The following is a 72,089-nucleotide window of genomic DNA, read 5'->3' as shown; positions in this document are numbered from 1 at the left end:
TGCAACCTCCTTTGTTTGGCTGTCAGCATAGCCACTGTGGGGCTGCATCTCAGATCTCTGTGTTACCCTGCAGCTGGAGATGGAGAGAACTCAGACGTAGGCATTTGCAACCCAATGGCTGAGCCCAGGTTACTTGGTTCTCTCTCAGCAGGGCAAGCTGCGTGACAATAAACAGGGGGGAGATGTGTATGCATTTGTGCGATAAAACAGGCTTAATGATTCTGAAGGGGAAAGAGTCCAGGAGACGTACAGTAGCAACTCAGGAACAAAATGGAACCATGCAGGGCCAATTAATGTGCAAATATGTGTGTGCTGAACTTGCATTCCATTCATCATGTGGACATGGAAATTGGGCCATTTATCTGTTATATTATGTATGTGACATCTTAGTTTGGTTCTTACAGGCTGCTCGGGGACAAAGGGCCATGTGCTTTGCGGCTAGCAGAGGGAATTTAAGATAAATTCTTCAGCTGTCATAAACATTGCTGGGCAGAATTTGGTCAGGAGATAAAGCTCTTTCCTCGGCAGGGTTTTAACATTTCTCAATAGCCCATGTGCCATCTTATTAAAACTGTGTGTGGTGCGGGGAGGGGTGGCATATGCCATGAAAAATTATTGGCACAAACAGCTTGCTGTCATGTTTTCAAAGTCCAGATTTAGCAAACGTTATTCACATATTCACTGTCAATCTGCAGAGAGAAAGGGAACTGGCAAAGCCATTCATTCTCACTGATTCTGTGAGTTTGTAATTCTTGTCTCCCTTTAACCAACGTCTCCTCCACAGGTGGGGTTTGTTCTGCTTAAATTACAATTGTTTGTCTGTACTTAGGGAAAAATAGAAAGTGATTTGAGAAGGAAAATGACCTCACAGAAGCACTTTCCCAGAGCCACTATTATTTACCTAACAGAACATGCCATGAATATGGATCCTGCATTAAATAACGGCGATCGCCTGCTTTGATGAATTGCCATTAGAAATTCAATTAATAAAAGGTTACCTCCCTGCAGTAGTGCAAAAAATATGATCCAGATGCAGCGATTACAATTTAGCCTTAGAAACAATGGTTAAGAGAAAGGAAAAGTTTTGAGTTTTTAAGAAAAACTCCCGTTCCATCTGAGAGAGAGGAGTCTGGAGTAAAAATGAATGAATGAATAAGTGCGAGGAGAATGGGTGAGTTTAGGCTATTTTTGATCTACAGTTTTGTCTATATGCTGAGAGTTCTATAGTTCCTCATTTCCCTTTTTTTCATTATCCTGGTTTCTACTTTTTATGTTGTGTTTTTTTTTTTTTTCATTTTTACTGCTGCCTTTTTTTTTTAACCAAGTAGCTTCATTTTTTTTCTTGATATACAAATTATATACCATAAAGTACACACATTTTAGGTGTAGAGCACCATAAATTTTACACATGATGGTAACCTATGTAACCATATCTAGATGAAGGCATTGGATATTCCCATCTCCCAACTGGCTCTTTTGTGCCCCTACCTAAAGGTAACCACGACTGTTACTTTTATCACCAGAGGTGGGTGTTGTTTTATATGTAAATAAAATCATACAGGGTGTATTTTTTTAACTCAACATTATCTCTCTGAAATTCATGAAGGCTATTTCATATATCCATGGATGATTCTTTTTGATTACTATCTTGTATTCCATTGCATGAATATGCTACAATTTGTTTATTTATTATCCTATTAATGGACAGTTAGTTTGTTTCCATTTTTTGGCTATGAGAAATAAAGCTCCTATGAAAATTACTGTATACATCTTTTGGTGGACATAAGCACTCATTTCTTTTGGGCACACAAGCAGGAGTGGAATTGCTAGATCATTAAACATTATTTCACTAATGTTTGAAGTACTGCAATTCTCCAAAACTCCATGTTTTAAATCTGAAAATAGTAATAACAAAAATCATGCCATGTGTGATTTCTGTGAAACTGAAAAGGGGTAACATATGTAAAGGTATTTTATTGTTGACTGTGTGTTTTAAACAGCCAAATGTGGCACAAATGAGAGCGTGACAGGGAAAGGAACATGGAAGATCACAGGAAACAGGTATCTCTCCATGGTGCTGACCCCAAAGCACAGAAACATTCAGGTATGATCTAGAAAGCAGAATCAGCCCTTAAGAAGTGACAATGCTAACATATATCAACACTCACTATGCACCAGGCCATGATCTGGGTGGTTTATGTGCTGTTATTCATATATTGAAATCCTATCCCCCAAGGTGATGGTATTAGGAGGTGGGGTCTTTGGAGGTGATTAGCCCTCAGGAATAGGATTAGTGCCCTTGTATAAGAAGAGACACGAGCGCTTGCTTCCTCTCTCTGCTTTCCTGCCATGTGAGGATACAATGAGAAGAGCGACTATCTGCAAACCAGGCAGAGTCCTCACCAGACACCAGATCTTCTGGTGCCTTGATCTTGGGACTTCCCAACCATCAGAACTGTGAGTAATAAATTTCTGTTGTTTAAGTCACCCAGTCCACGCTATCTTGTTATAGTGGCCTGAACTAAGACACATGGCATGGCAATTAAGAGTCAGCCCTTTGTACCCCACCAGATTAAAAACTCAGCTCTATCACTCATTAGCTGAATGGTTCTAGGAAAGTCACTGAGGCTTTCTGAGCCTCAGTTTGTTCTTCCATGAAATGGGGACTATAAGAGCTCATACATCCCAAGATTTTTGTGAGGATTTCATAAGATGACGCATGTGAAATCTTTACATTATAAATGGTGTATGGTAGGTACTGGATACATGGAAACTGGTCCTCTATATAGGGTAAATCAAAAAAGTAAAGACTGCCATTGCCTTTTTAATTCTCTCAACAACCTCGTGTGATGTGTATTGCCGTTCTCACTCTGAGGATGAGGAAAGAAGATTTGGATAGATACATGACTGGCTCAGAATCAATAACTGGTCACACGATCACTGGGAAGCAGGTGATACCAGTGGCTCCTGACCCCACACCACACTTCTGCTTCCTGACCCTGCTCCCCTCCCACTGATCAGCCTTCACAGTAATCTAATATGACATTTACACCATTAACGAACCAGAGTCCTGGAAAACTTTTGCACACCAAGCTCTCCTACCTGAGAATGTAGACATCTGAACTGGAGTTTCCACTCTTTGCAGTGATCTCCCTCCACATTTTGTAGGGAGCTGCCAGATTCTGCCTCAGCACTCCTTACTCCATATTACCCTCCAGCAACCATGTGGTGGGTCAAAGGGAGCTGAATTATCCTCACTGAGTACATGAGGAAAGTGAGTCTCAGCAGTTAAAGTGATGCACGATGTCACACAGAACCCGGGGCTGCTGAGGCCAAGGTAGATGCTCTTTACTCTACACCTAGAAACTTAGAAGGAAGAGAACAACGGTTCCACGGCCCTGGATATATTTTGGAAGTACTCACCAAGTGATGCCATGTACAATTCCCCGTGGATGGTCACCTTTCTGGTGACCTCTGACCAACATCGTTTTCCTTCTTTACCTGTTGTCAGCATCAGCCTCAGTCCCTTTAATTCCCCAGAGGAAGAACAGGGAGAGGAAAGAGGGAGGGAATGGAAACCACCAGAGAGACAGATGGAGGTCTCACTTCTGAAGCAGGGGCTGGTCTGGATGGAGCTAGAATCACAATGTGTATATACAGACTCTGGAATCACCAAGACAGAAGCAAAAGGAGATCTGGCTTTGAAGCCATCAACCATCTTTACCAGGCTACTCAGTACACACTCCATATAGAGTACAGGGGTGACCCAGTCTGCTCCAAACCCAGCACCACGGAAACCACACAACGGACAACACACGAGACAAACCACCAGGAGATTGTGCAGAACACAGTCACAACCAGAATACCCACTTCATTACATCACAATAGAAAACCTTTTCAAAATGTCCTCCAAAGGGACAGCAAAACCACGGTTCCTACCTCAGCTTTGCTGGCAGCCAGGCTTGCCGAAACCTGCACGTTAAAGGAAAAAAAGACATTAGTATTGATTCAACAAGAAGGTAATTGGATTAATTGTCTTTTTAAAGGAACTGGCATCGATAATTTGTTATGACCTGAGGGGGCAATGGGTGCGACACACACACACACACACACACTTTTCTTCTCGCAAGCACAGGAGTGAGATTTGTTTTTCCAGTCCTGTGTATAAGGTGAAGAGGATAATTAATATTTTCAACACATTATAACAATCTTGCCAGGAAAAAAAACGGGGGAGGGCTGTGTGCAATGCCCGCGCATGGATGATGATTAAATGAACACCAAAAAAGCAAAGGCAATGAAGCCATTGAGGGTTTTTTTTTTTTTCATTTTAAAGTTTTGAGTCAGTTTTCTGAGAAGGCAAAACTTCAAACAACAGCAAACACAGCTTTCTGTTTCCAAAATGCCTCAAAATATTGTGAACTAAAGAGTGGTGCCAGGGGCTTCCCTGGTGGTGCAGTGGTTAAAAATCTGCCTGCCAATGCAGGGACACGGGTTCAAGCCCCAGTCCAGGAAGATCCCCCCTGCCGAGGAGAAACTAAGCCCGTGCACCACAACTACTGAGCCTGTGCTCTAGAGCCCGTGAGCCACATCTACTAAGCCTGTGTGCCACAACTAATGAAGCCAGCGTGCCTAGAGTCCATGCTCCACAACAAGAGAAGCCCATGCACCACAATGAAGAGTAGCCCCCACTCGCTGCAACTAAAGAAAGCCCATGTGCAGCAACGAAGACCCAACACAGCCAAAATTAAATTTATTTTTTTAAAAAAGAGTGGTGCCAGGCATTATGCTAAGTTCTTTATGTCAACCCCAGAGCAACTTTTATTATCCCATTTCATAGATGAGAATATTGGGCTTAGAAGAACAGTTAAGTAGTTTTTTCAAGCTCAGAAATTTATTCAGTGGAGGAAGTTAGCTTTAAACACAAGATAAAGTCATATAGACTTTCAGGCTCCTACCCACACACAGCTGATTCTGTATTAAAGGATTTGATTTAGATTCCACCCACGATGTTCATATATGCCTAGAAGGGATCTCCTACCTAGGGGCAGATAAGGTCTTTTATTCCCTGTTAACTCCAGGAACTCTCTCCCCTGCAACTTTCTACTTATACCTGAGGTTGACCCGGCCATCCTCAGTCATATTTTCCTACTACAAAATGGCTATGAACTGAATTGTGTCCACCCCACTCCAAACTCATGAAGCTCTAACCCCCAATGTGATGGTATTTGGAGGTGGGCCTTTGGGAGGTAATTGGGTTTAGATAAGGTCATGAGAGTGTGGCCCCCAGGACAGGATTAATGCCTTTATGAGACCAACGAGTTTGCTTTCTCTCTCTCTCTCTTTCCACCTCCTTGCACTGAGGAAAGACCATATGAGGACACAGCAAGAAGGTGGCCACTCGAAACCCAAGAAAAGGGCTCTCACCAGACACCAACCCTACTGACTCCTTGATGGTTGACTTCCAGCCTCCAGAACTGCGAGAAACAAACTCCTGGTGTTTAATCCACCCAGTCTACAGCATTTTGTTATGGTAACCCAAGCTTACTAAGACAAGCCAATACCAGCTCACAGCTGTGAATCCAATGAAGGGCTTAAGAATGCATGGCTTCCTAAGTTAGACGAGCAGCCCCTATAGTTCACACTGGCCGGCTCCCAGCACCCTCTCTCCCACGCTCACCCCCAAGGTATCAGACCAGCCCTCACAAGCCGTCAGCCCCAGAAGCAGCTCAGGCAGTGCCTGCTGCCCACTGGGCAGCTTTCACGCATCATTAGCCTCCTAAACAGGAGGCCAGCCTTCAGACTGACCTCGGCCAAGAGAATGCATTAGCTGTGTCCCGAGGCTTAGCAAGGCATGAATCCTGGGGCCAGCCCTGGAGAAACCTCCAAGGTGTGATGAATGTCAGAGCCCAGGGCCCCCCCCCCCACCTTCCCTCTGTCCTTTCAGAGTTGGGGCTGGGAGAGCAGCTGATTCCAAAGCGAGCGGCCACATCTCTAAAGCACAAGTGCAGAGGATCCCTTACTACATAACCTTGCGTGTGCGTGTGCACCAGCATTTCCCTGCTGTAAACCAACAGTAATTTGTGAGGGAGAAGCGTGCTATTCAACAGCTACAGGTCTCCAGCAGCACGTGGGTGACACTGTTCTCAGCTGCCCACTCTAATTTCCTCCACTTCAAAATCTTAGTCTCTGTCTCCTAACTTTGTGTGTTTTGGGTCACATGACCCCTTTCATTCCTATTAGGCAAGCCCACTTCCTGCATCTACATTAGATAAATACACACCAGCATAAAGAGGTGTAGCCATGACTGTTCACTGCAGCATTGTTTGTGACAACAGGACATTTCTAAAACATTTTAAGTGTTCACAGATAAAAGAATGGCTACAATACAGGGTTTGAACACTACGATGACTCCAAGGGCCAGGCGAGTACTAAAAGTGTATAAAATGAACTGCCTGCCATACAATAGGGAATGGTGAGGTCTGTGGGGAAACACGCGATGTCTACTTTAAAGCCATTTGCATTCAACTTATAAAGGCAAAATATGGTTCCAGCCAAACACAACACACATGTAATCTGGATGTGGCTGCTGGGCTGCCAGTTTACGACCCTCTAAGCCAAATCAACTATGATCCAGCCATATTATAAAATCGTATGCTACAGCTAGAATAAATGTGGTGAATCCTAACATTTTGACATGAAAAACTCTACAATACATACTGTTAATGGACAAGAAAAGATGGAGAACAGCACACATACGATGATACCAATATTCTAAAAAAATAACTGAAGTATGTGTACATTATATTTTCCTGTAACCAAGCAGGACCCATGGGGTCTTCCCAGGACAGACCCCTCGTCCGTATCCTCTGCTTTAGCTCTTCTCTGAAGTACCTAGGATAATAATATCTGATGCACATTCCTGAGTTATTTTTCAGATGCTAAAACCCCCACCAAATGGAAGAAGTTAACTACTTGATGACCATGAGCATGTAGCCCCCAGACCCACCAGAGCCTGAGGGTTGATAATGTTAACCCCTGTGACACCACCCTGTTATGTCACCATCAACCAATCAGAGAATTATGCAGGAGTTGGTCACATACCCTGCACCCTGCGACTCCCCTCCACCACCTGACCTTTAAAAATGTCTCCCTGGGGACTTCCTAGGTGGTACAGTGGTTAAGAAAATGCCTGCCAATCCAGGGGACATGGGTCCGAGCCCTGGTCCAGGAAAATCCCACATGCCACAGAGCAACTAAGCCCGTGAGCCACAACTACTGAGCCTGTGCTCCAGAGCCCGCAAGCTACAACTACTGAGCCCATGTACCATGACTATTGAAGCCCATGTGCCTAGAGCCTGTCCTCTGCAGCAAGAGAAGCCACTCCAATGAGAAGTCCGTGCACCACAATGAAGAGTAGCCCCCACTCGCCACAACTAGAGAAAGCCCTTGTGCAGCAATGAAGACCCAACACAGCCAATAAATAAATAAATTTAAAAAGTAAAAATAAAACTCAAAAAAAAGTCTCCCATAAACCCAACAGGGAGTTCGGGTCTTTTGGGTACTAGCTGCACCCTGGACTCCTTGCTTGGCACCTGCAATAAACGCTGCACTTTAATTCACCACAACCTGGTGTCAGTAGATTGGCTTGACTGTACGTGGGCAAGTGGACCCAAGTCTAGTTCAGTAACATTCCTCCTTCCATCCTCACTCCCTGACCACAACACACAGATGTATGTCTAAAAAATGTCTGGGAGGATACACATCAAACTAACAAAAGCTTTACCTCTGAGGAGGAATTTTGAACGTGACAGGGACTTAATGGTTTGAGGAAGGTCATGGAGAATGTTCTCTTTTTCTGAATTATTTGAAATTTTTTCATTGAGAATGCATCCATGTATTATTTGTCAAGTTAAACATAAATTAAAAATATGATAAAAACAAAGCTTTACCTCAAGGTTAATAAGAGACTTTATAGAAATATTGTCTTGTCTCATTGAAGGGAGGACTAAAAACAGCTCTCTCACCCATTCATATACCTGATGACACGGAGTAGAAGGTGGGTCATATGGTGATGCAATAGGGAGTGGTGGGGCTTGTGGCCAATTGCAGATAAACCACGTTTCATTTATGATTTAAAATTTTACATATTAGATACATATATGAAAAGCAAATATTGACACTTACAGGAATCCTCTACATACTGCATTCAGTGTCGATTTTATAGTCATAATTATGTTAGATTTACTTCCAACTCAGGTAGCCCAGGGTTATTCAGGAACATGGCACCTGCAGACCTTAGGGCTGGTCTGTAATCTGCTGTGGTGGGTTTGGCAGATAGACGACTGCGGAGGCCAGCTGCGGAGTGAGGGTTCTCTAAGGGCTGCGGGTGCCAGACTGAGGCGTTTGGCTTTTATCTTGTCAGCAGCAGCCGCCATCAGAGGGTTCCCAGCGGGGGGCTGATATGATTAGAGCCGTGTTTGAGGTGGGCCATTCTGTGGACCAGCATGGGGCACAGAAGGGATGCAGGAAACTCCTGGCAGGACATTCCTGAGAGCTTTGTTCCAGCGATTTCCCATCCCTTTAATCATTTCCCTTCCTCTCCTTGCCTTTCTCTACCTGTGTTTGAAACTGCAAAGGCCAACATTAAGGGTTTCCTCCTCGCCTCTGCCAAGACCTTGATGTATGTGATTCTTCCAATCCTCACCTCAACCCTTGGAGCTGGTTCTCATGCCATGGTTTTCAGATGGGGAAACTGAGGTTGGGGTGCTAAGTTCCTTTCCTATAGCAGGGAGTATCAGAGATAGAGTTTGAACCCAGGTCAGGCTCCAAAACTGCCCTCGAAACCATGCAGGGATTTTGCCCATGGAGATATGGATTCTTCCTGGGATTTCCCACACATCAATAGATGTGAGGACGGAGCTCATGGATAGATGGGTGATCATGGCTCAGGAACACCCACCTGGTCTCCCTCTGCACCTGTGTCTGAGATGCCCATCACCATCTGGGGTTCTGATGCTCCATACTATTTAATCATCTGTGCTGAATGTGCTGGGTACCACTCGACCACTTCTGGAGGGGTAGTGAGAGACAGGTCTCTTGTGGTTGCATGGGATAGAAACCACTCAAATAGCTTAAGGACACAAAGGAATTTCTTACCCATTCAACTGACAGAGTTCAGTTTAAATGGATCCAGATAAGGATCAATGAGATTAAATTACTTCTCTGGCAAGTGGCAGAGCAGGAAACTGAACCCAGGCCTCTGGAATTGGAGACTCTGCTCTGCAGTACTCCCATGCACAAAGCCAGGGACACACTGATTGCGTGCTGTTCTCTGTCTGGACATTAACCCATCCGGGTCTCACTGAATGACCTATGTTCTCTGCCTCCTGCTCCCTCTCATCTCCTTCCTTTCTGCAGGACTCACCGTGAGGTCCCCATGGCTGTGCTGAAGATGCCACAGTGGCCTGCCAGGCAGGAAGATAGAATCATCACATCCCTCCTCAAACACTACCCTGTTGGGCCTTCAGATTTGTCCCCCATCAGCAAATGACACCACTGTTCACACCAAACATCGAACCCTTTATCTGTGAAGTCCAGTGTCACCTAAAACAGGCATTCCCCGCCAGTGAGGATATTGTTCATGCACTAGCATTTTGGTGATTTCTTCTATTGACAGTCAGTCACTCAAATAAAAGTGTTCTATCCTGTGCTCTGTCATCTACCAAGTTTGCCAGGCTGCCAGGTGCCCTTGGCTTTGATGGAACTATTTTATGGCAAGTTCTGACCTAGAAAAACACCAGCATGAGGGTTCTCTTTTTCCATCAATTATCCTTCAATTTAGTCTGCCTTTTCAGTTCTGTAAGGATATCTCGGGAAAACCTGGAGCTTTCCAGTTACCCTCGGGCATAATAAACCCAATCTAGCTGAGCGCAAAACTTCCATCTCACATCCAATTTAATGTTCATCTCCTCTAGTCCCCTGACTGTGCTGGCCAGACATTGACCAGAGGGATCAGTTGGGAAGAATGAATGGTCTGCTCTTTCTTACCCTCTTCTTCCTTTGGTTTTCTGATTTAAGAATTCTGTCATTGGGTCTGAGCAGGTGGATTAGAGAGAAAGGGCATGTTCCCTTCCACTTGAGCATGCAACAACTGAAATCACCTGCTATCAATGCTGATTATCAGGCAATTCAATGGTCATAGATGCCTTCTGTATAGAAGGTGTCCAAATGCTGGCACCTTCACGGGGCACATGTAGATTAGGGGAGCCCTGTTGGTGCAGGCCTCCTGTAATTGTCAGGGACATCAAAGCTACAGTAACAAATAGAACCAATAAATAATGGCTTGACACATGGATAGTCATTTCTTGCTCACATAGCAGTTCTAGGTGGGAGAACGTGTTAGAGGCCAGCTCTCCTCCACGTGATCATTCAGAGACCCAGGTTGAAAGAGGCCCTGCCATCTTTACTATGTGGCTTCGGGTCACCACGACCAGAGAGCCAGAAGGGGGCGAATACATGGAGGAACACGAACGGGTGGTCTTTATAGACTAGACCCGGAAGAATTATGCGTTGTTTCAGCTCACATCCTATTGGATGGAGCTCAGTCACAGGGCCACATACAATGGTAAGGGGTTTGAACATGTAGTTAAACTGTATGTCAGAGAGGAGAAGATGCTTTCGGAGAGCAGAGCTAGCAGGCCTGGCCACACCTCCTCACTGAAGCACTGCCTTGCCCGAGATCCCTCCACACAATTCCCTGATAGAAAATTCACCTGCACCTGGCCTCTCTCAACTTCTAGTGATGGAATTCTAACAGATAACACAGTCTCCTGGTGCTGGGGCCCCCTTATCAGCTGGTCCCAGCCATGTGGCTCAAACCCAGCTCTTCTGTGGTATCCTCTGGACCCACAGGAAACTAACAAGTCCTTTTGCAAGAGCAGAGATTGAAGCTGTCCCTTCCTCCATGCCCCCTCTCTCCTGTTTTCTTCTCCCCCTGCTTGAATAAACAGAAAGCGGTGATAAGAAGCTACATCAGCCGGCTGAGTCCTCTTCTTGCTGGCATCCCAATGTCTACAAGAGATCCCTTCGGAGCTCAGCTTGTCTTCCAGTTGACACGGATAACTCCTCTCCCCCCACCCCACCCAAATCCTCTCTGATCATCTGCTTATCTATATAGTACTGGTAACAGCCGAGCTGGCTTGTCCCATCTCAAGGAGCCCTGAGGAGATACCTGAACCCATTATGTCTGGCCCTCTTTCAAGTACGAGACACTCAGCATTCCTCTGCCTTCACTTGGGGTTCTAACTTCCTATTCTGGGATAACAGGAAATGTCTTATAGTCACCTTGACCAAAGCATCCTTCTGCAAAGGGTTGTGAATGTGTCCTTTAACAGACTGAATCTCTGGGTTGTTTTTATTGGTGTAAACAGAACACCTTCAAGTGCCATTGTTAAAGGGTGGTGAAGCAGAACAAAGGGTGTGGAATAAGACAAATGGGGTTCCTGCCACTCTGTGGCTGGGGGGCTTTGAGAAGCTCACTTCCCTGTTCTGAGAGAGTTGATTTCTCTATCAACTGTGAATGGGGAAACCCTTTCCCAAGTGGTGTGGATTCCATGTTGTCTTGTGAGTAGCAAATACCGGCGTCTTCAGCATCTGCCTGAGGTGTCTCACTCCCTGGACGGCACTAGGGACTCTAAGCTAGTTGTGGAGTTGAGCCCTGGGTTGCAAACTTGCTTCTCTCTCTCTCTAGGTATGTCATCCTGGGCACGTATCATGACTGAAATCAGCCACATGTTCTTTGGTGCTTCTCCCGTCAAGAGGTGGGGTCTATGTTCCCAACCCTTGAATCTGGGCAGGTTCTAAAACTTCCCTGACTAATGGATTACAGCAGAAGGGATGTTGTGCCAGTTCTGGTCCAGCTTTAAAAGACTGGATGCTTCCACTGCTGTCCAGGGGGCCCTCTCTGGGTGCCCTCAGCTGCCCTCAGCTATCTGACTGCCTTGAGATGGCCATGCTGGAAAGGCCACATGGAGACACATTGATGGCTAGTCCCCGCTGAGCCCAAACCTCCAGCCTTCCTGGCCAACGTGCCAGCCACCTCAGACCCTCCAGGCAGTCCATCTGCCAGCTGAATGCCACCAAGAAACCTCAGTCAACCCATGCCCAGCACGCCCTGCCCAGATTCCTGATCCACAAAATCTTGAGCTATAATGATTGCTGTTTTGAGCCATTACGTTTCAGGGTACTTTGATACACAGCAATAGATGATCACAACAAAAGGTACTTATCCTCTCTAAGCCTATAATTTCATACTTATAAAAGAGAAAATACGTTTTTACAAGACTCTTCCAAGAATTAAGCAAAAAATATATGTTTAAAGTGCTTGACACGGTCCCTGGCACACGGCAAGCTGTGAGTTTTACCTCACGGGCACGTGTGCTGTTCTTTGTACATTTCCACGTGCAATCATCTTGATTTACTGTCAACTGACAACTCTTAGGGCACTCACTTTGATTTGCAGATGGGAAAACGTATTTGGGTTGCTCTGGATTCAGAAATACCTGGGCTTTATAAATCCTTGCTCTGCCACTTAGAAGCTGTGTACACGACCAAGAGAGCGCTACCTCACCTCTCTGAGCCTCAGTTGCCTCCTTCGGGAAACAGATACAACAATCTATCTCACTGCCTTTTCGGCATGGAGTCAATGGGAATGTATGGCCTAGAGCTGGAGATTGAGAACGGATAAGAGCTGGAGATTGAGAACGAGCCACTGTAGTTTCTGTTAGTTTGGTGTCGTAACTGTTATAGTAGCAGCAGTCGTAACACTGATATTTTGAGCTCCACTGCATGTAGTGGAGCAGCCTGTGAACAGACCCCCTAAAGGGGTATTTCTGAAAGCAGGCAGCTTCCTCTCTCCCCATCATCTCTCTCCTCTATTCTAGCCCAGGACTTGGTGCCCGCCACTGAGCTGCCGGAACTCAGCCCAGATTTTTAAATGTGAGTGTAAAAAAAGGAAAGAGCCCATTCACAGACGATATTCAACACCGCCCTCCCTCCCCAAACCAAATTCCGTAGGCTCCAGAATGTCCAATGAATAAACGCCTCTGAAAATTCTTCTAGAAAATGCACAAGGTTTCTCTTAATAACGCTCACTGTCAGAAATGAAATATTTACATGCACTTGCTTCAAAATGCTGGCAGCTTGTAACCTAAGAATAGTTTTACTTGTGGTGATGAACACCTCAGGCCCATCTTGTAGATGATTTTGAGAGGAGCAGGAGGATGTAGCATAGAAAGGGCTGAGGAGGGGAGGCTGAGCTGGGAGGGAAGGGCCGACAAATCCCTGCCCTTGGTTTGCCCTTGAAGTTGGTGTATAAGGAAGGTTAAAGTCGTTCCAGCGCTGGGTTGATGGGCGTCTGAGCTGTGAGGAGCCCATCAGTCACCCTGAAACGTGCCGGAAAACACCGAGATATTGCAAACATTATCTGAAGCTTAATTATGAGGCCGGCAGGAGGCTGGGTGGGTGTGAGGAGGGATCGCTGGGGCTCCCTGTACGCTGGCCCCACCCCACATCCTATAATCTTGGGGAAAAGTTGCCGCCATTCCTGTCTCCTTCCAAAGAGCTCCTTGTTGCTTTTTTGAGGCCAGACTGCAAGTTTAAAAAAGCCTCCTAAGATGGTTCTGTTTTCAAATTTAGCTCAGCAATCTGGAAATGTATAGTTAAAGATGTTTAAAAACCCTCCTTCTCTTTGACCCAGTAACTCTGCTCCTGGGAATCTTTCCTAAGGATGAATTAGAAATACAGCACAAGCTTATGGCACAAAATAATGCTTTGTAACTTTTTTGTAATGGAAAAAACAACTGGAGACAACCTAGTTGTTCAGCAATTGGGGACTGCCTCAGTGAGCTGAGGCATACCCTCTTCAGGGACCACTATGTGACTATCAAAGTGATGGTCCAGCAAAGTTTGAAATAACATGGGAAAATGCTCATATAAGGAAAACAAAAAACAGAACATAAATGACATATACTACATGATTTCAATTATGTTAAAACATGAATAGAAGAAACATGGGGAGGAAATGCCTCCCAAAAAGCATTAACAATCTTTTTCTCTGGGAGGTAGAACTGGATATTTCATTTTCTTCTTTCTCTTTTCTGTACTCTTCAAGTTTTCTCTAGTAAACAAATGTATAGAAAGCAATTCTTTAGACACCATCTAGTTCCTGCCAGTCTTCTCAAATACTCTCCCTATCTTCCTAATGATGTCTTCCCCAGGGATTGGTGAGTAGAGCAAAGCTGGGCCGTGTGACTCCAAACGGCACAGAACAAAGAGACAAGAAACCTAACATGGTGATTTTTGTGTACTTCATGAATCAGGCACTGTGCTGAGACTTTGGTTACATTCCCTCATTCAATCCTCAAAGCCTGCCAGGTAGGCACCGTTTTCATCATCTTATCAATGTTGTGGGAACTAAGAGCCCATATAACTTAGCAAAATTTTTCAGGCAATACAGCAGTTAAGAGTCAGGATGGGAATGTGAGCTCAAGCTGGCCTGACTCCAAATACCCCTCCCTCCTCTCCTTCATATCAGTCCCAGATGGAGAGCAGCCCCAGGGGTGCCCTAGCTGTCACAGTCCTTCCTTCCACAGCACTTCTGGTAAGATTTGAATTGCTATGGAAACATCCCTGGACCCCTCAGCAACCCCCACTATCTCATTTCTTCCAGTGCCTAGAATTCCATAATTGGAGATGCTTTCCTTTAGGTTAGAAAGCTGCTGTAAGGCTTGTCCCTCTGTGTCCTCTTTGAAAATGGGTATCCCGTGGGGAGAGGTAAAAGGGGGTAACTCCTGGACAAGAAGGGGGTGGAGGCTGGGGAACACACCCTGACCTGGAGGGTCCTCATGCTGCGGAGAGGGATGCAGAGCCCAATTTATAAGCTGGGGGTGTGAACATCTGTCATTTTGGGTTGCCCAGCAGCTCACCCCTTTTCTTAAAAACATCTCAATCTCCATTCCAGGAAATGACTTCTCCCAATCCTGCGTGGTCTCAGGGAGGAAACGAATTGAAGTGGCCCTTTTCCCACTTCAGACATTGAAAGGGTAGAGCCAGTGATTCTTAATGCTGGCTACACCTTAGGTTCACAGGGAGCTTGATGAAAGGCGACTATCCAGGATGCAGCCCTGGGCATTCACGGATCTGTGGAGGGGACTGGATGTTGGTATTCACCACAGCTCTTCAGGTGGCTCTGATGAGCAGACAGGGTGAGGACCACTAGACCATATGCCTCTTCTCAGTCTCCCCAGGTCAGGAGGGCTGCACATGACCAAGCACTGCCCCTTCTCTCCTGAGATCTCAAAGCCTTGAGTCTGACATGAGGGCAGAAACAAATGGCTGGGGAGCATTTACCCCATGGATGGTGAGGTTCTGCCTGGACCAGTTCTGCTAGGGGGATACTCCTGCTTCCCAGAGCTGCAGGGCCAGTTTTCTTCTAGCCTCCTTCCAAGCTGGTCCTCCCACCTTCCTATAGATTCTGAGAGCTCCATTCCAATAGATTACCTTTTGTTGGACCCAGGAGCAGTAGAATGTGGTCATGAGAACCAGAAGGCAACACAAAAGGACCACATAGAGGCAGGCAGGAGAGTTCCAGGACCACTAGGCCCTCCTGCTCATAGATGGTAGAAGCGACTAACCATCCTCCAAAGATGCAGGCTCCCTCTTCCATCATATGGAGTTGCCACTAGGAAATGGCTGCCCAGCCAGGGACTACATTTCCCAGCCTCCCTTACGTCTAGATGGTGCCATGTGACTAGTTCTCACCACTGGGATGTGGCTGATGTGATGTAAGTCACTTCCAGGCCAAGGAGCTTATGAGGCAGGTATGCCTCTCTTTCTCCAGGCACTTCTGAATACATTTCTGAGTATTTCCCCAGGCCTTTCTAAATGTTTCTGGGGCCCTCTGAGGACTGAGAGGAGGGGAGCACAGCAAGGTGGAAGAGGCCTGGATCCTGGAACCCCCCTAAGGAGGGCCAGCAGGCCACCAGGGACACCTGCACTGGACTGCTAAGGAAGCAAAATATAAAGGACTGTAACTGGGGGATTGCTTTTTAACAGGGGCTGGTGTTATCCTAACTAATGCGTTTTATTACTCCTGGTGATGACGGTGAGGATACTCACAATACCATTGATACCTATGGCTAATGTTTGGGTATTTTTTTCTTTTCCATTCTGGCTTATCACAGGATATTGAATATAGTTCCCTGTGCTCTACAGGAGGACCTTGTTGTTTATCCACCCTATATATGATAGTTTGCATCTCCTAATCCCAAATTCCCAGTCCATCCCTTCCCAACCTCTCCTCCCCCTTGGCAACCGCAAGTTCTCTATGTCTGTTATTTAGGTGTTTACAATATGCCAGGCTCTCTGCTAAGGGTCTTCCCTGTAGTAACACACTGGTTCTTAACAAGGGCTGCTATCTTCCCAGGGGACAGGTGACAACGTCTGGAGATTTTTTTGGTTGTCGTACTGCTATCTAGTAGTAAAGGCCAAAGATGCTGCTAAACACCCCTACAATGCACTGGACAGATCCCCACAGCAAAGAATTATCTGGCCCCAAATGGTACTAGTGTTAGAAGCTCATCAAAGGCTAATCACCCTCAAATTGCATACCATTATTATCCCCATTTTAAAGACACAAAGGCCAAGAGAGCACATGCTAGGTAACAGCGGGTCAGCTTCAAAGCCAGAATTTGAAGCCAACAGCCTTAGCCAGATACCATCCTGCCTCCCCACTGCCCGACCCCCAGAACTCCACATCTCTACTCTCTATTGAGCTGAACCAGGCCCAGGCTGCTGGGCCACCATCTCCCAAAGGGAGGACCTTGTTGCTACAGTTGAGGACACCATCGTGGAGGGAAATCACCAAGGCAGGCTCTGTGCTGTCAGGCACAGCTGGCTGGTAAGTGAGTCGATTAGATGGTCAGGCCTGGGGTCTGACTCAGTCTGAAATGGGTTGCTGCCTGCCAAACCCAGGGGAGCAAGGGGCAGCACCCAGGCCAGAGGTCTAGCAGGTTCCCCAGGTTTTACTCCTGTCACCAACCTTTTGGGAAACATAACTGTGCAATCCCTTGACTTTCTATAATCCCCCCAGCCATTCCCAGGCAATTTCCACGCCTGGCTGGGAGATCAGAGCTGCCCAATACCAGGAAGCGAAACCCAACCTGGGGTTGAAGTGATGAATCTGCGGCTCCATCCTTACCCTGGAGCGCCCACTCCCTCCCTGTGTTGCCCCCATTCAGGTCACACTACCTCATCAGTGCCTTCTCTGTCCACATAAGAGACAACTCTGACATCTGTAGTCTCTTCTGCTAGGGCAGGTCTGATCCGTAAACATATAATTCCATTACAGTATAAGTGCCTGTAGTGAAAAGTCTCATGGATCCAGAGTGAATAAGGGCAGAGCATAAGGTAGAGAGAAAGGGGCCTCAGAAGAAGGTGGCATAGAGCTAGGTCTTGGAGGATGGGTAGAAGTGCTCTGAGAAGGGAAAGGTGTTATCCGACTCAGATCCCTTTTATCAGTCCGGTGCATCAATCTCCCAGCTGCTGCCACCTTCTCTGGAGAATCACACCTTATCCAAAGATGCCAGAGAGGGGAAGCCCTGCCCAGGGGCAATCTGCAGCTGGTGACCAACTGATACAGTGGTATAAACGTACATTTGGTTTGCTCCAAGTTGTGAAAACTCTGTGGTGCTACTCACACCCGAGAGCTCCCTATGGGATCAGGCTGAGGCTTGACTTCAGCCAAAACACATCCTTGCTGAGCGCCTTATCCTGCCCCCTTCGCTTCTTGACAGGTTCCTCCTCAGAGCAGCTCCTTCAATACTCATTTGCACAAGAATCACATCTCAGCTCTGCCTCTAGAGAACCTACCCCAAGGCCAGAAGGGAGGTGTTCTAGGTTGTAGGGACCATATGGGCAAAGGTTTGAAGGCAAGCACTGATGTGACTTTAGATGGTCAGAAAGCTTTGTATGCAATATTAATAATAATAATAAAAGTTAACATTTACTAAGTATTAACCTGTAGGCTGTGAAAACTCTTCTCTCGGTTTTAAAAACAGTTCGTCCAAAGTGAAGTAATTAGCCCCAAGGGGTACGGCTAATAAGTGGCAGAGGGAGATTTGACTTCAGGTGGGTCTGAGTACAGAGTCTCCACTCTCCAAACATGATGGTCCAAGTCTTCAGAAAGTCTCAACACCTGGGCAAAAACATCCTGCCTCCTTCAATCTGCCCAGCAACGGAGAGTTCCTTTAAAACACCCGCACACGGGATGCCAAGCTTGTGGTTTCTCTGTCACCTTTGAATGCACATGTTCAATGACTCCTTTTAAAAGGACACAGTATTTACAGAGCCCAAATGAAAAGGACAGCTTGAAGGAATGCTCAGAACCTTTGATCGCACAGAGATGACATAATTTATGTTCTGCCACCACCGTCTCTGCTCTCCCCGCTGCCATCTCAAAATGGAGAAGAAACTTGGTAATTGCTTCAGCAGGGCTGGGCCTGCTGTTGCCCGTTTGCTTTTCTTATTACCTTGTCCTGCCTGGCGACCCCTGAGTATTTCATCTTCTTTGGCAGGGCTGGCCAGGTTTTAGGACATCCCTGGCAGAGTGGGAAACGCCTTGGAAAACACACAGAGGGAAATTGAGGAGGGGGATGTTGGGGCAGAAGGGTCAGGCTTGGGGAAAGGTCCATAGGCAAATTGCTGGGTGGACACCTCTGCTGTCTGTGGGCATTTAGAGGTGAAAGGCAGAGCACCCACTGTGCACTGGGGAAAAGCAGCTCATTTCAGGCTAAGCAATGATCCACAGCACTGATCTGGATGGACACAGGTCTCCCTCTTTCCTGATGTGGAACACAATTTAGAATCAAAATGATAGCTATGATAAGAGTTATCATAATAGATTCTGGCACGAGAGTCCAGGAATATTGGGATGATTTCTGAGGCTTAGTCCACAAGCAAAGGGTGTAGAAAGGAGGAATGGAGAAGGCCTGGGAACGGGGAAGTGGCTGGGGTACACCCTGGACAGGGAAGCCAGGGTCGACAGGCACGCGAAGGTTCTACACGGCCAGTGCAGGACGACACACCCAATGTTATTCTCCAGTCAGGCTGCACACCTGCTGTCCCAGACTCTTAAAAACTCATCTGTCCTCACCTTCTCTCCCAGCCTGAGCTGTCTCCCTGCCTGGTGACTCAAATCTGAACTCACACCTGGTCTAAGGCCCTTGGGAGGTGGGAGGTGAAGAAGATGAGAGGTCAGACGCTGGAGTCTCCTGCTCAAGTTCAGTCTCAGCCCTGCCCCTTTCTCCCTGTGTGAGCTGGGGCAAGTCCCTTACCCTTGCTGTGCCTCAGTTTCCTCATCTGTTAAATGGGGACCATATAGGGTTCTTTAAGAAGTAAATTGGTAGCAGAGGAAAGAGGCAATCGGTGTTGTCTAATATGATTATGCACAATTACTGTTATTGTTATTACTTCTGCTGCTGCTGCTGCAACTTTGTTAGAGAACCTCCCACAGTGCTTAGTACACAGGCTGCTAGCAATTGATATTTTTGTTCATTTCTTCTCCCTGCTTTCTCTAAATAACTCCGAAGAATGGAGTTACTGGTTCAAAGGACGTGTGCACGTGGACCCAAGTGTTCTTAATACGTACCATGATGTCAGCACCATTTTCTTTCTGGCAGGTGATTTCCAGCACTGACTCTTCCCTCGCCTCCACTCCACCCGTCCCCTCCAGAGATATCTCAGATTCATTTGCTTTTCTCCATCCCATGTGCTTAGTCCAAGCATCATCCTCTCTTGTCTGGTTAAGAGGGATAAGACCACTTACCCAGTTAATTGAAAGGCCCCATCCTCTCTTAGCCACTGGGAATGCAGAGCCATTGAGAGCCTGGGTCCCCAGCCTGGGTTCAGAGTAAATAGGATTACCTGGGGTGGCAGGAACTGGTGGAGACAGAAGGTGTTTCAAAACTTAATCAAAAATTAATTAGAAAAAGAAACAAGCCAAAGGACAAACATCTGTGAGCAGATGATGTGTAAAGGCAAACAAATCCGATATATAACATTCCACTTGAGCTTGGAGCAGGGTCCTGCTGGGCTACACTGGGAGTAGCTGGAAACGCTTCGAGGGGAACAGAAAGCCTCTGTGTTTACTTCTCAGGAACAGATGAGAGCGCAGCTCCATGCTCCAAAGACACAGGAGGAGAGGGCTCTACCCAGGATCACACAGGAGCTGCAGGGAAGCTGCACATCGTCGGGGAGATGCTAATAAACACTCATCACTAGGGCTTCCCTGGTGGCGCAGTGGTTAACAATCTACCTGCCCATGCAGGGGACATGGGTTCGAGCCCTAGTCTGGGAAGATCCCACATGCTGCAGAGCAACTAAGCCCATGCACCACAACTACTGAGCCTGTGCTCCAGAGCCCGCAAGCCACAGCTACTGAAGCCTGTGCGCCTAGAGCCCGTGCTCCACAACAAGAGAAGCCACTGCAATGAGAAGGCCGCGCACTGCAACAAAGAGTAGCCCCTGCTCTCCAGAACTACAGACAGCCCCTCACAGCAATGAAGAACCAGTGCAGCCAATAAATTAAATTTTAAAAAAAAGAACACCCACACTAGCCCGTGCCTCGGAGTGAGGAGGGGGCGGTGTGCCCTAGAGAAGAGAAGTCTCCTGAGGAGGCCTGAACCCGGGCCTTGCCCACCCCCCACCCCCACCTTCCAGACAGGACTGGTGGGGATGGCTCTTCCGGGGCAGTCGGTACCTCACTCACATCCCCTCGCCATTCCCGCTCTGAGGCCTTCCTATGAAGCACTATTGGCCTCTCTTGGCGGCTCCTCTGACCACAGGAGTGTGCTTCCTCATGCACAGAGCAGGCTGGAAGGGTGCTGGTACTGAGGCCCTGGGAGCATCCCTCAACTAGGGACGGCCCGCAACACTGCCCAGAGGTCCCAGTGGGGCTGAGCTCCAGCTGCACACATGGTGACCTGCTCCTTCAAGCACCTGCACGGGCCTCCTCACCACCCTCTCCCTTTTCCCTTCTCCAACTGCTTCCTGGGACCGCTCCCCCAAATAAGCCACTAGTGTTCAAAGCCTTACCTCCAGGTCTGCTTCTAGGGATTCGACCAAACACAAGGATGTTGGTGGCGGGCAGACAGAATTGAGGTTAATGACGCGGCTGAGTGAGAGATGCTGTGTACAAATCTGTCCCAAAGTCAACAAGATCCCCATGGGAACTCTGGTGGCCTCAAGACTCCTGTTTGGATCAACCACCTAGTGGCTCTTGTCACCACCATTACCCAGATCGATGTCACCCCCGAAGTTAGGGCACCCCAGTGTTCTTAAAGTCAGGGACCTCCTCCATGCAGGAAGCTAAACTTGGAAATACTGTACCAGTTAAATGTTACCTTATCTCTGACCCCCAGGAACTCCAGTGAACTCTGCCCTCTTCTTCTTGATGGGAGACCAGAGACCCAAGCGTTCTTACCCGAGTTTTCTGCTCCCCTCGCCTTGCACACTGTGGTCTCTCAAACCTGGAGCTCCTGCCCTGTGCCCACTCCAACTTATTCTAATGAACTCCTGCTTATTCCCTCTCAGCCAGCATCACCCGCTCCAGGAAGCATTCTCTGTCCTCGCTACCAACTCAGAAAGCAACCAACACTTGCCTGTCACCATAGAAATTCTTGCACAAAGTATAAACATTGGTCAATCCACAGTCCTGAACTAGACTAGTCTCTTACCCTGAAAACCTGAAGTTTATAGGCTTTTGGTGGTTCCTAACCTGGAATCACGTGTGTGTGCGCGCGTGTGTTTCTGGGGAAAAGGTCTATTGCCTTTATCTGATTATCAAAAGGCTTTCCGACCCCAGAAAATGTGACAGCCATTGCACCAGACTATGATTTCCTCATGGACCAGGAAACACCTTATTTAGTCTTGTATCCCCAAGTGCAGGCCAAGCCGACAGTCACAGACGGTTAGCTGGTGATACCATCAGCTAATATAGTTTGAACATTTATTCTGACCGAAAACCCTATGAGTCTAGATTTGTTTGGCCCCCATGACCATCCTAAGAGGTGGCTGTCATCTCTATACATGGGACAAGGAGAGGCTGTGACAGAAGAGCTGGCCCCAGGCCCCACAGCTGGAAGGCTTGGTGTGGGGTGTGAAGGCAGGTAAGTCAGGCTCTGAGCACCAACAAGCTTTACTGAAAATACCAAGAAAGGGTGAGCTGACAAATGGACAAACAATATTCAACTCATAACCATGTTGTCCCAACAGCTTTCAGGCAGCACCGTGACATACCTTGAACAAAACCTCCGCCTTCGGTAAGACTCCAAAATGTCTGCCAAAATCCACGTCATTTTTCTTTACAAAAAGCAAAGGGAGTGGAGCTCCCATAACCTGGAAATGGATGTCTTTCCTGTAACATCTGCAAGTGCCTTGTAATCCTTCGGGGCAGGCAGCATCTCTTTTTAGATCTGTTCAATTTTTGTTGTTGTTTTCTTTTACAAATAAAGAAACTGAGGGCCGGCAGGTTACAGGGCTTGCCCGAGGCTGTGCAGTGAGTTAGCTGCAAAGCTGGAAGTGGAATCCAGGTCTTGCCTGTTCCCAATTAAGTTCCCTTTCTCCTCCTTCTCCCAATGGCTGCATCTCTGCCAAGATAATGCTAACATGCTTTCCTCCTGAGAGTCATGTGTTTTTCAGTCCACGAGGTTCTGTGAACCCATCAAGAAATTCAATTTCATTAGCCTAATGACTCTCAGAGAATCACCTGGCCCTTGCACAGCCATTGTGGGATTCCCCGGTCCACACTTTAAGGGTGCCCTTGGATCTGTGTCTCCCGTAGAGGCTGTTGTCTCTCTCTTCCCTTTCAGGATCTGCAGGTAATGACTAAGGGGATAAAGACAGACTGACAGCCATCTGTCCGGGTTGCTCTGTGTGGCCTGGTTGCCCCCCCCCACCAATGCACTAATTGATTTATTGGCTAATAAGACAGTTTGTCTGCACCGCTGGGCTATTTGCAAAAGCATTCCCTTTCCACTGCTGCTCTGAAGGAAATTCCCAGTCCCCAGTGAAGCAGGCACTGAGGGACACGCAGGAGTTCCTTCAGGGACCTTGTGGCTCATCATGTAAGGACCGTGAAGTAGGACACTCCTGGCCCCCTGGAACACTGGTGTCCAGTCCTTATGTTAATAAGAACCAACTGGAACTCTGCTGATGGAGGCGAGAGAGAAAATGGGTCCTGCTGGTCCTCAGCATGGGGGATGCCTGGCTCCGATGTCCTCTGGCTCTTCAGCCCGGGTGCCTCATGTCACCTGCCTGAGCCTCCACTGCTCCATCTACCTGTCCAGTGGGGGACAGAAAATCTTCCTCACTAGGTTACTGTGAGGAACATGTGAGACAGCACCAAATAAATACTTGTTGAATTATAGGAGACACAGAGATAAGAGAGCACATCAAATATGCTTCATAGAAGTTTCTCTCCCTTTCATAACTCTTGCACCATTATTCTTTCCATTGTGTGTGTCAAGAATGGGAAGGTTGGGACTTCCCTGGCAGTCCAGAGACTTTCCTTCCAATTCAGGGAGTGAGGGTTCAATCCCTAGTCAGGGAGCTGAGATCCCACATGCCTCAGGGTCAAAAAACCAAAAAAAGGAAAAAAAAAAAAGAAACCAGAAGAAATATTGTAACAAATTCAATAAAGACTTTAAAACAATGATCCACATTAAAAAAAAATTTTTAAAAAAAAGAATGAGAAGGTAGCAGGGGCTGGGGGTGCCCCCTTTCTCTCCTTCTCCCACCCCCCCTCCTTCATCACAGATGCTATTGGTGAGCATCTGTCATGAACCACATGCCTGCTGTGCATTTTCTCACTAAATTCTTCCCACACCACCCTCAAACATGAGAGGTGCCTCCTATTTCATAGAGTGCCATCCCAAGAACACTCAGGGAAGATGGAAAATGCACTACATCTGAGCTGCCCAATACAGCAAATGCCAGCCACAGGCTGCCGAACCCTTGAACCATGCCTCGTGTAACCAAGGAACTGGGTGTTTCATTTAATTTTAATTGCTTTACATGTAACTAGCCACAGGTGAAAGTGGCCACCAAGTTAGACAGCAGAGTTACAGATGGGGGTGAAAAAGAAAAGTAAACTGAAGTTTGGAGAAAGTCAGCAACTGCCCAAGGCCATAAGCCTGGAGGAAGGTGGAGGTCAGAGCTGCATCCACAACCACCAGTTTCCCGTGTGCATCTCCTAAAGCAGATGGTCACGCTGGCCGTGGACTTACTCGGACACGAGCTGAGATCTGAAACTCAAGACGGTCTGGGAGAGAAATATTTCTAGGGCTGGAGAATTGGCCCAGAAAGAGAAGGAAATGAATATTCAAAGCAGATAATGGTTGTGGAAACGCTTTGTAAACTGTGAAGTGCTGTCTTGGGGTGGGGCTTATTAATAATCCCCCCTGGCACTGACTCCATGGCAAAGCTTTCCTGTTCCTCTCCATATCCTGCTGCTCTGTTAATCGTTAATTAAAGCTTAAGGGATTTGGGAATACAGGCCTCTGAAATTTGGACTAAACCTTCCATGTTATTGAAAAGGAAAAAAAAAAAAAAAGAGAAGAATCTTGGATAATTAGCTTTTCTTTCCCTAAATGCTCTTTTGGTGTCATTACAAACCAAGTGCCAGGCTAATATACCTTGTGCTGTGAATGCCTCACAATTCCTGCTAATTGAATTAAACCCAATTCTCTGCAAATAAACTCTTGGTTGTTCTTAATGGCAAATAAGGAACAGAGCTGTTTCTTTTTTGGAACGGGTCATTACAAGGCCCTCATTACCAGGATTTCGACGTGTAACGCAAGCCGCCTTTGCGTCGGCTCCTGACAATGATGGCTCTGCTACGATCAAAGTTGCAGTGTGCCCTTGGAAACGTCTCCCTCTTTTTACTCCACTTCAAAATGTTTAATAATGACTAATCTAATTTCTAAAATGGCAGAGAGAGGACAAGAGGACAGAAGTCCCCTTTTAAAAAAAATTCAGGACAAATATTTCCAAACCGACACGCTGCTCATTCCCCCCCTGACCCCCTTTCTTTTTCCCTTGGACACAGCACACATTTTGAAGTTGCCAGCGAGCGAAGGAATCCGTGCCTTCGGAGTTTCACGCACGCCCAAGGTGAACGGAGGAGCTGCGTGGAGTAATCAGGTGTCAGGGAGGAAGATGGATTCCACGGGGCTTGCGTCGCCCGACACCTTTATCAATAATGCAATGCCAATCACTTTGGGGACCAGCCTTGACTCTTGTGGGATGAAAACCTTCATTCCGGGGCTCTGAGAACAGCATATATAATCAGCCACACCAACCAGATTTTAAAATGCAGTACACATCATTGCTTACTGGCAATTCTGCCCTAATGTGTGGGTAGAGGTTCCAAGGCTGAGATTTCCGAGTAAGGTGGATGAAACTTTCGCAAGGATGGTAACTGTCCTTTGTGTACACTTTAGGCTTCCAGGTGGGTGATGGCTGGCTCTTTGAAATGCGAAGCCCTCATCTTAGGAAGGGCCTCAGATGCTCAGCCCTTTGCTGCAGCAGAACAAACCAATTCTGATCAGCTGGGCAGCCCAGGAATTGGGTTCCCACATTGCACCCTCCAGAGTCTCTCGTTTACGTCCCTCAGTGCCCAAACAGCTCCTTCTTTCAAGATGTTATGTTCACCTCCCTAGGAAAGCTCTCCTGATCTTCTCTGACGGCATAAGACTTAACTTCAGCTTACAGAACCCAGAGCAGCCGCCCCTGCCAGAGCTTGCTACCTGCTTCTGTTTGCTCCTGTTGCAGTTTTCTCTCCCATCTGTGCCTGAGGCAACATGGCATAGTGGATGATTGGGCTCTGATTGGGGTTTGAATCTTAGTTCTGTTACTTGCAGCTGTGTAGCTTGGGGCAAGGTGTTCTACCTCTCAGAACCTCTCTTTTCTCATCCATAGAATAGGGATGCTAATGGTTACCCTGCTTCAAGGAATGGCCTGTTTATGATGTGTTATAAATAAACATGCGGATAAAGTAGCTGGTACACAGTAGATGCTCAGCAAATGGAATCTCACCATGTTCTTATTATCAGACTGACCCTCTGCATCTTCTTCACTTGCTTAGATGTCCACTTCCCCCACTGGGGAATCGATTCTTTGAAGGAGAAGCACGGGCCTCATTAACTCCTGTATCTAAGTCTCCCCAGCATCTAGCACAGAGCTAGGCATGCGTTTGGTTCGGGAAATATTTGCTTAATAAATTAATGAATAAATACCTGCATATTTATTCATAATGAATGAAGAATGAATACCTATAACAAATGCTTAGGAAGAGCAATTAATCAGTGCCTAGCATGTAGGAGGTGCTTAATAAGTGCTCATAAGTAAAGGAAGGAAGGAGGGAAGGAAGGAAGGAAGGAACGAAGGAAGGAACAAAGGAAGGATGGAAGGAAGGGGCACCTAAAACCAAACACTCAGGGATTTAAATGAAAATCAAATGGAAGTGCTTTGTGATTTCCCACAGAGAGAACAAATTCCCCCCAAACCCTCCTGCCAGAAGCAGCTCACATCAGCTCACGGCAGAACAACAATGTTAAATTAATGCTTAACTACTTCTCATATGATGATCTCCCGCCTCTCGCCAGAAAAATCATCACCATTCTCTCGGTGCTGGGAACAGCTGCAGTTCACACGTTTGGGGCGCCTTTACAACACGATTCCCTCTAACAAGTCTGAACTTGATTTCAGTGGCTCCCTTTCCTTTTCTTTCTAGAGAGATCTCTCCAGGAACCTGACATGCAAAGTCCATGGTTTGGGGAAGAGATTTACCATCTCCAGACCTGCCCTGCAAGAATAGAGGAAGAGGAGGGTCTTTTCGCAGAGAAGAGACACAGTGGTGTTTTATTTCAAATTACACCTGGGACTTTGGACTTTGAGCAGAGGAGGTCAAGGGCATGCAGTGGTGTATTTTAAAGCAGACACGTCTATTTCTGCTTCTTTTTGTCTGTCAGTAGGAGGAAGCTCTTGATCCTGGCTGACATGACAACTGGGCTACACCAGACCTGGTTGGTGGTGGGCAGGGAACCAGGTCCTTGAGGCTGTAGGCTGAGGGAGTAGCATTGCCTCCTGAAATGCCCAATGCCCACTTATATTTGAACTTCAGATAAACAATGAACATAGGTTTTTCAATCATGTAATTATGTCCCACATACTGTACGGGACATACTTATGCTTAACAAATATTTGTTGTTTCTCTGCTATTCGAAGGTAACTGGGCATCGTGCATTTTTACTTGCTATGCCAGCAAAGAAACCAATCTCTCAGAGCCTTCCTTCCTCTCTGGAAAAGAATACCATGGAGAAAGGAAGAAAGTGGCTGGGTGGATTTTTCAGAGTCTGAAGCTACCTGAGCAGAAGCACGATACCGTGGTTAAGGAGACACCTCTAGGTCCAGCTCTGTGGATTTAAATCCCGGTTCTGCTGCTTCTCAGCTGTTGAATCTGGGCAAGTGACTTCGCCTCCTCATGCCTCCATCTTTTCACCTACTAAATGGGATTGGTGGTGTAATGGTACCACTTTATATGGTGCGTGGGATGGTTAAGTGTAACCATCTATGTAAAGTGCTGGATGCAATGCTTGGAAATCACTCAACCCATGTCATTTATGCATCATAGTTATTATGGGGGCCTTTGCAAAGCAACTTGGGAGCATTTGCTAACCTGCCCGAACAGTGACCTGCAGTGCAAGGCAATTTCCCTGATTCCCTAACCCACAGGCCGATAAACTCCCACTGCTGCCTGTTTTGGTAAATAAAGTTTTACTGGAACTTAGCTGAGGCAGGAGATAGGTAGGCCCCAAGCTGAGCAGCTGGAACTTGTCCCCTGTGGGCAGATACTCCAAGATAAAGATAATAACAGGAGCAAGGAGGAGCTGAGTCCTGCTTGGACACAAGATAAAGAGACCACATATTTCTCAGTCTTGAGGTCAAGGAGACCTCCCTGACTACACATGCAGAACAGAACGTCTCCTCGGGGGTCAAAAAGGGATGGGGTGCCACCCCATCGTAAGTGGTGTCAGCTTCCCCAGAGGCCTCTGTGCTGGGTTCCATCTTGGCTAAGAGATGCACATGCACATGGGGAGGACCCTGAGTTAAACCAAATGTGGACTCAGAGCCAGCAGAGCAAGATGACTGGCCGGATGAAACCAGAAGAACTGCCCCAGATAAGTGATTTAAACGACCACGAAGGTGTGACTCTTTCTCTGTGCCCTATATGTGCTATCCGCACGCACTGTATCCACATGTACTCTTTTTTCCTTCCAATAAATACTTTTTACCTGTTTCACTACTTTCTGTCTCTTTGTTGAAATTCATTTCTCCAAAGCAAACACGCCAGGGCCTTGTCACTCGCCACTGGCCCATATGGTCTAGTGGTCAGGACTCAGTGATCTCACTGCCATGGCCTGGCTTCACTCTCTGGTCAGACAACTGAGATCCTGCTTGAAGCCGCCACAGGCTGAGGCCACCCGAGATCACAGCCACACTCGTTCCTTTACATATTGTCTATGGCAGCTTTTATGTTACAAGGGCAGGGTTGGTTGCATAGTTGCCACAGAGATTGTGTGGCTCTAAAAGCCTAAGGTATTTATTAGGTGGCCCAAGACAAAGTTTGTGGATCCCTGATCTAACCCCTTGCTTCAGTTTCCTATTGTTGCTGTAACACATTACTGCAAACTTAGTGGCTTAAAGCAACGCAAATTTATTCTCTTCCAGTTCTGGAGGTCAGATGTCAGAAATCAGTCTCGCTGGACTATAAGTCAGGGTGTTGGCAGGGCTGTGCTCATGCTGAAGGCTTGAGAGGAGAATCCTTTTTGTTGCTTTTTCCAGCTCTTAGAACCCATCGACTGCATTCCCTGGCTTGTGGCCCATCCTCCCTCTTCAATGTACATCATTCCAATCTCTGCTCCCATCACCACGTCACCTTCTGCCCAACTCCTCCCACCTTGCCATTACGAGGATGCTTGTGATTGCATTGGGCTCACCTTGATAATCCAGGTCATCCCCCAACTCAAGATCCTTAACATAATCACATCTACAAAGTCCCTTTCTCCATGTAAGGTAACATTCACAGGTTCTGGGGATGTGGACATGTTTGGTGGCATAATTATTCAAACTATCACACCAAGGAGTTGCAGAGAAGGCAGATGCCAAGCCACCACCCTAACCCATTCTCATCCCAGCCCTGCACCTGGGAATGAAGAATGAACCCCTATAAACCTGCAGAGTGTGACTGGGCGTGGGGTCCCCTTTGGGGCTCTCACATCTGGCAGGTAAGAGATTCTGGGCTGGGGAGCAGGAAGTGGGGGAAGCCCACTTCCTGCTCCCCAGGGAGGGAGAGGAAAGGGAAAGTGTTCAGACTGGCCTCCATGCACAGAGCCTTCTGCTTCCTTCCCTCTCCTTCAAGTGCTTCTGACCCAAATAAAGGCAACACTTTCTAAAAGACACTCACTCTCAACAGGCCTTACCTCCTGGGGAGGTGCTCCCTACAGCCTCCTTGAAAGGCAGTGGCCAGCTTGAGGAGCACGCTCAAGGGCAGGAAGCTCACTCCCTCACAACGGCAAAGGAGCTTGGAAGAAACCAGGACGTTTAGGAGCAAGAGAGGCTCTATGACTCTTTTACAGGAATGCCTCTGACGGCCCACACTCTCTCCCAGAGCAACCCTGAGAGGGGCTCCTCCAGGTTCTGCCAGCATGTTTCCCAGGACAGGAACCCACTGCCTCCCCAGGGAGATGGCCCTGTCCTAATTGGAGCCCACCTGCTGCTACAGGTTTGGTTTGGTTTGGTTTTTTCCCTCTGCTGTGCCCACACGGGCCTTCAGGTAACTCTGACCATGGGTCCCACTTCTAACTAACCTAAGCTCCCATTCCTTTGACACCCCTTCATATATGTGAAGCCGATTCTCATCCCAGCAGTTCCTTCCTCCATCTGAGAGCTCTGTGTTTATGTAAAAACTATGATGACACAGGGGAAGCTGTGTTCTAGGCGTAACAAAGGCACAAAAGAGAGGAGGTGCAAAGCCAAGTCACCCTCGGGATAGGCAGCATGTGGAGGCTTTCTCCCCAGCAGAGCAGAGCATTCCCCAGGGCCCCAGCCTCATCCCCTGCACCGTCAGACACCAGGGAGAGGGGGTGGCCTCTTTGGGAGTGGCTTTGTTCTTCCAGACTCTTTAGAAGAGCTGTCTGATTCACTGCTGTGCAGATGTGCTGCCTCTGGTTCAGATAAGGACAGAACCGCAGGGAGGTAGGGGAGGCAAGAAGAGGCTGCAATTGAGATGCCGGAAAACTGTCCTATATTTGTCACTCAGTTTGTGACGCAAGGACCGGGTCAGTTTCTAAAACACAGCAGGGACCTAATGACTCTTTGCTGACTTTGGATGTGGGGAAATTGAGGAAGGGGAGTGTTATTGAGTTACGTATTACATGGACTGTGAGCAATGGACAATGAGTGCCTTGGTCACTATTCCCAGGGTCTAGCAGGGTCTTTGGTACACAGCAGGAGCTTATGGCAGACACTGTTGGCTGTTTATCCAACAGCCACTCCCAATCACCTTCTCTGTTATCTGCCTTAGTTTCTCAGTCTTAATAAACCCTAGGGGTTACCACAGATTGAGTCTAGCCAAGGAGCTGCAAGAGGAGGACTGCCAGAGGAGGATGCCAGAGGGCATCTTCTCAGAAAGCAATTCTTTGGATAAAAAGAGCCTCAAGAGGAAAAAGCTTCCATTCATCCACTTCCTGCCTTGAAACACAGTGGGAGGTTGTGATGCCTGGAGCTGTGGCAGCCATCTTGTGATCATGAAACCATGAACATGAGGATGAAAGTCTGTACTGAGGGTGGCAAAGCAAAATTGTGAAGCAAAGTTTGGATTCTTGATGTTGTTGAACTAGTCCAGGAACTACCTGACCCCAGTCTCCTTGTTGAGCGAGATACTTAGTGCCTGTATTGATAAGCCTCTGTTGGCCAGGTGTGTTGTTTGCAGGTCAGGGAACTCCAGTTGATGGAGCACTTGATAAATATTTCCCTAGTTGTACTGGAGCAGTGGGGGTTAGGGGGGCTTATAAGAAGTCTCCACCTAGTGAGTCAGGACCAGATAAATCCAATAAGGCACATAATGGCTGGGGAGGGGGAAAGGCTGAAAGAATTAAGGCCAAAAACTAAGAAAATAACTTTTGATGGAAAGTGGGTCTCAGAAAAATCTTAGTCCCTCCCAGTTAGAGACATTATATTTCTGGTTCTGACTTTCTGTGATTTTTGTAAGACTTTTTCTCCCTGGAAAATATTGAGCAGAAGGCGGAGAAGTTTATCTAGTGTCTTAGCCAGTCACAACGGGGTATAGAGCAGGGACTCTGGAACTGGCTAAGCTGAGCCCAAGTGAGTCTAGGTCTTCTAAGTGAGGATTTTTCTACCTCAGCACTGTTGACATTTGGGGCTGGATAATTCCTTGCTTTAGGAATTCTCATTAAAAGGGATTTAGGAGTTCTCATTATAAGACGTTTATCAACATCCCTAGCCTCTACCATTAGAGGCCAGGAGTACTGCCTTCTCCAAGTTGTGAACCCAAAAATGTTTCCAGATATTGCCAAATGCCCCCTGGGGTGCAAATTTTCCTGGATGAGAAACATGCCTCTCTAACAGATTGTGAGCAAGGGGACTGACTCCTCTGGACCTCCTTTTTCTCGTCTGGAAAAGGGAAATAGGAAGAGAACTACCAGCTGGAGCTGGTGAGAGAGTTCACCAAGGTAGTCTGCAGAAGGCGCTTTACTCAATGTGAGCTATTATGATGATCACTGTTCTTTGAGGCAGGTTGTGCCGTGCCTGCTTCATGACTTGGTACTCACCAGAGCAGAAAGGAATGTAGGTATTCATCGATCCAACTCCCCATTTTCCAGACAAGAAAACATAGATTCAGAGAGAGACGGTGACCTAGCCAGTGTCACAGCCCCAGAAGCAGAGTCCAGATATTTTGAATGCTGACCTGTGTTGTCTCTTTCTGAAGCAGAAATCTGCTTACACTGCCTCCCACAGGACCCTCAACTCCAGTCAGTTCAAGGGTGTTTACTGGGAACAGAATTCACACCAGACATCACGGTAAATCCCAGGGATGCAGTGATCAGTAAGATGAGCGTGGTCTACCCTGCCCTCATGAAGTCTGGTTGGAAAATCCAACATTACACAAATAATGACAGATGAGGTGCACTTGGAATCACAAGGAGCCCCAAAATAAACCAAATTTGGAAGCAGGTCCAGAAAACATATTCTGCCACCCTTTTCCCAAATGAGGGGTAGAAAGCTCCCAGGACAGAGAAGAACGCTGGCATCAGCCAGTCAGCTGGGAAAGCTGACTGGCTTTCCCAAAAAGGCATTTCCCCACCTCATCCTGCCCCAATAAGAGGGTGTGGGTGGTAGCCTGTGGGGTTGAGAGCAGAGAGATGTGGGGGTAGGGCCAGGAGTCCCTCTGATTCTAAGGCTTATGTAATTTCTGAGAAAGCCATCTCTGATCAGATTTGGATGGGGACAAAAGAACAAACCACATGACCAATATGATCACTTAGGATCCTGTCAGCTGGAGAAAACCTTGTCCTAATTTGTGTTACTCCAGGACCCTCAGGGCTACATCCTCGAGGGTGTTTCAGGCAGAGTAAGCCACGTGTGTGTGTTCAAGGCAGTGAGGAAAGTCCAGTGGGCCTAGAAGATAAAGAGCATGTGCAACAGGCTCCGTGGGAGGAGGTAGGTGGGTGGTCAGGACGATGACGGGAGTCCAGTTGGGTTGGAGCAGAGCGGGCAAGAGGGACCCTGGTAGATGATGAGGCCAGAAGTATGGGCAGGGTCCTTATACTGAGATACCTCCAAATCACATCAAGGAACGTGGAACCTTCTGCACGTGCCCAGGGCCACTGGAGGATGGTAGGTAAAAGCATCACATGGTCCAGCTTCCATTAGGGACACACCCCTCTGGCTTCAGTGTAGAGAATGTATTGGGGGAAGCAAGACTGGAGACAGGAGACAAGTCAGGAAGCTGGAGCTTGGGGAGAAAGATCCTTGGGGAGAAAGAGGTGGCCTGGGCTGGTGGAGAACATGTTCTCACACCGGGAGCGTTTGCCCTCCCGGACACTTGGCAACAATGGGAGATGTTTCAGGTTGTCACAACTTGGGGTGGGGGGGGATAGTAGCATCTAGTGCGTGGAGGCCAGGGATGCAGCTAAACATCCTACAGTGCACAGGACAGCCTCCCCCCACCACAACAAATGATTACCCAGCCCAAGATGTCAACAGGGCCAAGGCTGAGAAGTCCTGGCATTGAGAGATGGAGAGGTAGGTTTGAGTTGTGTTCAGAAGGTACCATTGGCCGACTTGGTGATGAATTGGATGTGGTGGTTGAAGAATTAGGAAGTATCAAGGATGGGTCCTAAGTAACAGGAAGGATCATGGTTCCATCCACTGACATGGGGAGCAGAGAGGAGGAGGAGCAAGGAAGGGAGAAGGATAAAAACTCAGTTTGGGGCATGTTGAGGCCAGTGCCTGGACATGAGCAGAGGAAAATACCCCAGAGCTCCCAGCTCTCTGGACAAAGGGTGTCAGAGGCTCAGGCTCACCATCCCTCCAGGCTACCTGGGCTTCCCATATCCGAGCCCTGCCCCCTGCATTTCTTTCCTGGTGGCCTGGCTCTCTGGGCAGAGGTCTGGCTCTCCTCGACCAGCCTTGCCCTCAGCTGCAGAGCCCACCTCCCCCTCGGCGGCGGCAGCAGCAGCGGCGTCAACGTCAGCAGCAGACGGAGCTGCCCTCCCACTCCCCAGACTTCAGTCACCCCCCAGCCTCACGACTAATTAGACATCTGCAGCAAGCTACAATTTGCTAAATTGCCTCATGCTCTAACTTCTGGCAGGGACTAATCTGAGCTCTAAACTTGAAGCCCAGAGCCTTCCTCCAAGCAGCCTTGGCCCCCAACGTCCCTTGTCATCCCTGGACGTCACTGTGTCCCCAACACCCAAAAGAAGCAGAGAGAAGACAGGTCAGGGGTATGTCCCGGGATGGTGCTGGGGGAGGACAGGAGGCTACGAGCATGGCTCCTTGAGGAGCTTATCATCAATTGTCCCCACAAAAAGACTGCAGAAGAAGATGAATAAGTAATCAGATATAACAACTTGCCAAATTGAGTTTAATCAAGAACTAAAATGGGTGAGACAGGAAACACGTTTTATGGGGGCGGCAGATGAGACTTTTCCTCATAAGACCTTGAGAAAGAAGGGTCCTTGGAGACCATCTAGTCCAACGTTTCTCAAAGGGCCACCTGCCTCGGAATCCCATGGCGAGGGGTGGGGAGGTGCTGGGAATGCAGATTCCTGGGCCCTGTCTCTGAAGTTGCTGATCCAGTATATCTAAGTGTGGAGAGGGTTGGGCAGGAATACAGATTCATTTCAACATATAGGCCAGGTTTTTGACATCCATAACGTCTGGCTGTGCTAGGACTGAGGTCTGCAAATCCCTGTTTCTCCACTAAGCTTCCCCAATCCTCCTCATCAGAATTAATCAGAACAAGATGTATGATACTGTTTCCTACAAAGCTGATCCATGCGTGTGCAGTTCCCACAAAGCTGTGTGCAGCTGCGCTAGCACGCCTTGCTCTACCCCCTCCAGGAATGCCTGCCCCATAGTCACTCTGTGCTTAGCTCACGTGTCCTGTCTCCTAGGATGTCCAAGTCTAGGTCAGGCACCTGATCTGGGGAGGACACGCGTCTTGTCCCATAGGGATCGACCCCCCAGTCCCTCACGTTTCCCTGTTTTCCATGCATGTGCAGGATAAGCAGGTCAGTTACATTTCAGAAAGGGAGCTTCAACCACGTGCTGCAAAATGCCATCCTCCCCACTCGGGTTTGGAGAGGGAGAGCAGCATATGCATGAGTATTTTTACCTCCAAATAAACACATGAGAGACTCCAATCTTTCCAAAATTATAATATTATAATAATTTGGACAGGGGCTGGACTGAAGAAAGGGATACCTCTGTTCTCTCTCCAACATCAAACATTGCCAGGACCAACACACATGCCAGTTCTCGGTTTACTGATCACAAGGCATCCTTAGCTTTCAGTTAAAGGAGACCCTCTAAGAGTGGCTTAACAGGCAACATTGTATCAGCTAAGTCACCTTTATAATTGAAAGATACAGTGAGGACTGCCCCCCTCACTTGCACCATTCTGCAAATGTCTTATTAATACAGATATTTGTTGAATTAGGAAATCATGATGACTTGTCACCTTTTATTCCTCACAGGGGGTTTTCTTGGCAAAGGTAGTGACACTTGTTACTGACTAAGACTCTAGAATGGGATTCTTACCCAGAACCTTGGCCCCCGTACTTAGCTTCTAGAGGTCTACGGACACCCTGAAATTGAACGTAAAATATGTATTTTGGGGTCACTGGCTTTCACCAGATTCCCAGAAACATCTGTGGCCCTAAAAGAGATAGAAGCACCATTGAAGAATCTCTTTCTCAGTTGTAAGGTTTGTATAGCAGGGGAATGACCAAGATGACCTCTGAGGAGCTTTTAACCTTATCATTTGCAGGAGGCTTCCATTCACTCCCAGAGGAAAGCCCTTCCCTGCAGGGGTCCCAGAGAGCTGAAGTCCATAGGAGATCATTTTTTGGAACACCTTCTTTTCTCGTTCTACTTCTAAGACCCAGAACCCAGCTTTCTCCCTCTGCTGAGTCCATGAGGCTCCAATTAAGAAGCGACTGGACATTTGACAGGTTTCCACAGAATGCGCCACGAATGTGCACCTGCCCTCATGGGCCAGAGGCATATCAATAAGATGGAATTATAGTACAATCAGAAACATAATGATGATGTTGCATGTCAGGCTGTGAGCTGAGCATTTCACACATAGCATGCTAATCTTTGCAACAGCCCCAAGAACTGGACTATTATTCATCGCCGTTTTACAATGAGAAAACTAAGGTACAGAGATGCCAAGAAACCAGCCCACAGTCACACAGCTAGGGAGTGGCAGAATAGCGTGTCCCTGTCTGCCCCAGCCTTCTTTCTGTGGAATTGCCCTCCCCAATCCATTAGCCAGTGCAGTTGGAACTTACTGGGCTCAGGATCTAGTTTCCCTGCCTTCCTTCCAGCTTCAGGAAGGTGTGGGGCAAGATCTGCACTACCCTGTACCTGCTGAGCTTCAGCCTCCCTATACCTCTCAGGTTATATCTGACCCAGATGACTGGCTTCCTGCCTAGCCGGTTCTCCTTCTCTTCTAGATCCCAGTTCTGCCCTGAGTCCTTACCTGAGTCCTGCCTCCTCTGTGCAGTCCTGGACCATAACCTGCTGCTGACTGGGGTCTTCCTTCAGCCAATGGACATGTCTTCCCATTAGAATTAGGACACTTGATACACGTTTTTTGAGAGCTCCCCATGTTCCAGACCCCATTTTAAGCAATGGAAACATGTGCAAACAGGACTGAGTTCCTGATCTAAAGGAGCTTTATGCATTCATTTTTAAATGAAACCTTTAATGAACAACTACTATGCACCATGAAGTGTAGACATTTGTATTACTGTGATTAAGGTGAACAGATGTTCAACTAGCCAACAAGTACATTAGCAAGCTTATTTTACACAGTGATAAGGCTCACCAAGAAACATAGTTGGGGAATTTGCCAGAATGGCAGGTGGGAACCTCCTTTAGATGGGACGGTCTGGGATGGTCCAGTGGAGGGAGTGGCATGTGAGAGGAGACCTGAATGCTCAGAAGATGCTGGTCATTCTACGCACGGGAGCAGAGGGAGCAGCTAGGGAACGGCTGGATGACAGGACTGACTTTGGGCCATTGAAACAAGATGGTCAGACTTAAAGCCACAAGGAATGGCAGGGAGAGTGGAACCTGCTTGGGGGACAGGTGGCAGCAAGACCAGATGGGCACCCTGCAGCCGTGGAAAGGACGTGGACGTCATTGTATGGGGACAGTGGGGACACATAGAGAAGGCATCAGCATGATTTGATTTGGGTTCAGAGATCATTCCAGCTACTGTATGTCATCTTCCCATGGGTCTCACCCATAGGGGTCTCCCTTCCCGGAGCAGACCCACAGACAGCCACCCTAATGGAGCTGGAAGCACCACTCCTGCTGGGACTTGGTCCCCACCCTCCCAAGAGTCCTCCAGACCTAATTCAGCTCCCCTCAATCCTGGCCCTGTCTCATCCTCTTTCTACCAGCTGCTAGTCTATGGTGGACACCGAGCTTTCATTGTCACATTCATTTTTATAGAAAAAAAAAAAAACCCAATTAAGAACAGGTAATTGGAAGTTCAGTGATTCCTTTACACTCCCGAGTGCCTGTGGACAACAGGATAGCCTTGGTGGGGCTGAAACGATACCCGCCCCCAACATCATCATAACATGCATAGTAGGCTTGGTGCCCAGTGTGGATGATGAAGTTTCCCCAACTCCACCCAACTGTGAGCACATGGTTTCTAACCCAACACACAGGTAGCCAGGCAATATCAGACCCTGAGTGGCCACCATATCGGAGATAATTCGCAAATGGCCTTTGCAGCCCATGACATGGGTGCTGGACGATCCTAGCCTGGACAACATTGGCAATTTATTTTGAAAACCCTGTAATGAAATGTCAGGGCCATCTGAATACACAGAGTAAACGAAGGAACTGGAATCAAGAAGGAAGGAAGGGCAAACATCCTCAGATCTTGCCCCTGGGGGTCTTTCATGTCATCTATGCCAATAAGTTATCTAAGGAAGAAAAAAAAAAAACTTTTTTTCTGTTTGTTTCCCCTTTGAACTGAGAGTTTTTCCGAAAGTTTCCAATTTATCTTTTTTTTTCTGTAGTTGCTGGTGATAGCATTCAAAGGCCTCCGGGGTAACAGGTGCATTTCAAATGAGTGGAAATAACAAATAAATTGGATCCAGGATTTACAGCATTAGCGATGTTTTTGTTCTCTTGCGTCAATGCCTGGCTTATGGACAGCAGAGCTACACAGCCCACAGGCGCCCAGGGAGATCATGGCAGGGGTTTCTGCTGAGGGGGGAGGAGGAGGGGATGGAGGAAGAGAAGGGGGGAAGCAGAGGAGGACCATTGAGTTCCTCTATGCAGTTCCTCAGGATGTGCTCCAGTCTCTGCCTCCAAAACACGACTGACACCCTTCTTCCTTCCTCCATCTCCGCTGCCACCACCCTGGTCCAAGTTATCATTAGGACTTAAAGAGCCTTTCACTTGTTCCCCTCACTTCTCTTTGCCCCTTCAATCCATTTGCCACACAACAGTCAAAATGATCTTTTCAAAACCCACAGCTCATCATGTGACTCCCAGCTGAGAACCATTCTGGAGCTTCCTATGGTATTTCGATAACCACTGTGCTGGCTGCAGCATAGAAGTCACTGCAGGATTGGCCCCTGCCTCGCTCTCCCCTCTACCCTCCACACTCCAGTGAGGTTGGCAGCTTCTAAGATGGTCCCCAAGATCCCGTCTTCCGGCATTCATGCCTTTGTGTGGTCCTCTCTCCTTGAGTGTGAATCAGACCTTGAGACTTGCTTCTAATGAAGGGAAGACAACCAAGGTGACAGAGCTTGAAACCAGGTCCTTCCTAAACATTTAGATGACTGCAGGCTGCAGGACCCTGAAACTGAGGCCCTAGCTAAGCTGCACCTGGACTACTGACCCAAAGTGATAATAAATGTTGTCCTCTTAACTGCTGAGTGTTGGAGTAATTTGTTACACAGCAATAGACAGCTCATGTATCCAGCCACCTTTTTCTCCTTTCAGTCTATAGGTATACCACTGTCTTCCTTGCCTCAGGAACCCCACATACTCTACGCTCTCCTGAAACACTCCACCCCCACCCCTCACAAAGCTGCATGTTTTTCATCTTTATTTCTAGGCTAAGATGTCACTTTCTCAGAGAAGTGACCTGATCACACCATCTAAGTAGTTACCCCACCCACCAGTGTTCCTTAATACCCCTTAGTTCTTTAGTTCCCTTTGTAGATCTGACCATGGTTAGTAACTATAAGTTATTGATATATAAGCCAAATGACTCTCTCCGAAATATACAGATGGATGGATGCATGGATGGACAGATGGGTGGGTGGATAGATAGGTGGGTGGGTGGGTGGATGTCTGGAGGGATAAATGGATGGATGGAAAGTTGGAGAGATGGATGGGCAGGTGGATAGGTGGATGATGGATGAGGAAGAGAAAGAGCCACATAGACACACTGGTTTGTGTTTAGAGGAAGATGGCCAATATAGCAAGAGGACTTGGAATTTTAACTTAAAACAGGAGTTGGCAACTAAAGTTTCATTGGAACACAGCCACACCCATTTTTTTCATACTGTCTAGAGCTGCTACAGAAGAGTTGAGTAGTCAAGACAGTGACAGCATGGCCAGAAAGCTTAAAATAGTTACTATCTGGCCCTTTTCAGGAAAAATTTGCTGACTCCTGATCTAAAGAGAGGGGATTCTTAGGGTGGGTGGAAGGAGTGTCTTCAAGTATAGAAGTAGAATATGTTGCCCTATGTAGCTTTGAATGGGTAGAAAACAGGACTAATGTGTAAAAAAACACATGTGGGTGCAACAGGAGACAATATTCTTAGAGTCAGAGCTGCTCCCAAAAGTAGGCTTCCCAGGGAAGCAGTGAGCACTCTGTCTTGGAGGTGTGCAGGGGGATACTAAAAAGCCGCTTTCCAGAAGAGTGTAAAGATATTCGTTGGTTCAGGATTTATGGCTTCTTAACCTCTTTGTGTCATGAACTCTCTTTGAAGTCAGACAAAACCTAAGCACCACTTCTCAGAATAGCATTTATAAACGCACAAATATAAACATAGAATTATAAAGGGAACTTATATTAAAATACAGATATTAAAAATTTGAAAGAGAACAATATGTCTGTGCTTTTTAACTGACATATTAAATAACAATATGCAGTGATGGTCTATAGTAACTTTGAAGTAGACATGAGCATAAAGTAGGGGTCAGCAATCCATGGTCCAAAGGTCAAGTCCAGCCCACAACTTGTTTTTGTAAATAAAGTTTTATCAAAACACAAACACTCCAGGACTTTCCTGGTGGTGCAGTGGATAAGACTCCACGCTCCCAATGCAGGGGGCCCAGGTTCAATCCCTGGTCAGGGAACTAGATCCCACATGCGTGCCGCAACTAAGAGGTCACATGCCACAACTAAGGAAACTGCCTGTAATTAAGGAGCTCACATACTGCAACTAAGGAGCTGGCAAGCCTCAACTAAGACCCAGTACAACCAAATAAATAAATATTTACCAAAAAAAGAAAAAAAGAAAAAAAAGAAAACCCAACAACACAGACACTCCCATCTGTTTACATACTAAGGCTGCTTCCATGCTACATGGTGTAGTTGAACAGTTGAGACAGCAACCACATGCACCACAACACCAAAAACATTTACTCCCTGACCGTGTACAGAAAAAGTCTGCCGACTCCTAGCATGAGGGACTTTCAAGATATCTGTAACACAGTATGAAAATACCTGGAACTTCTATTAACGAAGGTACTACTATTTAATTGAGTACTCCTAGCACTGTTTAGGTTTGCTTTGAAATTCACACTGAGGGGCAGAGTAAATTTCAGGTAAAGTTTAGGTTAAAAAGTGTTGGGGGGAGGAGTGATTGCTTAATGGACACGGGGTTTCTATCTGGGGAGGTAAAAACTTCTGGAACAGTAGGGATGGTTGCCCAACACCGTGAATGTACTTAATGTCCCTGAATTGTATACTTGAAATTGGTTAAAATGGTGCATTTCATTTTATGTTTTTACCACCCCAAAAACGCACTAAAAAAAATAAGATATATTTTTCCATCCAAGTTCACAGACCCCCTGAATACCATCCATGAACTCCAGGTAAAAATCCAAGTGTATTCCAGGAGTCTAAGTTCTTAGAGAAACGCTCAGGCCGTGGGCTGGAAAGCGTAATGATGCTGGATGTGATGGAGGGAAAGCAAGAGGCTGACCCTCGTGGCGAGGGAAGCAGAGCCGCAGAGCCCACTTTCAAGTCCCTTGGGCACACAAGCCAGGACAGAGCATGTGGTTATGTCACAGGGGTGGCCCAGGGAAGTGCAAGAAAAAATAAATCTCCTACCCCACCGCAGGAACCCAGGAACCAGAGACAGGAGGCCCCCAAGGGTCCGTTTTAGCAATGCTTCGGGTTTGTATACTGCCTGCTGTGCAGCTACTCTCAGACCTCTGAGGCCACGGGGCCCCGCGCATGCAGGGATCGTGTGAAAAGCCATGTCTGAGCCCGCAGCTGGGAAGACAGAGGCCTCACACGCCCTGCAAAGGCAGGATGCCTAATTGTGGAACTCAATTCTGTTTTCATAAGAATCAATTTGGAGGGATTTTCATTTTCAATTATTCAACAACATCCAATTTTCCCTTCACACCTCGGCCAGACAGGAGGAGAGAAATTGCATATGTCAATCACCCCTGAAGGCCGTGGACCAGCCTGAAGTCACCCCGCACGGAGGGAGCAGGAGCGGGGCCCTGGGAACGTGCCCTGGCTCTTCCGAGACAAATGGAGACACCAGATGGCCTTTTGCCCCAGACTCCAGGACACTGTCTGGCACTTGTTTTCCCTGTCAAGGAGGGAGTCAGACAAGCTTCACGCTGGCGAGAGTGACATGCTTGAGGGACTGAGGAGGGAAGCAGCCCCTGGCCCTTCCCTCTGGACAGTCTTCCTGCCCCTATTCATCCAGTGTCATGGAGGGCCCTTCCTGAGTCCTTGGAAATAACAAGAAATCATGGAACCCATAACCCTGAGAAAATAAATGTAGTCACTCTCGACCTTGGCTTCGTACCACTTAACGTGGAGGTGAGTCCCTCCAGCTCCGGGGCACAGACAGGTTAAGCAACTCACTCAAGTTCCCATAACTAGTTAGTGGCAGAACCTGGATTCAAAGCCAGAGTCCGGCCGCCGAACCTTAACTCCCATCCCATAGAGGACGCTGCCTGACGGCACCAGGCTCTTAACGAGCAACACCTCCATTGCCTCTGGTAGATCCCTCAGTGCTGTGTCACATGGTGTGTGACTCTGCAAGCTGGTCATCTCCCTGAAACTCACCACCCAGAGTTCAACCATGTGTTTATTAAGTCCCAGGTGCAAGCCCTCAGCTCATTCCCAAAACAGTTACGGAGTGCCCACTCTATGCCAGGCCGTGTGCTGGCAGATGAGAATAAAGGGAGAGGACCTTTGTCCACTTGCGGCCCAAATATCTAACCACCCTCTACATGCCAGGGGCCACCATTGCCCTCCAGGACCCTCAATGAACAGGGGAAGGTAGACACGTAAGGTGATGGGTATTATAGAGGGTTAAATGTGCTAAAAGGGGTGGAACTCTGAGCCGGGTGCAAGGTGGGTTCTCACCAGCAATAATAATAATAATGATGATAGAATAGTTGATGCTCTTTTCTGGACATTTCCTCTGTGCCAGGGGTTGCTCTCAGTGCTCCAAAGCCTTGCCTCACAGTTTTCTGACAGACAAGCTCTTTTTGGCCCCATTTTACAGGTGAGAGAACTGGGAGCAGAGGCTAAGTTACTTGCCCGAGGTGTCACAGATCATAGGAGGTGGAGCAGAATTTCTAGCCTGGGAATCTGGCTCCAGAGAACATGCTCTTAGCCAGTCTGTTGTATTCTGTGCCGCCCCTCCCCACAACGAGTAAACATGTGTTGGGTTGAACTGCCCAGGACCGGCTGGGAGGGTGGAGGGGTCTGGTAGCCATGAGGCCGAGAGAATAATGGGAACCCACTCCCCCTGCCCCAGCTGGGATGGGCGGTGCCCATGCTGGCCATGGCCTCGGTTGTACAGCACCTGAGGTGGCTCCCGTGTTATCTCTGAGGCCAGCTGAGCACTAAATGACAGCAGTCAGCTGTAAGGAGCTTTCCTCCTCTCCGAGCAGTGCCTCTGCCCTGATGGGGGTGGGCTGCAGTAGAGATCCTGGTGGGAGCATCTCTGGGCAGTGGGTCCATGGGAGAGGAGGTGGGGGGTGGGGGAAGCCAGCCTCTGCGGGGCCAATGGCTAGCAAGGGCCCTCCCTGCTCTCCCCCCAGGGCAGGTGGGCTCACAGGTGGGTGCTGTGATGATGGACCACTTTAACCACGTGGGATTTGGGGGCCAAAGGTTAGGAAAACTGTCACTCAGAGAGGGGACAGCGCTCTCTGAAATTGGGATCACGTCTTCCTCTGATTAAGAAATTGCTGTCAAAGAGAGGGCTGGATGCAGACAGGGGTATTTAACGGTCTGATCCACTTAAAACCCTGTGAGGCTGGAAGAGGCCGGGAGACAGACAGGGGGCACAGTGTCACCAAGATGCTGCTGGAGTCACAGGTGACGATTCAGGGGGCTCTGCGACACTCTTCAGAGAAAGGGTTTCACATCTCTTTCTCATAGGGAACACATTCCTCCTTACAAAGCTCATTTTCAGGTGCCCCTGACAACGGACCAGCGAGCACAGCATCAGAGCTGGGGAAAAAAAAATGTGTGGGGCTTCGGTGGGGAAGCCCCCTCCCTGCTGCCTGGAAGCCTGATGGGGCTGCTTCCCTCAAGGTGATGCCCTGAGCACAGTCCAGCCACCAGTTGGGGCCACACGGATGGTCCCTCCTCGCCCTACCTGCTCCCCCAGTGCCCTCTCCCCCACCTCCCCTCCTCTCAGATAGATGCTGCAGACAATCAGGTTCCTTTAGCAAACGTCTGTGTACTCAGTTCCATGCAAGGCACTGAAGACACAGAGCTGAGAAAGGCAGGATGGCAGGTGGTGAAGAAAACAGACTTCGGCTCAGGCTGCGGTTTGAGGGCTGACCACGGGCAAGTGTCTTCATCCCGTGAGCCCCAGCTCCCTTGACTGTGAAATGGGATAACAGCTCCCGCTCCATAGAGTTAGCGAAAGAGACCATGTGAATCCACAGGGCATTGGTCCTCGTACACGGTGAGCGCTCGATCCAGTCACCTGAAGGCTAGAATGCCTCGCCGGCATTCCCAGCCCAGTGCAGGTCAGCTGGCTCCTGTACAAGTTATTGCAACGGAAGGTGATGGAACAAGAGGCAAACAGAAAGGCCAGCCTTCTCTGACGGAGCCATGAAGGAAACAAAGAGGTGCAGGTCAGCCCCTCCCAGCAGAGAACACCTATTTGTCATTTCTGTGGCTCCAGGGCCTGCATGTAGAAAAAGGGCTCAAAACGTATCTGTTGAGAGTAACTAAAGCCAAGTCTTAAAGGATGCGCCAAGCTTCAGCAGGCAGACATGGCAGATGGGAAGGGCATTCCAGGCAGAGGGATCACATGGGCAGAGACCTGGGGACAGGACTCTGATAAGATGTCAGGTGGATCCACCTTCATGGGACATTAGGGTGAACGGCAGAAGGCAACACAGCAGGGGTCCAGGTTCCAGCTCAGAGAGCCTTGGTTTCCAAGATAGAGAGTTTGCAGTGCTTCTATCGGCAAAGCGGGGCCTCTGCAGGGTCAAACTGCAAAGAGACTTCACAAGGTGAAGCTTTTGAAAGATCACTCTGGGGTGGAGGCAGAGCATGGCCGGAAGCAGAGAAGTCCTGGGTGGAAGATATAGCTAAATTCTCAGGGCAGGAGGGTGGCCCTGTGGATGGAGAGAAAGCAGAGGAGGGGAGGGGAAAGGATGGGGTTGGGGAGATCTGAGGGGGAATTAAGGCGGGGAATAATGGGATGTGCAGGCTCACCCTTGGAATGGTGGGAATGATGGAGAGACGAGTCCAGGTGATGTGTTTGGCAGATGGAGAGCCACTGACTGAGGCTGGGCTCATGGGAGAAGGAGTCTCTGGGGCAGCCCTGTTGAGTGAGGAGGATGTGACATTCGAGGGATGTGTGTGCTGGATACTCAAGTGGAGATGTAGGTGTGGGTGGCAGCATCCAGCTATGTCCCCGACTCCCGTGTTGTGTCCCATTCCCTGCTGTCCTCCACGGTCACGGCTCTCCATCTTCACCAACACTGTGTGGAAACCAGATCCCGTCCTACTCTTCTGCTCCCTCCCCAAAGCAAGCAGAGGGACGTGTTCTAGAAATGGACTTTGACCATCTCTCATCCAGAGGTTCCGTGTGTCTCCAGAGAAGGGCTTCACAAGATATGTCTAGCACGGCGTCTGACTGCAATTGGTGCCCAAGGAGTCTGTGGACTGAGTGAAGGAAGGCAGAAGCTCCTGTGCTGTTTACAGATCTCCCAAGCACAGGAACCAACGTTCCCAGTGTCCCCTTATGTGTGGAATTTGAGTGCCATATGATGCAGGGACTTATAGGGATGCCTGGGAACCCTACTTGGACAAGTCACTTCCCTCCCTGAGCCTCAGTTTCCCCACGTATACAATGATGACGGTACTGATCACCTGGAAGCGTCACTGAGGCAGATGTGGAAACCACACCACACACGGCCTGGCTCAGCAGCAGTTCAGTCATTAGTAATGATGCTAATAGTGGTGGCAACCCCAGTGATTTGCTGCTACTATTGATCTGGATGATGATGAAGATTACTGAATGTCTTCACCCATCATTCCCCTGCTTCAAAGCTCCCGCTGCTCTCATGATAAAGACAAAGACACCCAACATGGCCCACACGACCCACTACCGTCTGACTCCTGCTGGTATCTTCAGCCCCGACTTGATGAACCCTCCTTTTCTTTCCCTCTCTCATTCTCCCCCCCACCCCTCTCTCACTAAGGGGTTTGGTGACTTGCCACCCAGCCAAATATCAGCAAGACCTTCTCCTGTACCCTAACCTGTGAGATTTTTGGTCTACTCACTTGTTCTCTCATTACTTTCTCACTCTCTTACTCATTCAAAAGTAATTTATCTTCTGTCTACTCTGTGCCAGGCACTGTAGAAACCAAAGTGCCTGAAATTCCCACCAAGAACAGGATAGCAATGCGTAGTCCATCATCCACCCGTGCCTACTTGTAAGCAAGCTCGGTTTAAAAAGAAATGTGAGGGGAATGAGGTAGGCTAGAAGGTCACTGATCCCAGAAACCCAAGCTGCTTAATTACGGTAATAGAAGTATGGCTGCTCCCTGAAATACCCGCCCCCAACGCACACACACACACACACACACACACACACACACACACACGTCCTAGCAGAAGACCTGAATCGGATTATACAGTAGGAAGGAAGTACAGGAAAGGGGGTATCCTCAGCTGAACCCAAAATGGAAATCGGAGTCTGTTTCTTGTGGGATTTACTGACAGGTGGGTGGATCTCCAGCCCTGGTGTTTACTTGCATAGGAGGAAGAGAGGCTATGAAAAGAAATATTTTTTCTTGGATTCCCAATAAGGAAGAAAACACAGAGTGGATGGAATGGCATTTTTCTTAGCCTGAATCTTGGGATAAAGAATTGCAGAGAAAACAGCTTCAGACAGGAGATGAAGGAGCAGCTTTCATGAGACACTGTGGAATTTGGGGCTCAGGTGGCATGGTTTGGGGGCCCATCTAGTGAAGAAGAGTTGGTCTTGTCTCTTCTACGGAGAAAAACTGTGTTGCTTCAGCCAGTGAGACTCAAAGGAATGTGGAGGCTTTTGTAATTTCAGGTACTAAAAGTCAGGGAAGCCTTCCTAGATGAGGTGGGAATAGAGCTTAGATGAACAGGTGGTGTGAGTTAAAGTTGTTTCAGAAAACCCCAAAGGCTAAGGATGCAGCAAGTGAAGCAAAATGGAGACATATGAGGAAGAGCACCTTTAAGGAGCTGTTGGGTGCTAATGGCGGGTGCTGGTCTGCAAACCAGAACCAAAGCTTCCCATCTTCCCAGAGCACTCACATTGAGGACTAGAGGCTCACACAACTCCATTGGCCATAGCAAGAGCTGCTGTCCCACTGACTGGCCCCTTCCCAACCCAGAGGTCCCACAAGCCACACACCTAGGAGCTATGATACCCAAATAATCCCAAGAGATATTAACCAACTGTAATGCCCACGCAGTATCAATTCCAGAACTCGGTCCCCAGCCCGAGGCCCGAGGCCCTGCCCCCACCGAGTTCATTACTGAGTACAGCATCAGTGCTCTCCACAGCACCAATTTCTCTGGGCTCCATGGTTTCCCGAGAAGGGATAATAAATGTGTTCGGAAGCGTGGGATGATTTATTAAAGTGCATTGTATGGCAATGGTTTTACAAGAAGATTAATTTTTAATAAAGAAACCTATTACCTCACTCTTTGAGGACCTTCACACACCTAAGAAAAATGATTCTCTTTGCCTCTGTGGAAGCTGCTGTGGCTTCTTTCCTGGAACACGGTCCATTTTGCTTTCTGCAGGCTCCTCTCGAGAGAGGAAGATGGACTTTCAGAGTGGGGTCCAAACAGAATTCAGGCCTCTTCTTGGTCCATTAGTGACCAAATGCCCATTTTCCAGGCTCATTTCTTAGCCATGCTGGCTTGGGTTTCTGGTCTGCAGAGCTGCCCCTGCTCTAAACATGAGAAGTAGTTCAGAGCAGACTCTCGATGCCTAAGGCCCAGGTCAGTTGCTGACCAGGGTCCTCCAAGCTGGAGCTTGAGGGATGGAAGGGAATTTAAAGGAGACCCACGTGTGATTAAGACATCAGAATGCAAGTCAGGAATAAAAATAAAAAGAACTAAGCAGCCTCATACACAAGTGGGCCAGACGCAGACTTGGAATCACCACATTCCACTGTCCACTAGCTCTGTGACCTTGAGCAGGTTACATGACCTCTGGGCCTGAATTTCCGCATCTGTGAAATGGACATTGGTAGAACTAGGGGGAGGATTCAATGAACTGAAACAAATGAATTCTCCATATAGGACCTACGTTTGTTCTTATTGTTACTACTACTGATATTATTGAGAAGAGAGAAAAGACTGGTGAGGCTGGGATTTGGGGTAGGGGGTGATCTTTGCATAAATTGAAGGCCTTTTAGGGAATAAAATTCCTTCATCTCTCCTCCATTAGGAATAGTGTGCAGGAAATAGGTGGACAATTTGCCAAAGAGACTTCACCCAAAGCTGAGAAAAGACAGTCACGGGATGCGGTCCAGAGCGGAAGAGGGGCCTGACGGTCAGATTCAGGCAGCCGAGGAGGGGTATGTGGGGACTCTTTCCCTGCAGGGTTTTTTTTATTAATTTTTAAAAATATCTATTTCTTATTTATTTGGCTGCGCTGGGTCTTAGTTGCGGCATGTGGGATCTTCATTGCCACATGCGGGATTTTTAGTTGCTGCATGCAGGATCTAGTTCCCTGACCAGGGATTGAACCCGTGCCCCCTGCATTGAGACCATGGCATCTTAGCCACTGGACCACCAGGGAAGTCCTTGGAGGATTTTTAACAGGGGAAAGTGCCCTCTGGCAAGAGTAATGACAGGTTAGTTAGTCGTTAAAATGTATTATTGTTATTGTTGTTGTTTAAATTAAGTCACGTTGTTCAAAAATTAGTTGAGAACCTGCCATGTGCTGGAATTGCATCTACCATAATTCCAGGGACCCAATCCAAGCATGAATACTTTAATTACACATAAAGGACTCTGTACTGAGCTTAGGGTCAGAACAAATCGCTAAAATTCCCAGTGATACCGGATCCAAATAATGCAATACCAATAGTAGCTAATATATATTAAGCACTTGGTCTATTCCAGACACTATACTAAGTACCTGATATATTAGCTCATCTAATCCTCATAACATGAGGAAATTATTTGCAAATCACATATCTGATAAAGGATCAATATTATATTAAAAACACTTAAAACTCAATAACAAGATTTGCCTATTCTGATATTTAATTTAAATGGAATTCTATACTATGTGGCCTTTTGTGTCTGGCTTCTTTCAGCGAGCATAATGTATTCAAGGTTCATCCGTGTTGTACCATGTATCAGTGCTTCATTCTTTTTTATAACTAAGTAATATTCTACTGTATGGATAGGCCACACAGAGACAGAAAGCAAATTAGTGGTTGCCAGGGGCCGTGGGGAGGAGCGAATGGGGAGTGTCTGCTTAATGGGTACCAAGTTTCTGTTTGGGGTCTGAAATCACGGTGGTGACGGTTGCCCAACCTTGTGGATGTTCTTACTACTATTGAATTTTACGCTTTAAAGTGGTTTAAATCGGTAGCATTTTACCACACTAAAAATACCTCAATAAGAAGAAAATGAAGAACCCAAATTTAAAAAGAGGCAAAAGATTTGAATAAAAACGTCACCAAGGACAATAGTATACAAATAAGCAATTGAAAGATGCCCAACATCATTAGTCATTAGGGGAATGAAAATTAAAACCACTATGAGATAGCACTACACACCTATTAGAAGTCTAGAATTAAAAGTGCTAATCATACCAATATCAGTGAGGATGTAGGAAACTAGAATGCCCATATGCTGCTGGTAGGAATATAAAATGATACAACTGCTTTGGGAAATAGTTTGGCAGTTTCTTTAAAAGTAAGTGGTCACCAGCAAATGATGCAGCCATTCCACCTTTAGGTATTTACCCAAGAGAACTGGAAGCATAATTTCACACACAAAGACTTGTACACAAATGTTCACATCAGCATTATTTGCAGTACTCCCAAACTGGAAAAAACCAATTGTCCATCAATTAGTAAATGGATAAACAAAATGTGGTACATCCATTCAGTGGGATTCTACTCAGTAATGCAAAGAATGAAATACTGGGTGAACCCAAAAACCACTACGGAAAGTGAAAAAAAAGCCAGATGCAAAGGACAGTATACTTTTTATTCACTTTATATAAAATGCCCCCCCAAAAGGCACATTCATAGAGATGGAAAACAGATCAGTAGTGTCCTGAGGATTCAGAAGTTGTTTGGAGCTAGAAGTTGGGGGAGTGGGAACTGACTGCAAAAGGAGTATCTTGGGGGTGAGGGGGAAGTTCTAAAACTGGACTGTGGTGATGGTTGCACAACTTTACAAATTTACTAAAAATTATTGCATCCTACATGAATACTAGGTGAATATTACAGTCTGTCAATTATATCTCTATACATAACCAGTATATACTATATGATTCCATTTATGTAAAATTCTAGGAAATACAAACCAATCTACATATTCAAAAAGCAGATCTTTGGTTGCCTAGGGAGGTTGGGCTCAGGTAGTGATGGGTATTTTCTTTCTTTTTTTTTTTATAAATTTATGTATGTATGTATGTATGTATGTATGTATGTATGTATTGGCTGTGTTAGGTGCTGTTCCTGCACGCAGGCTTTCTCTAGTTGCAGAGAGGGGGGCTACTCTTCATTGCAGTGCAAGGGCTTCTCATTGCGATGGCTTCTCTTATTGCATAGCACCGGCTCTACGTGTGCAGGCTTCAGTAGTTGTGGCACAAGGGCTCAACAGTTTTGGTGCATGGGCTTAGTTGCTCCACAGCACGTGGGATCCTCCCGGACCAGGGATCAAACCCGTGTCCCCTGCATTAGCAGGCATATTCTTAACTACTAGCGCTACCAGGGAAGTCCCATGATGGGTATTTTCATTGTCTTGATCGCGATGATGGTTTTAATGCTACAGGCAATGTCAACACATCAGATTTTACTCTAAATATGTGCAGTTTTCTGGGTGCTAGACCTCAACAATTTTTTTTATTGAACTATAGTTGATTTACAATATCATGTTAGTTTCACGATATTGTACATGTGTACAGTGAAGTAATTCAGATATATGTGTGTGTATATATATACATTATATATGTGTATATATATTCTTTTTCAGCTTCTCTTCCATTATATGTTATTACAAGAGATTGACTATAGTTCCCTGTGCTATACAGCAAACCCTTGTTTATCTATTTTATATACAGTGGTGTGTATCTGTTAATCCCAGTCCTTTTTTTTTAAGGAGGAGACTCCCAGCTGAGGGCAACCTGATCTGGGGGGATTACCACCCTTTGCAAACACACCCATGACTCAGAGGGGAGATACCAGGGGTGAGGTTAAGTATTAAAGAGTTAACTATGAGGTTTCAGTCCCAAGGGGGATGGAAATGTACGTTTATTTCATGGAGACCCTGCTTTTGAGGTCTGATCATACAGAAGGGAGAAGAGTGTAGCTGTTTAAGAGTTCCAGGATTGGACTGGGGTCTACTTCAATGACTGCATTCCAACTTCATTACTTCTTTAAAGATGCCATCTCCAAATACAGTCACGTGCCAAGGTATTAAGGGCTAGGACTTTAACATTTGAATTTTAGGGGGGACATGACTCAGCCCGTAACGCCCTGTGAGGATACGGGTGTAGAACCAGCAAGGCTGATAGGTATTCAGGAGCCACAGCAAGGAAGGAAGAGGATACTAAAAGAAAAGGATGGGAAAATCCCAGATACGACATCCAAATAAGGTATATGATGTGGAATGTTCTCTATCAGTTGTGCTGTCTCAGGCAGATGTGACTCCAGGAAATGCTTAGGGGTTCAGCTCCTTGTTGCTCAATGTGTGAGCCAAACCAGCAACACTGGCACCTCCCAGAAGCTTGATAGAAATGCAAATCTCTGGCCCCACCCCAGACCAACTAAACAAGCCTGCACAGTAACAAGATTCCCAGGTGACTCCCGCTCTTGTTCAAGTCTGAGAAGCACTAATCTAGACCCTCAACTTCTTCCCAGCTCCCTCCCCTACAGAAGCCAGAATTTCTAGAAACCCCATTGTTCAGAAGCCCCATCCTCAACTTTGTTCCATCCCTGTTTCTACACTTCTGTGGCTACCTACACAATTAAGTTATAAAAGGACACTAAGGAGTTCTATTAGCAAACGGGTTTGCACCCCCATTGATTTCCTGGTTGTGCAAATGTGCTCAGTAATGACCCATTTTAATAGGAAGTGAAATTAGTCCAAAAACCCAGCTCCACCTTTCTCAGCCAGGCAGCCTTCAGAGATGACCCTGGAGGAGCCAGCTCACAAGGATGCTGCAAAATGATGTCAGAAATGCCAGGAGAGGTGCTGAAATGGTTGGAGCTCTAAACTGAGGACCGGAGGAGATGCAATGGAGATCCACAGGCCCAGTGAAGGGAAAGGCCCACGACACTGATGGAGGTCAGTTCAGTCACTGCATTTCATGGGAGAAAAAGGAGGCTCAGTGCAGTTAAGTAGCAATGCCTTCATACAGTGAATGAACAAAGGAATCAGGATTTGAACCCAGATGTCTGATAACAACAGCTGGGTGCCTACCATTCACACTGGGCCAGGCTCAGCCTGTGCTGGTAGGGTTGTCAGGGGGCAACATTAGTTTCCACCTGAGGTCTTGCAAAGACATTTCTCTATCAGGCCATCCCATCTTTTCCTGAGGGTCTTGCCCCTCCTGTTAGAAAGGTTGACTGCTTGGGAAAGTGGCTCTGAGAGGCTTAGAAAGAGCCTTTGGGAGGATCAGTGGGCTAAGGAGTAAGAAGGGCCCCCCAACGTGTCAGCTCCAGGAGGGCTGAGCCAGGCGGAGAGAGTCAGTGATCCGGCAGCCGCCTCTGCTAATTAGGCAAGCTTATCCCAGGGCATCACTGGGTTTGTTTAGCTTTCAGATCCCATCTCTCCCACCAACTGCAGTCCCTAGAAAGGACCTGATTTCCTAATGAAATGTGGACAGCTTCTTTCACTCTCAGGGCCTCATTTCAACCCCTGGAAAGCAAAGCACACTTGCCACCTGCTGCCCCACCTCTGGTGGCCACGGAAGAATAAGAGGAAATGAGACAATGTGAGATAATGGGGGAGTCGGTTCTGCCAGCAAAGACGTGGGGACCATCCTATCTTCCTAAGCCTCAGGGTCAAGTGGAAATAATAATACTGGCCATCCCCTTACCATCACGGGGATGTTAGTGCCTTACACCCACAGTATATTGACTCACTGGGAGTCCAGCTGTGCTGGTATATGTGCTGGATGGATGTCCCTCATTTGCACCCCTGCAGCCACTCTCCACCCTGCTCTGTGCCCTGGAAGGTTTGCCTTTATGGACTGTAGTGATGAGTCCCCTTCTCCGTGGAGTTTGGCCAAAGGGAGACATCACCAGGACAGCACAGGGTGGGAGGAAAGGGAGATGGGAGTATCTGTCCTCCTGACTCCCTCGCTGCTGGAATGTGGGCTGGCAATGACTTGACCCTCTCCTGAAGATCACAGCTGTGTCAGGCAACATCTGGATTCCAGGAACCCCCCTTTCCCTGGCCCTTTGAGGCCTAGGGGCAACAACAGCTCCCCACTGTTGCTAGCTCTGGGGAGCTGCATCTTCCCTCACCTGTTTCCCTTAACCCTGCCCCCTCTCTCGTAAGCAATCCCCATAATAAACTCCCCTCAACTCTCCCATTAGTACACATCATCTGTTTCTGGCAGGGACCATGACCCATACAGAATCTACCTTATTTGATTCCTAACCCTCAAATGCAATTCTAAAGAATAGGCATTATTAGTTTCCTACTGGAGATGAGAAAGTCTGCATTGGACCTCAAATCTGCATAAATAGCCCAAGGCCATAAATTAGCTAATAGAATTTTCAACGTATGGTGTCTAATTTACATTTGTGACCCATGAGTCAGAAGTGAATAAGTGCTTATTGAATAGATAAATGAATGAGTGAATGCATTCAATCCCGCCCTCTCTAATCTAGGATTTAAATTCCTGGGCTTCAAATGTACTTCATCCACAGTTCACAGGAATCATTGCTCAAGGCCACCTGTAACCTAGGTCTCCTCAAAGACTCTTGGCTGTTGTTCCTTCTCCAGCTTTCAGGCCAACCCAACACCAGATCAGCTTCTTATAAGAGCACCATTTTTTGAGGAACTCAGTGTTCCCCAAACTGTATTTTTCCACCCCAGAGCCTCCGAGTCAGAGGAGCCCTTTCACACTTTATCTACAAAATTTTCCAATATACTGCAGTTTTAGTGGGACTATTAAAAACCTGTCAGAGAAATGCTGGTAATGGCAAAAACATTTCTCTGGGGCCGTCAATTCCCCCACACATCCATCAGTGCTGCCCTGCACGACAAGGAAGCCCTCATTTAGAATGTGTCAATTCTGATTATTAATGTGGGGAAAACACCTGCTAAGTATGCTTGTATGGGAGGTGAGCTTGGCAGAAAGCGAGGGCAGCAGCAGCCGTGGCTACAGAGAAAACCCTGGTGTCCAGGCCCAGCTTGCTGAAAGGTCACCATAATTAAATAGAACTTGGCTACCACAGCACACATGGAGTGGAAGGGAGGGTGGAGCAGGGTGGGAGGGATGATATAGCACGCAGTGGGCAGGCTCCCCTGGACTGGGTGGAATGCAATTCATACTTGGGGTCCACAGCATGTTGACATGTTCATTTGTCCTCAGATTTATTAGCTCATGAAATGCCCTGGAAACTCCCTACAAAATTATCCTCAGGGTTCAAACCCTATCAGAACAGAATAGCTCTGCTTTGTTGTTTCACTAACTAAAGCCATTTGGGATTACAAAGACGTGATCACAGCCACCATTAAACCAAGTATAGGCATTCACTTGTGTATTGTTTCATTTGTTTGTCCATCCATCCATCTATCCATGCATTCATGTGTGAATGTTTGCATGCCTCTTTCTCTCTCACTTCCTCCATCCATCCTTCCATCCATCCATCCATCCATCCAACCAACCATCCCTCCACCCATTCATGTATGAATGTTTGTCCTCTCTCTCTCCCTCCATCCATCCAACAATCCATTCATGAATTTATTTATTCAGTCAACTGGCATTAACTGAGCAATTACTCAATTCCAGACAATATGGTAGTCATGAAGGATACCAAGATGAATTAGATGTGCATTCTTGACCTTAAGGAGCTCTCAGTATAGAGAAGGAAACAGACATGTACCTGGGTAAAAGGCCCCAGAAAAAATGAATATAGCAGCAGACCATCTGCAGTGCTAGGGCAGGACTTCCCAGAGGAAATTCCAGTGCTGGGTTTTGAAATATGAGCAGCAGTTTGACAAGCAGAGAAGGGCATGAGTTGGATGAGTTGGGATGGTCAAGGTCGTTTCAGGCAAAGAAGGCAGCATATGCAAAGGTATGGGAGTTTGATCACTGGTGGGAATTGTAAGAGGTAAGACAGAAGACCAAGAAAGAGAATTATATGTCTTCTGAAGTCTTGAAATACCTAAATGAAGCAACGTAATCATGGTGAAACATGAGGTCCTGGAGAGAAGTAACACATCCTATCCAACTTGCCATATCCCTTCTGTACCTAATATGGTATCTTAAATACAGTGGGAGCTCAATAACTATTTGTAGAATTCCATCATTTTCTTAATTCAGCCCTGTTTCATCAAGTGTTTAATGAATGCCCATCAGGCCTTTCCAGGGCAGAGGCACACATGGTGGGCACTCATTAACCCTAAAACATCAGGGCTGAGCACGCAGTGCCAGGCACAGAGCAGATTCTCCATGACCATTTGTTCAGTAGAAGAATGAATGTCAGGTGTCATGCATGTGCTCCATGTTCATGATGTCATTTTAATGCTTACTGCAACCTTACAAGGAAAGTGGTATTGGTCTCAAAAACAGACGAAGAAACTAAAGCTGGGGGAAGTTAAACAACTTGCTTAAGACCACACAGCTGGGGCTGGCAAGAGCTGGGATTAGAATTCAGGGGTGTTGTTTCCAAAGCACCTAATACTTCCATGCCACTCATCCAGCATCCCTCCCAAAGTCAGAAGAAAGAGGAACCTAACATAGGACAAATTATTCCTTGGAGCTGTCTATCAGAGAAGGACCAAGCTTGGAGCCAAAAGGGTGATGGGCACTTTGCTTGATACCAAGGTGGCCAGGGAGGATTGCAGAATGGAAATGAAAACATAGCAGGTAAGTTTTTTGTATTGCCTTTTTTTTTTTTTTTTTTTTTTGGGTAGGGGGAAACTGTGACTGTATTCCTATATAATCAAGTCTTTCCAATGGCTGGGTCCTCATAAAAGAGAAACCTGCAAGGTTTAGCTCCAATTTAGCATCTGGCCATCCACATGGGTCCAGACTTTCTTCTCCTGAAGAGAAAGATTTTAATACTTTCTCTTCATGGATTGATGAGTAGTTTCATCAATAGTACTTCCTGCTTGAATTTATGGTGGCAGAGGCTTGGAGAATGGAGGGGCAAAGAATCACTTTACCCTAGTGAGCCCCCCCCAGAGCTGGAAGATCTCTGAACACAAGGACCCTTTTCTCCAACACTTGTCTGATGCCTTACAGTTCAACCATCTTTTAGGGAAAATGATGGAAAACCAGCATCCACTCTGGCTTCCATGTCAGAGTAGGCAAGACTGCTTCCTGAATCTGAAGTAGAAAGCCTCCTTTAGCATCAAAAAGGGGGGAAAGAAAAGAGGAGAAAGGGCTTTCCAAATCTTCTCCTTGCTCAGACTCAACAGCTCCAATTTGGAGAATTATTTCAGGCCTCCTTTTGATGGGGAGCTAAAAGGGCAAAGTTTGGGCTGCAAATAAAATTGAGTGCACTGTGCAAAGGAGAGTTACACCACACCAGGAACATTTTAAGGAGCTTATATGCAACTCTGGAGAAGACCTTATTACACCTCTGCTTCCAGGGAAAGTGCGGATCAGATTTAATCTGTAAAGAGGCCCTGTCAAGGTCTCCTCCACGGGTGAACACAGCCTCTAGCAGACCCAGGCTGAAAGGCGGTTCTCTCTCCAGCCACGGCAGAAAAGCACACATGGCCAGCCGTTGGGGAGAGAGTGTCCAATGTAACCATTCACTCTCCTTTATGCTCCATTTCCCCACCTAATATATAGCTGCTCTGCATACGTAACTTCCATCGCCAGCAAAATTGAACGTCCTGATTCTTAATAATGTTGGGCAGTAATTTCATCACCCGGATCACTCTCTTCGCCTGTCAGCATAGAGGGGGTAAAAAAAAAATCCTGTGCTGTTGGATAAACCCACCAGATGGTTCATTTCTATCAACTGCACATCATGCCTGCCATTACATCTCACTCTTTGTAAATCTCAACTGTTTAGCGACCATCACGTCAGTATTTTTTTGCCTAGTTAGCCTTTCAACCTTATTCCCAAAGTAACCAAACCACGCTCAATTCCCCCACGGACCCTGTTCCCGCGCCTGCATCCAGACACATATGTCTTCGGCTTTATGAGTCACTGCTCGATGCCAGCTAAGTATATTACTGCCTCGAAAATTAACTCGCACACTGAGAATAATCACAGAAAAGAAATTTGTTTTCCTACAAGGTTGTTTTCCAGCTGTTTTAATGCAGACAATTTTACCCTGAAACCTAAATTGAAAAAAAGAGACAGAGAGAGAGAAGAGAGACTTTAAAATCTGCATAATTTGAAAGTGCTTAATGTAAATTAGATAGATCAGCCTAATTTTATTTCAGTACTTTTTAATTGCATTTATAATTAGCGAAATACATTAATGTGCTACACAGAAGGTCAGGATTTCTGGTAAAGGGATCTAATTAAAATGCCCCACTGCATTTCGGTCACACATGCGCCCAGGAACCCGGAGGCCTGCTTCCCTCTGCACTCCAGACCAGGGACTATTTTTAACTCGTGTGCGTCTTCATCAAAACTGGCAATCCTGTGATCAGACGGTTCCTTGTGTGGAAGACCCCCTCTATCCGCCCAGTAAGTCTACTCCAAGTCTAAAAGGCCAGATCCCATTTGCCCCCATGTGGCAAGGTATTTTTCAACAATAACTCATTTTCCCTTGGAATTTCCCTCCCTTGCTCTTTCACCCATTCAAGCAGAGGCCTGTCTATACTTTTGTCCGGGGAAGGGATGTCACAGCAGCAAGCAGCCAAAACCAAGAGCCACAGGAGGCCATCTCTGCCTGGGCTGCCATGTGGCCCCGTTTGTCCCTCCGTTGAGGACAGAAACTGTGGTCAGTCTTCCCTGCGATGGCAGTGATGATGATGATGATGATGATGATGATGATGATGATGATGATGATGCAGCAATAGCAGCAGAAGTGATTTTTTTCTCCTCCAATTCGTCCCAAAGTCACCCTAAAACTAGGTAATATGTCACTCTCAAGCTCTGTTTCCCCTGATTCCACAAGCAGTTGGCCAGGGTGAACGGCCCCTTTTTTTGGCTGCCTGGAGCTCCTGCCACAGCCCTGGGAAGGAACCAGCTCTAGCTCCACCTGCAGCCTGGCCAGAGCTTAGGGCATTTTGGGGGTGTGGCGGCAGAGCCTGTTTTCAACACAAAGGCACAAGCTTCCCCTCCCTCCACCCCCTGTCCATCACATCCTGGTCACAGGATGTCCCACAACACTGTGCTCTTCATTTCCTTTTGCCTGTTCACTTCCTGTTATAATGGACACCGTTACCCAGGAAAAACAGGATGGGCTCTGTGATCAGGTCCCCCCAGCACTTTTGGCAAATGCAAAGCTAAGCAGTGCACCATCAGACTCAGATCAGCTCAGCACGTGTGGCCAGTGGGGTTAATCTGGCTCTCCTGTCCTCAGAACATGTCACACTTTTTCTGGAACAATCTGGCGTATTCCACAGTTTTCTATATCTACTCTTCCTACTTACATATGTCTCTCAGTGCATAAGTAGGATATATATTTATATATTGAGCTTATATATTTATATAATTATACACACACACATACATAAAAGAGACATATATACTTAATAGGCAAATGGAACAAGCATATACATCTTTGGAGAAATTCATATTTATTTTCTGAGGACAGATGTATATTTAGTATATGAAATGGACACCCAGATATAGCAATCCTCCCCCACTTATTTTTTAATTAATTAAAAAAATTAAACATACCACATTATATTCTGGGAACTAACATTTGTTGAATATGTAGATGTACTAAAAGCTTACACAAAGAGCTATATATATATTTTATTCGATTTTTTTTCAATGATCCTGTCTACAGCCCAATGGGGTGGTTGTTAGAAACCTCCCTTTTGCAGATGGAGAATCTGAGGTCTAGAAAGCCTCTACCAAGCTCTCATAGGAAGCGAGTGGCAGAGCTGGCTCTGAAGCCAGGCCTCTCTGACTCAGGCAATGGTCTGTAGCTCCAGGCCACACCCACACTGACCCTGAAGGAGTGTATGCGATGCCCACACAGAGCAGGTACCCAGGGGGAGCCTCACGGCTCAGACCCCTTGAGCATAATTGCTGACCCTTGGAACATATAAGATTTCCCTTCTGACTCCATTGGGAAAAATGAAACATTTGGCAAACATAAGTAAGTAAACAGAATAGTCATCTTCAGAAGCAGTATGTGATCCATGTACATTTCATGGAAAAAAGCATAAAGGTGAGTAATTAGAGCACATCACACAGTTTCCAATTCTTGCTGCCCTAATAATAACCTAGTGGAGATGCTGCTGTCCCGTCATGCTGAACTATTTAAAGTTCCACCAACTGTCAGCTTATTCAAGCCCCTGTGCCTTTGCCTGTGCTGTGCCATCCACCTGGAAGCCCCATATCTCTCTGGTCCACATGGGAATCAAACCCTCTCACCCGTTGAAACCGAGCCCAAACATCTTCTCATCAAAGCCTTCTCTGTCCTTCCCTAGCATGTATGTGGCACACAGCAGGGGTAAACCAACTCTGTTTGGCGGCTCGGCTGTATCGTAATAGGTTGTTTGAATTCTCTGAGGGAAAATCTGTCTTTTTATCCTGCTACTAATGGGAACTAAAATCATAGCAACATCTATGTGCAGGAACTACGATAAGCATGTCATGTGCACCGTTTCCATGACTTCTCAGAGCAACCCTAGTAGTTCTATTTATCCCTGTTTTTCAGATAAGGAAATGCAGATTCAGAGAGGTAAAGTAACATGTCTAAAGTCACACAGCTATGAAGTTCTGGCACCAGGATTCAAACCCAGGCTGTCTGCACTATATATTCCCAGGGCCTAGCACGCAGTAGATGCACAATAAATGCTGTTTGAAAGAGTAAATGGTGCGTATTTACTGAAAGCCTCTCCTACCATGTCCCATCCAATTAACCTCAAGCAGATGGAGTGAGGACACCTTTCTAGTCATTGTCCTGCTTGTCCTAAGGCCTCATGACTTACCTAGAAGTCAATATTTCATTATGAGCCCATCATGCAGGTCAGTGTAATAATTAATGACTATCTGCTGGTGTGACTGCTTATCGTATTTTAGCTTAATTCCAATAAAATCTAAATGGTCTATTAATTTTCCTAATAAATTTAGATATGGCCTCTGACCGCAATCTGGCTTTGATTAGCTAACAAAATATTTGAAGATGGGCCAAGCTGGCTCTTTCAAATATTTCAAGCAAATAACACTTAACTGGATTTAGGATTTTCTGCATCAGCTTATGGCTGTGCTCAGCAGTGAATAAGGGAAGAGGACAGCTTCATAATTGGTCCCCAGCAACCCAGAGTCGAGCCACCCTGGGGAGCCATCTAGACAAGGGTTTGGAAGCCAAATGTGACCAAGACAACACAAATATGTCCTCAGTTACAACAAGGGCAGAAACGGAGCAGCAGGGAGTAACTTCTCAGGAGCGCTTGCAAGAGGGTCCCACAAAGAGGATGCACACAGCCACCTTTCTGAGACTGCCCACCCCAAAGATGTCCTGGAATGCTACACCACTGATGAGAACCCAACATATGGCTTTTACCCCCAGAGACCCAAAAGGACATCAAGAGAGATGGGACATGAGAATGTGCTTTCACAGGCTTCTTGCAGACTGGTTCCTCTTACTCTTCAGGTCTCAGTGTAAATGTCAGTGCTACAGGGTGCCCTCCAAACCCCCTTCATAAAGGTGACCCCACCATTCCCCTCAATCAGTTATCACAAAGCCCTGTTTAATTTTCTTCATGGCACTCTGCAATCTTTTATAGGAATTTTATGTATGTGTTTAATTGTCTTTTGCACTCTCCACCCATACCCAGCAAGACTATAAGCTCCAAAAGGGCAGAAACCTTGCACAGTACTTAACACATAGTTGATGCTCAATAAATAGTTGTTGAATGACTAACTGATGAACAAATGATGATGAATTGATGAATTATGAGAGGGTCACACAGAGGTTAATCTGAAACAAGAAGCAACAGATAACAGAGCTGGAGCCTACCAGGTCTGGAGTCAGACAGAGCTGGGTTTGAATCTTGGCATTGTCTCTTGCTAGCTGGATGACCATAACAAGTTATTTAACCTCTCTGTGCCTCAGTTTCTTCATCTGTAAAATGGGGTTAAGTGCCTCCTTTACAGAGTAAAAGTATTAAATGTGTTGATAAGTAAAATAGTCAGCACAGTAGCTGGAGCATAATTTGTGTTCATGAAAGGTTAACTGCTACTGCCATCATCATCCTCCTCCTCCTCATCATCATCCTCACTGTCATCCTCCTCCTCATCATCATCTTCATCATTATCCTCATCCTTCTCCTCACCATCATTACCATGCTTATCATCAACATCAACATCCTCATCCTCCTCCTCCTCATCCTCCTCCTCCTCCTCCTCATCACCATCATCACTCATCATTTCATCATCATCATGCTCATCCTCCTCCTCCTCCTCCTCATCACCATCATCATCTCCAACCTCCTCCTCCTTATCCTCATCCTCATCATTATCATCATCGTTACCGTCATCATCACCACCCCCCACCATCACTGGCCTTATCATCTCTGGGATAGGATCATCCTCTCTAGCCTATTCTAGTTCATCTTTGAAATCTAATCTGTGACAGCACCATCCCTCCTCTTCCTCTCTCTGACCCCCTATGATACCCTTTGAAGCCACTGATCACATCCCATATTCTTCCACTGTCCCAGGACCTACAAGGAAATGGACACACAGTCAACATGGACACTCATTCTCATGTTGGATTGACCAACACAACCCTAATTCCTTATTCTTGGCCTCGCTCCCCTGACAAATTTGCATTTCCCATGTTCTGGAATCCACCCCATGTGGGCTGCATCTACTTCCCTCCAGATCCAAATCTTTGCATTTCACAATCCACCTCCAGAGGCAGGCGGGTCCCTTGATGATGGGGTTCACCGTTCCTGACCCCAGCCTGTGAGCAGATGATGACCATCCATAATAGCTTACCAAGGCCCAACCACGTCTTCACAAAGAGCTAACTTTTACCCCCAAATCTGAGAGCTGAACTGCAGTACCCGCTTACGACCCTCTAGAATGCCTTGCTAAGCCCTAGGCAAATATGAAAAACCAAGTGCAGTGCCAAAGTCTGAAAAGGGGGATTATTTTTTTTAAGCTCTTTATTGGGATATAATTGCTTTACACTGTTGCGCCAGTTTTTGCTGTACAACAAAGTGAATCAGCAGTATTTATACATATATCCCCATATCCCTTCCCTCCCGCGACTCCCTCTCACTCTTCCTATCCCACCCCTCTAAGTCCTCACCCATCCTCGAGTTGATCTTCTGAAAAGGGGGATTATAGATGTAAGTGGTGAGTATTGTCAGAAATGTCACTAGTACAGTAAGCAAGACAACTGACTCACTAGAGGATGAGGGATATTGTGAGGCCCTAATGGCTTTGGGAGGCAATGAAAGGAAGAAGATGCTTTCCCTTGGACACAAGCAGAAGGGAAGAACGGAATCATATATCTTCCAGGCTTAAAGTCAGAGGTAATGAGGGAGACATGGGCATATACGATGGGGAAAAACTGATCTATCTAAAGAGGCTAGAGGAGGCTTCTTGAAGGAATGGTATTTGAGCTGAGACTTGCAAGAGAAATGGCCAAGGGATTGGGAGGAAAAAGAATTCCAGGCTAAGGAAACAACACACTGAAGACCACAAGGTAGAACAGATCTTGGTCCTTAACAGAAAGTGAGAAGCCCAGTGTATCTGGGCACAGTAAAGAGAGAAAGAGGGAGGAGGAAAGTGAAGCGGAAGCAGAATCATGTCTTGACATTTACGGGTGTCTCTATGCATTTGGGCCACTGTGACAAAAACATCATAGACTGTGTCTTAAAGAACAAACATTTATTTCTCACAGTTCTGGAAGCTGGAAGTCCAAGATCAAGGTGCTGTCAGACTCAGCATTTGGTGAGGGCCTGAAGGCTTCCTGGTTTGCAGATGGCCATCTTGTTGCTGTGTCCTCACAAGGTGGTGGAGGAGGGGGATGCAGGCGGGGGGACACTCTAGTCTCTTTTTCTTCTTGTAAGCATATTAATTCCATCACTGCCTCCATTAATTCCATTGGCTCCATTCTCATGATCTCATCTAAACCTAATTATCCCCTAAAGGCCCCGCCTCCTAATACCATCCCATTGGGGTTTAGGGTTTCAACATTCAACTTTGAGGGAGATTTCACAAACATGTAGCCCATAGCATGGACTGCATGGTCTGCTTGGGCTGCATGGTCTTTTGTTAGATGTTTCCCATCTATTGCTACTGATCTGTAGAAACCACACAACAAGGTAGGGATGGCTTTTCCCATTCTCCAGGTGAGACCCTGAGATCAGATCATATGAGTAAGCTGGCCAGTAGTCAGTCCAGTAGGGAGAGGGAGAGGGAATCTGAAGCAAGGTGTACTGGTTTACATGTGATTCCCCTTCTCATTCCAAGAACCAGATAGATGAGAATGGATATGTGTCTAAGAAACGCACAGGGAGTGTGTAGATTGGGATCCCACTTGCCGGGTGAGCTTCCATCTCACTGTAAGTCGCCATGACAGGACCACCACCTCTTGGCTGCTAATATTTAAGAGACGGCACCAGCCTCTGCCAAGATTTAATATTGGTTTAGCAGTCAGGAGTTAATTAAATGTTAATGTTCAGTCACTTGAAATTAAACAGTAAGAACCTCAGCCTTATTTGTAAGTTTCTTAAGCCATCATTGAGGTGTTCTGGTTGGTTCCCCCCTCGCTGGGCCACCCAACCCCTCCGGCTGGACCCCCCATCCATGGGCAAACTCATTTCACTCACCACATGCCTTGACACACAGCATCTGACCTGCCCAGCAGCCATACTCCACCACTGAGCAAATCTAAGATGCTGAACACACACACACGCTGACATCGAGTTTCACATAAGGTGAGTCTACCTATAATACCATAGTTATGTTGGTATGCTTAAAAATGTTTTACAGATGACAAAGCACTTTCAGGGATGTAATTGAATTTGGCCTCATAGTGCGATGATGCCGATGATGATAATGATGTTGGAAGTGGAGAAAGGATAGAAGGAAGAACGAGGTAAAGGCAAAGATGGAAGAGAAGGAGGAGGAAGAGAAAGAAAAAGAAAGGGGAAGAGGAACCATTCCTTAAGTGTTTGTCCATTTTCATGCCACACTCACAATAATGCCACAAGGTGGGGATTGTTACTGCTCTTGTTTTACAGATACAGAAACTGAAGCCCAGAGAGACTGAATCATATGCCCAAGACTACACACCGATTTGGATGTCAAGGTTGAGACTTATAATGCCCATTCCTTTAACTACAAATGATCACATATATGAGAAGTGAGGTTCAGAGAAAATAAGAGGTTTGATCAAGACCCCACAGTTTTATGATCTTACCCATGATATGAGGAACTAAAGCTGAGAGACACTGGCTCACTCAATGTTACGATTTAGTATGAGGATCGGAGCTAGATTCCTAGATTCCAGCCTCCCAGGAAGTTTTTGAGTGTGTGTGTGTGTGTGTGTGTGTGTGTGCGCGCGTGCGCATGTGCACACACAGATATAGGCTCCCTCCAAACCTAGAACAGCCCTGGAGCACCTTCCTGGTGAGAAGGTCTAGGACCCTCCCAGCTTCCTCGCAATTTGCCAAGTTCCTGGTTGCGTTTCAGCCCAGAGCACTGCTCTTGAATAGCTAACAGGTGGGAAAGTCAGGGGTGGAGAGGGGTGGGGGACACCCCACCTCTTCCCAGAAAGCCCTTTTCAGGACTCTGGCCAGTGCCACATCAGCTCCAGGACTTTTCAATGGCAAGAAGCTTGTGCCCCAGCACCTACACCGTGCTGAAGAGAAAATCAGGTAAATCCGCATCAAGGGAGATGTCTAATCAAGGCTCAGGTTTGCATTTCCTTTTCAATGGCATGTTGACAAAACAAGAAAAGACAGAAACAGACACAGTTAAGCTGACTTTTGGAGGCCAGCCGGCAAGAAGTGAGATCAGTGGGGGCTGTCTCTGGCCAGCAAGGGTGGCCGGAGGGGACAGTCAGCACAGAGGGCCACACCAGGACTGGGACACTGGTCCTTCTAAGCTCTTCTCAGAGGATGAATCACAAAGTCAGAGAAAACTGAGGTCAGCCCCATAGAGAGGGGTTCATGGAGGACATAGCCTGAGGTTTAGAAAACGTGAGGTATATAAGCTGTAGTGTTGTCTCTCCAGTATATTCAAAAGAACTTACGAAAGGATTACAGAGGGTTAGAGCAGGAATAGTGACCGTGGTGACCATTTACAGAAAAGCTGCTCTGTACCCAGATTACACACGACACCATTTCTTCAAGAATGGTCTTGTCCCATGGTCTCTTTCACAGACCCTGAGACCAAGGTCCCAAGATTCTAAATCACTTGTCTAAGATAACCAATTGTGAGGGATTCAGAAATCATCTCTTCTAAGTTGCTGGTTTCACAGAAGAGGAAACAGGCTCCATGAGGACAGAGCCCTGTCAAGGTCATCATGAAAGTCCCTGGCATCCTGGGAACCTCCAAGCCCCAGAGGCAACCCCAAGAAATCCAGATGGTGGGCTCAGTCACCTTTCTGGTTATTTTCAAAGTAACCATTTGGGCCACAGCAGCAATCGTGATTTTCCCTACCTCTTTATTTCCAGAGAACAAAGTCCCTTTAAGTGTAAATCAAGCAAAGGGCATTTAGATGTATCAAACATTTCATAGGGTGGTAGGATCACTTGCTTTTGAATACATAAGGGCCAACCTCTGCTTTGGCTAACTTTTTCTACTCTGCAAAATGTAGTCTGGGGCCAGAGAGATCTGGCTTTGGATCAGCTCTAATACACACTGCCATGTGACTGTGGGCAAGTCATATAACCTTGCTAAGCCTCACTGTTCCTGGAAATGGGAGAATTATCCCCTCCGCCCACAAACTTCTGAGTGCCAGCTGCATGTCAGGCACTGTCCTAGGTGCTGAAAGTAGAGCTGTGAACAAGACAGACCAAAGTTCAGAGCTCTTGGCTAATATCTGAATGGGGATAATAAAAGGACCCAGACTGTGTAGGTGTGCTGTGAGGGTTAGAGATATTGCATGTTAAAGTCTCAAAACAGTGCCTCCTGGTGAGCCATCACTCAACAGATGATGTCTGTTAAAATAATATAATTATGAGGAATTCCCTGGCGGTCCAGTGGTTAGGACTCCACGTTTCCACTGCCGGGGGGCACACATTCAATCCCCGGTTGGGGAACTAAGATCCCTGAAAGCCACATGGCACAGCCCCCCAAAATATATAATAATAATAATGATAATAATACTAGCAATCTCCTGATCATTTTCTTTTAATTAGGTAGAGCTAGATAATTTTTAGGGCAATAGAGAATTTGAAAAGGAAATAGTTGCTTGTATAGTTTGGTGAGCCTTTAAGCATGAGCTATTTTTTCCCACTCTTGTTTAGATTCTATTCCCATATAGGTCATTACAGAGTATTGAATAGAGTCCACTGTGCTACATAGTAGGTTCTTATTAGTTACCTATTTTATACATAGTAGTGTGTATATGTCAGTCTCTATCTCCCGGTTTATCCATGCATCTGTCCTCCTTGGTAACCATAAGTTTGTTTTCTACATCTGTGACTCCATTTCTGTTTTGTAAATAGGTTCATCTGTTAAGCATGAGCTTTTTGATGATTTAGCTGACTTGCTATGTAAGAAATTGAGAGAAAGACCCAACATCTACTTCCCCCAAAGTAGCACAGGAATCTGAGAGCAGCTACAGAGACTGTGGCACAGCCTCCCGCTGCCGCAGAAAGGAAAATGGAGATGTTGGGCACTCATCATGTGCCGGGCACTCAGTGCACCTTTTCTGCCTCTTTTCATTGTCACAGCAGCCCCCATGCAGTAGGTGCTTTGTCTTCATTCTCTCACAGAGGGAGATGAGGCGTGGTGAGGGTAGGAAATGTTTTCCCCTGGTAGGGCCAGGATGTGAACCCAAACCCCTGGCAACACCAAGGGCAATGTTCCTTTCACTGCATGTGTTTTATTCTTTAGCATTATGAGTCATTTTCTTTTCATCATCCTTTTTTTTTTAAAGACTGACCTTACTACTTCTAGAGGGGAAAGAGACAAAAATAAAGCTATTTGTATAGTCCCGTCCTTCTCTGTACGGTCTCTGTAAATTTGACATTGGAAAATACAGGGATTTCTCCCACTTACAAGACTTTCCTATATACCCCCACACACCCTCCTTCCTGGGAACACAGGTAGGTCCATTTCCCAGCTTCCTGCAACTAGGCATGGCCCCATCACTGAGTTACACTGGACAGAGCATGAGGGGAAGGACTGCTCACTACTCCCAGGCCTGGTGGGTACACATTCTCCACGAGACCCTCACCCTCTTTTCCCTTGGAGGCCAGAAGGAGAAGATGGAAGAGTCACAGAGCAGTAGGAACCTGGGTCCTGAATAAACTACAAAGGCACTGTGCCTACTCTGTGTGCATGGTCACACAATGCACAAAGGAGAAATAAACCTTTCCTGTATTAAGCCCCTGGGATATGGAGGTTTGTCTGTTACAGGAGCACACATTGTCTTAGCCAGCACATCCCACTGAAAGGTAGGCCCTTTCCTTAAGGGTAAGAATCATGTCTTAATAAATCCTATACTCTGGGTACCCAGCAAGAGGCCTGGCACACAGTAAATTCAGGAAGGCTGCCCTCGTGGTTAGGGAAGGGGTTCTGGGATCAGGTCAGCCTGGATCTGAGCACTGGCTCTGGCACTTGTGAGCTGTGGGAGACTTTGGGAAGATGAGTTATCCTCCCTGAGCTTCATCTCATCGGTAAAAGAGTGATACTAACTCTGTCAACATATAGTCATGACAACATACAGTCATGGGTCTTAAGATATGGTAGGGAAACAACAACCTCTCAGTAGCTGGTAAAGTACTGCTGCTGCTACTACTACAACTGATTAAACACTGATATTGCTAAATGCCCAATAGTAAGAGCTTGAAGCTTGACCCTGAATATACCCACATGTGCATGCACACACACGCGCGCGCACACACACACACTCATGCAAAACATACAAATATGCAGGCTCACAAATTCAATAAGGTGGCTTCTTCTAAATAATAACAGTGATGGCTCTGTCCCTTTTTCATAAGCATTTATCATCACCATTCCTAGTTTCTCCTTCTCTACTCCTCCTTCCTCAATGCTGCTGGCTCCCTGGGTTCTTAGAAATTATAATTAATTCATACTTTGGACTCTCAGGATTATAAGGTATTAGAGGGTGGCAAAGCTAAGACAAACGCTTTAATTCACCAGCTGCCATGTATTTAATTAGAGATTCTGATGAATCCTCCTTACACAGTTAGGCCTTCTTACTTCATGTTGTGTGAGAGAGGGGAGAGGGGGGAAGGATTTGTGCACAAGGCCTCCAGGACTCTCAAACTTTTGGCTAGCATGGACTGCTTGTGTGTCACCTGAGAATCAGCCGGAAGGGGAGCAGCACTGGCTGACAGCCCTCTGCCATGTGTGCTGGATGGGGGGAGATGTCTTGAAAGGGGCTTCTCCATTCCTGGGACATAGGAAAGCCCTCCCTATAGGGGTAAAATGGGATGGGGGTTTTTCACAGATCTGACCTGCTTCTGGAACCTCTTATAATTGTTCCTTTATAATTTTTGTTGTAATTTTGGAGATGGGTGGTGAAACAAAAAGCATTTGACTCTCATTGACAACATCATTCTCAGGATGAGTGGGGTTTGTGTGTGTGTCTCACACTCACTGATAAAGCTGACAGCTTGGTAAACAAGGCTTATGTTTGCTCTTGTGAAGGGGGAGATTTGCTCTCTTAAAAAAATGCTTTTCTTGCACCAAGTATCTCTGATAAGGACAGCAGTTAACAAAATCAAAAGTTGGGTTGAAGACTCAGTCATTCCTCCTCTCTCACAGGGCAAATGCAAATTACGGACAAACAACAGAGATCCAGGTTGTAGCCCTAGAAGTGACCCCAGGGTGGCCAAAGGCTACTCTCCCAATATGATGTTTGGAGCACCTGGGAAGGGAGGTTCCCAACACCCCTACACATCAATTATTAGATTACCCCCACACTACCAACCAAGGCAGTGTGGCTTCTTTTCCCACCCTCCTGGCAGGGGTAGAGGGAATGACCTCTTCAGAAGCTCAGAGCCAGGAAGTCTTGGTGTTGCGTCCTGGGCTGTCTCTCTCTAGTCTCTGCCGAGTCCTTTTAAAAAGCCCAACATCCTGCCGCAGGGCACAGAAGTTCTTTCGTTGAGTGTGAACACTCTCCAATCCCAGCATATACTTCCCTTCCAATGTGGTTTACCAGCTCTTGCCAATGTGCACCCTCTCTCAGATATCCTCAGGAAGTTATCCTCATTGAGCCTCAAATGTCCCAGGCTCACTCCACCTGCATCCCTCTGCTAGTGGTATAACCCTCTCCTGAGCTGCCTGCCCCATTCTCTGCATCTGCCGAAACCCACCTGCTCTTTGCCATCTCTACGAGGCTCTGTCATGTCTTTCTCTTCTTCAGCAATCACATAAAATTACCTATAATTTTATATTTTCCTCTGCTGCATATCCTGTCTTCCCACCTAAACCATAAAGTCTTTGAGGATAGGAGTCAGGTTTCTACATTGCCATCCCGTTACGGATAAGCCTAAGGCGAGCCCACCACAAACTCCAATAACCTTACTGTTCCACTGACTGATTTATTGAGAGGATTACATTGCATCTCCCACAGCATAAATTCCTTGTTCCGAACATAGTCAGGAAATATCACTGGCCTTCCATCTATTTCCCTGTGAGAAGCTTCTGTGTGTGCTGGAGAACCCCTCTGATGTTCAGTAGAACCAGGCTCCCAAGGAGAAGAATCCCAGACAACTGTGCCCTCGGGGTGTTCACATGCTCCCTTTTTTCCCAATGGAAGGCCCTGTAGAGTTATTACAAGGTCTACTTCACAAAGGGAAACATCACTAGCTCTTCTTGTTTCATCCTACCTTTCTGACCCCTTCCTATTCCTTCCCTCCCACCACTCCTAATGGGGCCAAACTCCAATTTTGCACTGTCATCTCATTAAGAGTTGACATAAAGCTAGTCAAACGTGAAATAGGATGTGATGAGTAGGTGCAGCCAGGCGAGAGAGAAGCATCATCGAGGATGAAGTCCAGGTTTGGGGCTCGGGCAAGGAGCGAGCTGAGGAGATTGAATTTCATCCTCAGGGCAAGATAGTTGGGGAGATCCTGGAGAAAATGAGGGGATCATCTACAGGGCCCTTTTATCCTCACGGGTGGATAAAGGCCGAGGTAAGGAGAGTGGAAATGAAGAAAGGCGGGTTTATTCAGGAAACTGGAGACACTCTCCAGAGAACCTGATAGTTTACAGGGAGAAGGAAGGGAGAAGGATCCTCAAAGATGAGGATCTGGGGCAGGGGAGGGGGAGGGGGAGGATGCCCTTAGCTGAGAAGGGAACCAGGAGGTTGGACAGCACACAGCAAGGGCCACTGGATATCCCATCTCTTTAACTCTCCTCTTGGGAATTTATCTAAGAAGAATTCTGTGAAAGGTAAAATGTTGTATGCCCTTAAGTACCTGTGATAACATCATCTACAAAAAACTGGACAACAGCATAAATGCTCAATAATGACAGCACTTATTATGTTCCAGGCATTGCTCTGAGTGTTTGACAGAAAAGAACTCATTGAATCCTAACAACAACCCTATGAAGTCAGTCCAATTATGACCCTTGCTTTGTAGATGAGCAACCAAGCCTTACAGCCAGGATTTGGACCTGGAGGTCGGCCTCCTCAAAATGTACCTAGATATACAGGCTCTTTCCTTGACAGGAAGGGGTTCTGGTACATTTGAGCACATCAGTGGGCTAGAGTTTTAGATAACCACTAAACAATTATTAAGGTAATTCCATGGAAACAAGGGAAATGTGTCTGGTGTATCATTAAATAAAAAATCAGGGGAAATGGTGTGGAAAGTCTGAAGATAATTATGTTAAAATATGTGCACACATGGGTGAGATCTGGAAGAGAATTTACCATGGTGAAAACGGATGTGCTCTTCAGGTGATGGGATTAGGATGACTTTTATGATAAAATTTCCCCATATTATTGTTGATACCCACCTTTTATTTAATAAAAAGTCAAAACGATGCAAAAAAAAAAAGGTATAAAATGTACACTCCCACTACACAAAGTACAAAAACAGGCAAAACTAATCTCTAGGTATAGGAATCAGAACAGTGGGTTGGCCAGGGGCATGGGATAATTTCTTGAAGGGAGGAAAATGTCCTATTTATAGGATGAGACGATGGTCACCTGGGTATATTTCTGTCAAAAAATCATTTGAGATCTGTATATTTTATTATATGTAAATCGTATGTGTGTATTGCATGTAAATAATGCCTCAATTTAAAAAATATAAGTATAGGGAGTGTGATAGTTAGTTTTATGTGTCAGCTTGACTGCATCAGCTGATGTGCAGATATGTGGTTACACAGTATCTCTGGGTGTGTCTGTGAGTGTATTCTTGGATGAGATGAGCACTTGAATGGTGCATTCAGTAAAGCAGATCACCCTCCCCCACCCCGCCCCAAGGTCGGTGGGCATCATCCAACCTGTTAGGGGCCTGAATAGAACAAAAGGTGGAGGAAGGAGGAATTCACTCCTTTCCTGCATCACTGCCTAAGCTGGGATGTCTCATCTCATATTCTCCTGCCCTAGGACTAGGATTTACACCAGTGGCTTCATGGTTCTCAGGACTTTGGACTCGTACTGAACTTTCCGGGGTCTCCAGCTTGCTGATGGCAAATCGTGGGGCTTCTCAGCCTGCATAATCATGTGAGCAAATCCCTCATAATCAATCAGTCAATCAAT

The sequence above is a fragment of the Hippopotamus amphibius genome, chromosome 9 (genome assembly GCF_030028045.1).
Source record: "Hippopotamus amphibius kiboko isolate mHipAmp2 chromosome 9, mHipAmp2.hap2, whole genome shotgun sequence".
In the NCBI taxonomy this organism is placed as follows: Eukaryota; Metazoa; Chordata; class Mammalia; order Artiodactyla; family Hippopotamidae; genus Hippopotamus; species Hippopotamus amphibius.
This window is presented reverse-complemented; position numbering follows the sequence as displayed.